Raw genomic sequence first — 72089 nt, 5'->3', positions numbered from 1 at the left:
GTGGCTCACGGGCCCAGTTGCTCTGCGGCATGTGGGATCTTCCCAGACCAGGGCTCGAACCTGTGTCCCCTGCATTGGCAGGCAGATTCTCAACCACTGCACCACCAGGGAAGCCCGAAGTCAACCCTTTTGACTTTATAATTCAGTTCACATATTGTCTATCCCTTGGAACTATAAACAAACATTTCTGAAATTAAGTCTCTCAGGAGATATTCAAGAGACAACCACAGGTGTACATATTTTTCTCTCAAGGAGATAAGAGAAGTTTTCATTGTTCTGTCTTCTATTTCAGGGTATAAATTTATGTGAAAGTCGGTCCAGACTTTGTAAATTGACCCAAGTGCTGTGCTACCCTACATGCATGTGAATGTGATAATGCTCATGCAGTATTAAATTGTGTTCTCTCTTCTCTATTCATACAGAGGGGTCTACTGCTGGCAAGATTTTAAAATTTCCCCATCAAAATATCACTAGGATCTCTAAGCCCTCCTTACTAGAGCATCAATATAAAGGCTTTTCTTATTTTGACTAGAGTAGTCCTGAATTTCCACATTACTCCCAATTCACCTCCTTATTTTATGATTTTGGTTCTATGGCCAGTGGTGGAGGAAAATCATCTTCCCTCTTCCCTTCTAGGGTCTTGCCTGAGACCTCCCTGTAATAAAAGACAGATTAACAGGAGAAAAATAAATAGAAGTTTAATAACATGTATGCCTCCTGTATACAAGGGAGAGACCCAGGAATACTGAGTAACTCCCTTAAATGACACAAGCCACCACCTTAAATATCATCTCCAGCTAAAGACAAAAGAAGTTGGGTGGAGGGTGTGGGGATGGGGGGAGACCAGTTGTGAAAGGTGACCAGGAAAAGCACAGTAAACAAGGGTAAGGTTGTTGTGCAGATTTAAGTCCTTGCCTTCTCCACTGATAAGTTTCTAAAAATTTAGAGCCATCCTTTTCCTATACAGAGAGGGACAGCCTTACAAATGGAGATGTCCCCTATAAATGTAAATTTTTCTTACAAAAGAGTAACTTCTACTCAGTTTTCAGAGCTTCTCCTCTGTCTGCTGCTTCTTAAAAATAACCAGTTTAAAATAATCCTTATGCCAAAGAGGCATATTTTGGGGTGGCAAATTCTGCGCCCCTTAAGGCCCCAATTCCTATGTTCACGTCAGTTACAAGCAGATCTTAATAATTCATGGTACTATGGCAAAGTATTTGCAAACTATCTATCCTTAAAGTCACCCCCCCACCCATGTACACATACACACACACAAAGACTGTTTGCCTAAAACACAGCTAAACTGTCATCAGTTCCTATTTGCAAGGAAACATTTTTTAAAGTGATATTACTATGCATTCAAGTTTTCAGATGGATTAAAAATAACAGATTCGGAGGGACCTTCAAGACAGAGGAGGAGTAAGACGTGGGGATCACCTTCCTCCCCACAGATACATCAGAAATACATCTACAAGGGGCTTCCCTGGTGGCGCAGTGGTTAAGAATCCGCCTGCCAATACAGGGGACACAGGTTCGTGCCCCGGTCCGGGAAGATCCCACATGACGCGGGGCAACTAAGCCCGTGCACCACAACTACTGAGCCTGTGCTCTAGAGCCCGTGTGCTGCAACTATTGAAGCCCATGCGCCTAGAGCCTGTGCTCCACAACAAGAGAAGCCACTGCAATGAGAAGCCCATGCGCCGTAACGAAGAGTAGCTGCCGCTTGCCGCAACTAGAGAAAGCCCACGCACAGCAATGAAGACCCAACACAGCCAAAAATAAATAAATTTTAAAAAAAAAGAAATACATCTACATGTGGAACAGCTCCTACAGAACACCTACTGAATGCTGGCAGAAGACCTCAGACTTCCCCAAAGGGAAGAAACTCCCCAAGTACCTGGGTAAGGCAAAAGAAAAAAGAAAAACCAGAGACAAAAGAAGAGGGATGGGACCTGCACCACTGGGAGGGAGCCGTGAAGGAGGAAAAGTTTCCACACACTAGGAAGCCCCTTCACTGGCAGAGATGGGGTGGGGTGGCGGGTGGGGGGGAAGCTTTGGAGTCACAAGGAAAGCGCAGCAACAGGGGTGCAGAGGGCAAAGTGGAGAGATTCCCGCACGGAGGATCACTGCCGACCAGCACTCACCAGCCTGAGAGGCTTGTCTGCTCACCAGCCGGGGCGGGCAGGGGCTGGGAGCTGAGGCTTGGGCTTTGGAGGTCAGATCCCAGGGAGAGGACTGGAGTTGGCTGCATGAACACAGCCTGAAGGGGACTAGTGCGCCACAGCTAGCTGCGAGGGAGTCCGGGAAAAGGTCTGGAACTGCCTAAGAGGCAAGAGACCATTGTTTTCAGGGTGCACAAGGAGAGGGGATTCAGAGCGCCGCTTAAAGGAGCTCCAGAGGCAGGCACGAGCCGCGGCTAACAGCGCGGACCCCAGACACGGGCATGAAATGCTAAGGCTGCTGCTCCAGCCACCAAGAAGCCTGTGTGCGAGCACAGGTCACTATCCACACCTCCCCTCCCGAGAGCCTGTGCAGCCCGCCACAGCCCGGGTCCCGTGATCCAGGGACAACTTCCCCAGGAGAATGCACAGTGGGCCTCAGGCTGGTGCAACATCATGCCAGCCTCTGCTGCCACAGGCTCGTCCCGCATCTGTACCCCTCCCTCCCCCCAGCCTGAGTGAGCCAGAGCCCCCGAATCAGCTGCTCCTTTAACCTCGTCCTGTCTGAGCAAAGAACAGACGCCCTCAGGCGACCTACACGCAGAGGCGGGTCCAAATCCGAAGCTGAACCCCAGGAGCTGTGCGAACAAAGAAGAGAAAGGGAAATCTTTCCCAGCAGCCTCAGGAGCAGCGGATTAAATCTCCACAATCAACTTGATGTACCTGCATCTGTGGAACACCTGAATACAGAGCAAATCATCCCAAAATTGAGGCAGTGGAGTTTGGGAGCAACTGTAGACTTGGGGTTTGCTGTATGTGACTGACTGGTTTCTGGTTCTATGTTTATCTTAGTTTAGTATTTAGAGTTCATTATCACTGGTAGATTTGTTTATTGATTCAGTTGCTCTCTTCCTTTTTTTTTCATATATATAGATATATATTTTTTTCTCCTTTTTCTCTTATTGTGAGTGTGTATGTGTATGCTTCTCTGTGTGATTTCGTCTGTATAGCTTTGCTTTTACCATTTCTCCTAGGGTTCTCTTTGTCCGTTTTTTGTTTTTGTTTTTGGTATAGTTTTTAGCACTCATTATGATCAGTGGATTTGTTTTCTGGTTTGGTTGCCTCTCCTTTCTTTCTTTTTTTTTAATTTCTTTTTTATTTTTATATTTTTAATAATTAAAAATTTTTTTATTTTAATAACTTTATTTTTTTTACTTTATTCTTTCTTTCTTTTCTTTTCTCCCTTTTCTTCTGAGCTGTGTGGCTGACAGAGTCTTGGTGCTCCGGCCACGTGTCAGGACTGAGCCTCTGAGGTGGGAGAGCTGAGTTCAGGACATTCGTCCAACAAAGACCTCCAGGCCCCATGTAATATCAAACAGCAAAGCTCTCCCAGAGATTTCCACCTCAATGCTAAGACCCAGCTCCACTTAACGACCAGCAAGCTACAGTGCTGGACACCCTATGCCAAACAACTAGCAAGACAGGAACAAAACCCCACCCATTAGCAGAGAGGCTGCCTAAAATCATAATAAGTTCACAGACACCCCAAAACACACCACCAGACATGGTCCTGCCCACCAGAAAGAGAAGATCCAGCCTCATCCATGAGAACACAGGCACCAGTCCCCTCCACCCAGAAGCCTACACAACATACTGAACCAACCTTACCCACTGGGGGCAGACACGAAAAACAACGGGAACTACAAACCTGGAGCATGCAAAAAGGAGACCCCAAACACAGTAAGTTAAGCAAAATGAGAAGACAGAGAAATACACAGCAGATGAAAGAACAAAATAAAAACCCACCAGACCAAACAAATGAAGAGGAAATAGGCATTCTACCTGAAAAAGAATTCAGAGTAATGATAGTAAAGACGATCCAAAATCTTGGAAATAGAATGGAGAAAATACAAGAAACGTTTAACAAGGACCTGGAAGAACTAAAGAGCAAACAAACAATGATGAACAACACAATAAATGAAATTTAAAATTCTCTAGAAAGAATCAATAGCAGAATAACTGAGGTAGAAGAACGGATAAGTGACCTGGAAGATAAAATAGTGGAAATAACCACCACAGAGCAGAATAAAGAAAAAAGAATGAAAAGAATTGAGGACAGTCTCAGAGACCTCTGGGACAGCATTAAACACACCAATATTCGAATTATATGGGTCCCAGAAGAAGAAGAGGGAAAAAAAAGGGACTGAGAAAGTATTTGAAGAGATTATAGTTGAAAACTTCCCTAATATGGGAGAGGAAATAGTCAACCAAGTCCAGGAAGTGCAGAGAGTCCCATACAGGATAAATCCAAGGAGAAACACAGCACAAATATTAATCAAACTATCAAAAATTAAGTACAAAGAAAAAATATTAAAAGCAGCAAGGGAAAAACAACAAATAACATACAAGGGAATCCCCATAAGGTTAACAGCTGATCTTTCAGCAGAAACTCTGCAAGCCAGAAGGGAGTGGCAGGACATATTTAAAGTGACGAAAGGGAAAAACCTATAATCATATTACTCTACCTAGCAAGGATCTCATTCAGATTCGACGGAAAAATTAAAACCTTTACAGACAAGCAAAAGTTAAGAGAATTCAGCACCAACAAACCAGCTTTACAGCAAATGCTAAAGGAACTTCTCTTGGTAGGAAACACAAGAGAAGGAAAAGACCAACAATAACAAACCCAAAACAATTAAGAAAATGGTAATAGGAACATAAATATCAATAACTACCTTAAATATAAATGGATTAAATGCTCCAGCCAAAAGACATAGACCTGCTGAATGGATACAAAAACAAGACCTGTATATATGCTGTCTACAAGAGACCCACTTCAGACCTAGGGACACATACAGACTGAAAGAGAGGGGATGGAAAAAGATATTCCATGCAAATGGAAATCAAAAGAAAGCTGGAGTAGCAATTCTCATATCAGACAAAATAGACTTTAAAATAAAGACTATTGCAAGAGACAAAGAAGGACACTGTATAATGATCAAGGGATCATTCCAAGAAGATGATATAACAATTGTAAATATTTATGCACCCAACATAGGAGCACCTCAATATATAAGACAAATGCTAACAGCCATAAAAGGGGAAATTGACAGTAACACAATCATAGTATGGGATTTTAACACCCCACTTTGACCAATGGACAGATCATCCAAAATGAAAATAAACAAGGAAAGCTTTAAATGACACATTAAACAAAATGGACTAAATCGATATTTATAGGATATTCCATCCATAAAAAGAACAGAATACACTTTCTTCTCAAGTGCTCATGGAACATTCTCCAGAATAGATCATATCTTGGGTCACAAATCAAGCCTTGGTAAATTTAGGAAAACTGAAATCGTATCAAGCATCATATCTGAACACAATGCTATGAAACTAGATATCAATTACAGGAAAAAATCTGTAAAAAATACAAACATATGGAGGCTAAACAATACACTACTAAATAGCCAAGAGATCACTGAAGAAATCAAAGAGGAAATCAAAAAGTACCTAGAAACAAATGACAATGAAAATGCTATGACCCAAAACCTATGGGATGCAGCAAAAGCAGTTCTAAGAGGGAAGTTTATAGCAATACAATCGTACCTCAGGAAACAAGAAATATCTCAAATAACCTAACCTTACACCTAAAGCAATTAGAGAAAGAAGAACAAAAAACCCCCCAAAGTTAGCAGAAGGAAAGAAACCATAAAGATCAGATCAGAAATAAATGAAAAAGAAATGAAGGAAATGATAGCAAAGATCAATAAAACTAAAAGCTGGTCCTTTGAGAAGATAAACAAAATAGATAAACCACTAGCCAGACTCATCAAGAAAAAGAGGGAAAAAACTCAAATCAATAGAATTAGAAATGAAAAAGGAGAAGTAACAACTGACTGCAGAAATACAAAGGATCATGAGAGATTACTACAAACAGCTCTATGCCAATAAAATGGACAACCTGCAAGAAGTGGACAAATTCTTAGAAAAGCACAACCTTCTGAGACTGAACCAGGAAGAAACAGAAAATATAAACAGACCAATTACAAGCACTGAAATTGAAACTGTGATTAAAAATCTTCCAACAAACAAAACCCCAGGGCCAGATGGCTTTACAGGCGAATTCTATCAAATATTTAGAGAAGAGTTAACACCTCTCCTTCTCAAACTCTTCCAAAATATAGCAGAGGGAGGAACACTCCCAAACTGATAATACGAGGCCAGCATCACTCTGCTACCAAAACCAGACAAAGATGTCACAAAGAAAGAAAACTACAGGCCAATATCACTGATGAACATAGATGCAAAAATCCTCAACAAACTACTAGCAAACAGAAACCAACAACACATTAAAAGGATCATACACCATGATCAAGTGGGGTTTATCCCAGGTATGCAAGGATTCCTCAATATACACAAATCAATCAATGTGATACACCATATTAACAAACTGAAGGATTAAAAACCATATGATCATCTCAATAGATGCAGAAAAAGCTTTTGACAAAATTCAACTCCATTTATGATAAAAACCCTCCAGAAAGTAGGCATAGAGGGAACTTATCTCAACATAATAAAGGCCATATATGGCAAATCCACAGCCAACATCGTTTTCAATGGTGAAAAACTGAAACCATTTCCACTAAGATCAAGAACAAGACAAGGTTGCCCACTCTCACCACTATTATTCAACATAGTTTTGGAAGTTTTAGCCACAGCAATCAGAGAAAAAAAGAAATAAAAGGAATCCAAATCGGAAAAGAAGAAGTAAAACTGTCACTGTTTCAAGATGACATGATACTATACATAGAGACTCCTAAAGATGCTACCAGAAAACTACTAGAGCTAATCAATGAATTTGATAAAGTAGCAGGATACAAAATTTATGCACAGAAATCTCTTGCATTCCTATACACTAATGATGAAAAATCTGAAAGAGAAATTTAGGAAACACTCCCATTTACCACTGCAACAAAAAGAATAAAATACCTAGGAATCAACCTACCTAAGGAGACAAAAGACCTGTAGGCAGAAAACTGTAAGACACTGATGAAAGAAAGTAAAGATGATACCAACAGATGGAGAGATATACCATGTTCTTGGATTGGAAGCATCAACATTGTGAAAATGACTATACTACCCAAATCAATCTACAGATTTATTGCAATCCCTATCATACTACCAATGGCATTTTTCATACGACTAGAACAAAAAATTTCACAATTTGTATGGAAACACAAAAGACCCAGAATAGCCAAAGCAATCTTGAGAAAGAAAAACGGAGCTGGAGGAACCAGGCTCCCTGACTTCAGACTATACTACTAAGCTACAGTAATCAAGACAGTATGGTACTGGCACAAAAACAGAAATATAGATCAATGGAACAGGATAGAAAACCACAAATAAACCCACGCACATATGGTCACCTAATCTTTGATAAAGAGGCAAGAATATACAATGGAGAAAAGACAGCCTCTTCAATAAGTGGTGCTGGGAAAACTGGACAGCTACATGTAAAAGAATGAAATTAGAACACTCCCTAACACCATACACAAAAATAAACTCAAAATGGGTTAAAGGCCTAAATGTAAGGCCAGACACTATAAAACTCTTAGAGGAAAACATAGGCAGAACACTCCATGACATAAATCACAGCAAGATCCTTTTTGACCCACCTCCTAGAGAAATGGAAATAAAAACAAAAATAAACAAATGGGACCTAATGAAACTTAAAAGTTTTGCACAGTAAAGGAAACCATAAATAAGAGGAAAAGACAACCATCATAATGGGAGAAAATATTTGCAAATGAAGCAACTAACAAAGGATTAATCTCCATAATATAGAAGTAGCTCATGCAGCTGAATATCAAAAATACAAACAACCCAATCCAAAAATAGGCAGAAGACCTAAATAGACATTTCTCCAAAGAAGATATGTAGATTGCCACAAACACATGAAAGGATGCTCAACATCACTAATCATTAGAGAAATGCAAATCAAAACTACAGTGAGGTATCACCTCATACCGGTCAGAATGGCCATCATCAAAAAATCTACAAACAATAAATGTTAGAGAGGGTGTGGAGAAAAGGGAACCCTCTTGCACTCTTGGTGGGAATGTAAATTGATACAACCACTATGGAGAACAGTATGGAGGTTCCTTAATAACCTAAACATAGAACTACCATATGACCCAGCAATCCCACTACTGGGCATATACCCTGAGAAAACCATAATTCAAAAAGAGTCATGTACCACAATATTCATTGCAGCTCTATTTACAATAGCCAGGACATGGAAGCAACCTAAGTGTCCATCGACAGATGAATGGATAAAGAAGATGTGGCACATATATACAATGGAATATTACTCAGCCATAAAAAGAAATGAAATTGAGTTATTTGTAGTGAGGTGGATGGACCTAGAGACTGTCATACAGAGTACGTCAGAAAGAGAAAAACAAATATTGTATGCTAACACATATGTATGGAATCTAAAAAAATAAAATAAAATTTTTCTGAAGATCCTAGGGGCAGGACAGGAATAAAGACACAGACATAGAGAATGGAATTAAGGACTCAGGGAGGGGGAAGTGTAAGCTGGGACAAATGAGAGAATGGCATGGACATATATACACTACCAAATGTAAAATAGATAGCTAGTGGGAAGCAACCGCATAGCACCCAGAGATTAGCTTGGTGCTTTGTGTCCACCTAGAGTGATGGGATATGGAGGGTGGGAGGGAGATGCAAGAGGGAGGAGATATGGTGATATATGTATACGTATAGCTGATTTACTTTGTTATACAGCAGCAACTAACACAACATTGTAAAGCAATTATACTCCAATAAAGATGTTAAAAAAAAATAACAGATTCATTTTTCTCTGTGACTTTTAGGCCTTTAATGGCACTCAGGTACTGCAAATCACTGATTTACATGGGCCCTAGGATGATAATAAAGAAAAAAAAAAAACTTTAGCAATCTTTCCTAATGTGTCACCGATTAAAACAAAATACCATTTTTAAAAAGTGAATAAAGTATCTAGGTAACAATTGCATTTACATACCCTCATCCTGACCCTGTAGTTCTTTCGATTATTATTCTTTTGTTTAAAAAAATGCTGTGGTGCTATGGATCAACGCCTTTGAATATGAGTCCATTTTTTCAAATTAATAGACTGTAACTTATAATGAGCAATAATAGATAAACAAGAAATTCAATTCCAGCATAATTATTGTTAATGAAATTAAGAAATGTTTCATTGAGTAAGAACAGAAAAATAAAATTTAATTTTCCATGGCTCAACTGAATCATTATAGGATTTACCTGGTGGCCAGAAAAGTAGCCAAACAGGAATTTCCAGAACTTCAACCTCTTCTTATTAAGTGTGATTAAGTTTCAATTTCCTGCTCTGGATGTTCCTGCTCTGGATAAGGCCCATAGTAAAATACATACAATAAAAGGCACACAGAACATCTGATGTACAGACAAATGTTTTTCTTCCTCTGTGTCTACTTAGTAAGGAGATGAGGTGTGATGTCAAATGACTCACTAAACTCCAAATTTTCCACTAATTTGAAACTTGCTACCTCAAACTTTTGTGATTTCTACCGAAATGCAGGACAGCTGGCTATCTGGTAAAAAGGTGAATGCTGGTGTAGATTTAAGGGTTTCAGGATATTTGGTTACATTAGCATGGGCTTGATTTAATAGAAAAGGCCTGGAATGTTAAAGCTTAAATCAAAGGTTTGTTAAATTAATTAAACAAGGAGGCCATTAGACTGAGGTGTCTCTAATGCCCTGGTGACCTCTATAAGCAAACCAAAGTATAAGCCTGTAAAGGCCTCAAGGTCACGAAATCAAAACGCTAAGGACAACCAATCACAGCCAGCTAGGGTGTAAGCTGCAGCCAATCAACAATTTCCTTTCTTTGCTTTCTCAATTTCTCTGTATCAGTCTTTCCCTTGGTTCCTGTCAGTCAGCACTCCTAACCACTTCCGGTTTGGCACTGCTCAATTTGCATGGATTTTTGCTCAAATAAACTCTTAAACTTTTTAGTATGTCTCAGTTTCTATCTTTTAATAGGTGTGTCTGTTTGGTGATGGGGAAGAGGATTGCTTCATTTTGATTAGACAGAAGGAAGGGGCCTAGTTTTACAGGCGTTTAAAGTCTGCATCCTGATGTTTCATCTAACATGTTCTTAGGTGTAAAAAGTTACACTGTCCCTTGAAGTTCTTAAGTAGATGGTTGGGATTCTGTTCTCAGGCATGGTAGCAATCCAGGACATATTTATGTTCTAATGCCTAAAAGACAAAGAGTTAATGGTAGAACAAAGAACTGATTTTTATTGTTTTTCTGAGTTAAATATGGTCATAGTCTTTCCTCTCTTTCTTTAGCATGGATGCACAAATAGTGGCTAGAAATGATTGCAAATACATAAGTTTTCTTTAGAAATACACGATTTGAAAGATTTAAAATAAAATCTGTTCCAACCTTTTTCATTCTTCAGCTTTGTCCTTTTGTGATGTGTTATTTATAGCCAAAGCTTCGGGAAAAAAATTTCAAGTCAACTCACGGTGTAGATTAAGCCACTGAAAAATGGTGATTGTGAGACGTATTCAACAGTGTTCTGTAAAAGAACTCATTTCAACACCATAACGATGAGACACTGATATTTGGCAAAGCGATTCCATAGATTTATAGCTTCATCATCTGCTTTGCTGATTGCTGGTCTCTCAAGGACAAATGGGCTCTCAGACACAATTGTAAATATCCAGGATAAAGCAATGTTATGTCTACTCTGAATGGTTATGCCATAATTAGGAAAAAGTTGCTAAATAAACTTAATTGAGCATTTAGAGGGCTATATAAAACATTTTTTATTTCTTCCCTAGAGGACCATGCTGGGTTTTTATTTCAAACTATTATCCACTCTTTCACTGGCCATCTCTCTTTCTTCTTATATGTTAATTGCCTCAGTGGTGTTTGGTTGGGGGGGGTGTCACCATTTTCACAGAGATGTGTAACTCCCCCACTCCAAAGCATCCGGGGATCATTCATTCGTGTCCCTTCCTTCGTTCCTTCCTTTCTTTTTTTTTAAATACTGGAGAAGTTTGACAATGACTAAGCCCTTCAGGTATGAGATGAAGGACAATCAGAGTTTGAGAGAAACATAAGAAACTTTAGAGAGAAAAATCTATTTGGAAAAGAAGACATAATTCTGCTAAACTCTCAGGGTAGGGAAAATAGCCTAGAAATGAGAGTGAGCAATGATTAAACACTAAAAATGGTTCCTTTCAATCACCTCTTGACATTTATATGGTATCATAACACCTCTGGTAACTCGGGTTTATGAAAACAACAATAGAAGCACTGAAATTACTCAGTGATTTATTCAAAAAGCAATAGACAAGTCCATTGAATAGAAAGCATTTTTTTTTTAAGTTACTAAAGCAGAGAACTTTAGCTGCAGGGATGCCTGTTAGGAAAGCACTGCACATATTCATAGCAGTACTGAGGGCTTGATGGACATTTAAGCTGTTTCCAGTTTTTTTGCAAATGAAACCAATGCTGCACAGCCTTGTACGTGCATCTTTGCTCGCTTGAGTAAGCACTGCTCTAAGAGGCATTTTTAGAAATGGAATAGCTGGGTTAAAGGGGATGTGCATTAAAAATATTGATGGATACTGTTCAATTGTTCACCAAAGAGGTTGCACAGTGTATGAATGTGCTCACAACAGGGAGCTGTCAGTGTTTTAATCAGCTTCAATGATAGGGGGAAATGGTGGCTGGTTGTTGCTTTATTTTGCATTTCTTAACGAAGGAGTGAAATGGATCCTTTTCGTATATATACTGGTCTTGAAAACTACATCTTTTAAAAGATTTTTAAAGCATCTTACAAGGCAAGTTTTAAATAAAACTAAATCTAACATAAGATTTTTAATCTTCATCAACTTATTCTAAGTAATTTAATATGGAGCTACTGATTAGACTGATGAGAGCATTTCTGTGACTCACCTTGGCATGCCATAGTTTGGGGTTGAAGTTCTTCCTCCCGGTTTTCAGACAGGCTTGATTTTAAAGGGCCTCTGGCTACCTTTCTCTCGGAGGTAAGTTTTGGATCACATCTAAACTCTCCCTTCAGATGTCGGTGATGGAAAGGACAGGAATGGGAGAGACAAAAAGAGTGATAACACCAATAAAAACACCACCACCACCACTAATAATAATAATAGCAACTAGCATGCATTGAGTGCTTGCTTTGTATCTGGCATTACTCTAAGTAGTATCTTATATAATCCTTGCAAAAATATATTTAGCTATTAAACTAATTCAAAAAAGTTAAGTGGGTTACCTAAAGACTCATAACTATTAAGTAGCAGAACTGGGACTAGAATCCAGAAGAAGAAAGTATTAAAAATATATACTCTAGAAGCTGATTACTGAAGATTTCCTGGCTGTGTGACCTTAGTCAAGTTGCCTAACCTCCCTGTGCCTCTGTTTCCTAATACAAATATTGGGATAATGGTAGTGAAACTGAGCAGGACCCTGTGGGGCTCCTGGGCATGAAATTCTTTCTGTGTCCCCCATTTCTTGTTTGTAGGGAATAGGCTTCAGTCTCCATGACCTTCCCTGAGTTCCAAAGGGCAGGTTCAAACAGTTGCTAATCAGGGAAGGGAGGGGATGCAGAGACAAGGGAGGAACAGTCAAAAAACAATAGCACAGCCTTGGGGCAGGGTCCTGGTTCCGCCTCAAGGGATACACATAACAATATCTTTGAGCTCTTCTACAGAATGAAAACCCCAACAAATGGAAGATGTTAACTACCTGATGAAGCATTCTTCATTCCAGAGAAGGTCACAGTTTGATAACTTTGAGAACCACAGAGGCTCATCAGGAGACCACCTGAGGCCAGATTAAAGGAGTGAAGCACACACCCTGATTCTTAACAGCAACCCTGCCCTTGTACCATTGCTATAAAACTCCTCAGCAAATCCCCCCCGGATTAGCCTGCTGTGTCATCCTTTGCCTGTCAAAGCAATAAAACTATTCTTTTCTACCTCACCCAAACTCTGTCTCCAAGATTCGATTCAACGCCGGTGCACAGAGGTCGAGTTTTTGGCATCGGTAGTACTTACCCTCATGGGATTGTCACAAGGATTAAATTAGTTGAGATATGTAAAAGTTTAGAAGATTGTCTGGCACATAATAAGCATCATGGAAGTGTTAACCATTTTTATCCAGAGGCCATGACTCTCCCCCAAATATCCCAGAGCATTAGCTTTTCTCACCATCCATTCTAGCACTGCTGGAACTATCTGCTATAGTCAAAGGAATCTTCACTTACCATCTTCATATAAACTGTGTATAACTCTTGCCTCTGGGCCCAAAGAGCACTCCTCTCTCCTTTATTTCCCAACCCTTACTTCACTCTTTCTATCAAATTCCAGCTGTTTCTAAGTATACCCATAATTGGATAGAATGCCAAGGAATGATTTGAACTTTCCCACGTGGCACCACCTGTCTTCCTTAGTCATACAACCACCATGATAGCAGAAACCCGAATACTACCACTCAGCCACAAATCAGAACCATGAAATCAATGAACTGTAACCCAGTAAATATCCTGCTCAGAACTTAAGTTCTTCTTTAAGACCTTACAGAGAGGCAGTAAATCGTCTCATTTTGGGAGGTAAAACTCATATTATATCAGCAGCTGGTATCAGAATTCTTGGGGATAAAACTTCTTAGGAAAAATAAGTTTCAAGGCCCTAGGAATGGAGGGTGAGATACAGAGCCAAGACAGTGAAAGATAATGGCCAGATTTTTCTTTTCTATATTATACAAAGAAATAAATGTTTTTGTTTTGTTTTCTCTTGCTTTTTTCTTTCTTTTCCTTCTCTCTCTCTTTTTTAAATTTTTTTGACTCTGAAAAAGGAGAACAAGAGAAGGGAAGAGAAGGAAGCAAGGTGCCACTAAAATGGTAGAAGATTGGGTACCATGTGGGGTGAAGGACCAGAAAGAAAACTCTTCAGGGTTGTAGGGGAGCAAAATTTGCCACCCCCAAATACTCTTTGACACACAGATTATTTGGAGCTGAAAACAATCAACGTCCAAAAGACTCAGGAAGAAACTTTGACCTTCCCCCAACTTCCTAAAAAAATGTAGGTAGAAGGCTTGTTCCTGGAATAGAGCTATCATCAGAGCTATCTGTAATGAATATGGGCTAGGTGTGGTGGGGGAAACCCTCAGAGATCAGGGTCCACCCTGTGATCTCATTGTCTCTGCCAGGCCCAGCAAAAATTTGTTTACCAAACATTTGCTTTTCCATCTCCATGTGAATTGCCTTCCTCCCCTCTGAAGTCCCAGACCCCTAACCACAAGATCCACTTTTGTCTTTTGCTAAAGATGGTATTTAAGGTGAGGGTTTCAGCCATTTTGGTAAGTTACTCAGTTTTTCTGGCTCTCTCCCATGTATACATGTTGTGAAACTTTTGTGTGATTTTTCTCCTATTAATCTGTCTCATGTCAATTTAATTCTTAGACCAGCCAGAAGAACCTAGAAGGGTAGAAGGAAATTTCTTCCTCTCTTACAGTGACAAAGTTGTCTTTTTTCCTTAATTTAAAAAAATTGAGATAATTGTAGGTTTACATGCAGTTGTAAAACATAATACAGAGAGACTCCCTGTGCACTTTGTCCAGTTTACCCAATGGTAAATTTTGCAGAACTATAGTATAATATCATAACCAAGATACTGACGTTAATCTGGTTCAGATTTCCCGTTTTCCTTGTATTCATTTGCGTGCATGTGAAAGAATTTTAAAAACAGGGTGTCTAACATTCAATTTGAAAATAGTTTTATTTTTTCAATGTAAGCCTTCTTTCCAAGTCTCCACAGACTTTTTTATATCAGTAGGTTTTTGTTTTGATTGTTTGAGTAAATAAAGTGTAGGAGAGCAAAATTTTGCCACCTCAAAATGTGTCTTGTTGGTATGAGGATTATTTTAGGCTGATTATTTTTAAGAATCAGAAACCTCAAGCAGTTTTTCTTTTTATCTACCTACCCCCACCCCCCTTAACTGCCTAAAATAATTTAGATAGAGGGTCTATTCTTGGAAGGAAACTATCACCAGAGTTAACTACGAAGAATATGAGCTAGGGATATTTTTTTCTCATCTGAATCAGAACAGTATAGAAGACGGAGAGCACACATAGGAATAAGAGTCCAGAAGTAAAGGGAAACATGGGAATGTAATCCACCTAAAATTCATAGAAATCTTCAGGAGGTATTTGAACTTCCAAATGGTATGGAATAGAGTTGAAGTGAATCTTATTAAAAATAGAGGAACCCAGTTGATAAGGGGTTACACATATCATTGTAGTGCTCATCCTTGAAGGAGGTTGTTGTTTATGTGATATGGTTTAAGGAACCCAACAGAGACCCTTCCCCTAAATTCCTAACCATAAACCATGCTGCCTCAAGAGCTACTGTCATGAATTTATTTTATATTCTTGAAGGCACTTATTCTTAAATAATCTGTATTAAGTACAAACACTTCTGGAAAGAGATCTCTGGTTGAGATGGTATAGTGAGATTATGTTTCAGTTAGCTCTCTGTTCCAAACACAAGGTTATGATTTACAGAATATAAAAAGAGAAAAACGAAAAACACATAACTGGAAATCAAAAATAAGATGACTATCACTGCAGAAAAATCATTTGACAAAACTCAACATCCATTCATGATAAAAACTCTTACCAAAGTGGGTATAGAGGGAATATATCTCAACATAATAAAAGCTATTTATGAGAAACCCACAGCCAACATAATACTCAATGGTGAAAAGCTGAAAGCCTTCCTATTAAATTCAGGAACAAGGCAAAGATGCCCACTCTCACCACTTCTATTCAACATTATATTGGAAGACTTAGCCACAACAGTCAGACAAGAAAAAGAAATAAAAGGTATCCAAATTGGAAGAGAAGAGGTAAAATTGTCATTCTATGCAGATGACATGATACTATATATAGAAAACTCTAAAGACTCCACACAGAAACTACTAGAACTGATAAACGAATTCAGCAAGGTAGCAGGATACAAGATTAACATACAGAAATCTGTTGCATTTCTTTACACTAACAATGAAATATCAGAAAGGGAAAGTAAAAAAACAATCCCTTTTAAAATCACATCAAAAAATAAATAAATAAAATACTTAGGAATAAACCTGGCCAAGGAGGTGAAAGACTTATATGCTGAGAACTATAAAACATTGATAAAGGAAACTGAAGATGATTCAAAGAAATGGAAGGATACCCCATACTCTTGGATTGGAAGAATTAATATTGTCAAAATGGCCATACAACCCAAAGCAATCTACAGATTTAATCTATCAAATTACCCATGACATTTTTCACAGAACTACAAAAAATAATCCTAAAATTTATATGGAACCATAAAAGACCCAGAATTGCCAAAGCAATCCTGAGGAAAAACAAAGCTGGAGGCATAACCCTCCCAGACTTCAGACAGTACTACAAAGCTACAGTAATCAAAACAGTGTGGTATTGGCACAAAAACAGACATACGGATCAATGGAAAAGAATAGAGAGCTCAGAAATAAACCCATACACTTAACAGTCAATTAATCTTCAACAAAGGAGGCAAGAATATACAACGGAGAAAAGACAGTCTCTTCAGCAGGTGGTGTTGAGAAAGTTGGACAGCTGCATGTAAATCAATGAAGTTAGAACACACCCTCACACCATAAACAAAAATAAGTTCAAAATGGCTTAAAGACTTAAATATAAGACATGACACCATAAAACTCCTAGAAGAGAACATAGGCAAAACATTTTCTGATATAAATTGTACCAGTGTTTCCTTAGGTCAGTCATTCAAGGCCATAGAAATAAAAATAAATAAATGGGACCTAATCAAACTTATAAGCTTTTGCACAGCAAAGGAAACCATAAACAAAATGAAAAGACAACCTACTGACTGGGAGAAAATATTTGCAAACGATGTGACTGACAAGGGCTTAGTTTCCAAAATATACAAACAGCTCATATGACTCAATAACAAAAAAACAAACAACCCTATCCAAAAATGGGCAGAAGACCTAAACAGACATTTCTCTAAAGAAAACATACAGATGGCCAATAGGCACATGAAAATGTGCTCAACATCACTAATTATTAGAGAAGTGCAAATCAAAACTACCATGAGGTACCACCTTACACCAGTCAGAATGACCATCATTAAAAATTCTACAAATAGCAAATGCTGGAGAGGGTGTGGAGTAAAGGGAACCCTCCTACACTGTTAGTGGGAATGTAAATTGTTGCAGCCACCATGCGACACAGTATGGAAGTTCCCTAAAAAACTAAAAATAGAGTTTCCATATGATCCAGCAATCCCACTCCTAGGCATATATCCAGAGAAAACTCTAATTCAAAAAGATACATGCACCCAATGTTCACAGCAGCGCTATTTACAATAGCTAAGACATGGAAACAACCTAAATGTCCATCAACAGATGAATGGATAAAGAAGATGTGGTATATATACATAATGGAATACCACTCAGCCATAAAAAAGAATGAAATAATGCCATTTGCAGCAACATGGATGGACCTAGAGATTATCATACTAAGTGAAGTAAGTCAGAAAGAGAAAGACAAATACCATATGATATCACTTATATGTGGAATCTAAAATATGACACAAATGAACTTATTTACAAAACAGAAGCAGACTCACAGACATAGAAGACAAAATTATGGTTACCAAAATAAGTTTTGGAATATGGGTGGGGGAGGGATAAATCTGGAGTTTGGGATTAGCATATATAAACTACTATATATAAAATAAACAACAAGGTCCTACAGTACAGCACAGGAAACTATATTCAATATCCTGTAATAAACCATAATGGAAAAGAATATGAAAAAGAATATGTTTATATATGTATAACTGAATCACTTTGCTGTACACCAGAAACTAACACAACATTATAAATCAACTGTACTTCAATTAAAAAAATAATATGGCTATCATTGAGGACCAGAAATTGGACAAAAGCATAAAATGTTGTGTGAGCCTGAAGCCACTTCCAGGTTCTCTGTTTAGAAGCAGGCAGAGGCAGCTAGAAATCCAGCCACTGTGGGGTAAAGCATCTAAAGTTACTCCATGCAAGATGTGCAGCCTGATCCAGGATTGAGTCTAGGAGCTTGGGGGAATCTCATCCTTTACATTAGTCATTGAAATAAAAGATCCTCTTGACTTGACAGAGTTGAATAAAGAATTGATGAATTGGAAAATATTTCTGGGAAAATCAACCCAGGACATGGCACTAAGGGACAGAGATTTTAAAATATATGAAGGATAAATTAAGGAGACATGGATAGCCCAAGAGTTTCCAATGTTTGTCTCATAAAAGTCCAGGAAAAGAGAATGAATGGAATAGCAGACAAGAACTATTTGAGGTTATAATGGCTACAAATTTTCCAGAACTAAACACATAATTCCTCAGATTGAAAGGGTTCTCCAAATACCAAACATTTTAAATAAATATAAATTTATATCAAGGTACATCTTGTAGGACTGCAGAGCATCAAGGTTAAAGAGAGAATCTTAAAATGTACCAGAAATAAAAGACCAATGACATACAAAAAGACTGAGCTGATTTCTCAATTAAAAAAAAAAAAAAAGTCCATAGACCTTGAAATAATACAGGCATACCTCAGAGATATTGCAGGTTCAGTTCCAGACTACCACAATAAAGCAAATATTGCAATAAAGAGACTCACACAATTTTTTTGGTTTCCCAGTGCATATAAAATTTATGTTTATACTATACTGTAGGCTATTAAGTGTGCAATAGCATTGTCTAAAAAACAATGTACATATCTTAATTTTAAAATACCTTATTGCTAAAAAGTGCTAACCGTCATCCAGTAATGCAGGGTTGCAACAAACCTTCAACTTTTAAAAACCACAGTATCTCTGAAGTACAATAAAGGAAAGCACCCAAAAGCACAATAACACGAGATATGCTGTACCTTCAAAGTACTTCGGGTGGGAGGAGACTATGAACCTGGTATTTTTTAGTCAGGTAAATTATCATTTATAAGCAAGGGCGAAATAAATGCATTTTTAGACATGTAAAGACTAAGTTTATCAGAGATTCTCCTAAAAAAATTATTGAAATGTGTATTTTAGAAAGAAAGAAATTGAACACAGAGGGTGTTATTTCTGAAAACAGTGGTAAGTACAGAAATTGATTAAATACCTCGGTAAATTTAATTTTCCACTGTTAAAATGAATTATTACTATTATTTTTTTAAGTTGAAGTATAGTTGATTTACAATACGTTAGTTTCTGGTGTACAGCAAAGTGATTTAGTTTTACCTATATATATATATATATATATATATACTTTTTCAGATTCTTTTCCATTATATAATAGTTTATTATAAGATATTAAATATAGTTCCCTGTGCTATACAGTAGGACCTTACTGTTCATCTATTTTATATATCATAGTTTGTACCTGCTAATCCCAAACTGAATTTTTTTTTTTTTTTTTTTTTTTTTTGCCACACCGTGCGGTATGTGGGATCGTAGTTCCCTGACCAGGGATCAAACCCATGCCCCCTGCAGTGGAAGTGCAGAGCCCTAACCACTGGACCACCAGGAATTCCTCTGAATGATTATTTTTAAGGGTAAAACCACAACTTTAAACTAGGGGTTGGCAAATTTTTTCAGTAAAAGTCCAGATAGAAAACATTTTAGGTTTGAGGGGCATATAGTTTCTGTTGCAACTACTCAGCTCTGTTATTGTAGAGCAAAAGCAGCCACAGACAATATGTAAATAAATAAGCATGGCTGTGTACCAATAAAACTTTATTCATAAAAACAAGTGGCTGGTTAGCAGGTTGTAGTTTGCTGTCCTCTTCTCTAAATAAGGATATCAGTATAAGTTTTTTTTTAATGTTTTTTATATTTATTATTTTTAAAATTTATTTATTTCAGTTATTTATTTTTGGCTGCGTTGGGTCTTTGTTGCTGTGCGTGGGCTTTCTCTAGTTGCTGCGAGCAGGGGCTACTCTTTGTTGCGGTGTGCGGGCTTCTCATTGCGGTGGCTTCTCTTGTTGTGGAGCACGGGCTCTAGGCGCGCGGGCTTCAGTAGTTGTGGCACGTGGGCTCAGTAGTTGTGGCCCTCAGGCTCTAGAGTGCAGGCTCAGTAGCTGTGGCGCACGGGTTTCGTCGCTCTGCAGCATATGGGATCTTCCCGGACCAGGGCTCGAACCCATGTCCCCTGCATTGGCAGGCAGATTCTTAACCACTGCGCCACCAGGGAAGCCCCTCAGTATAAATTTTTAAAGCATGCTAAGTTCGTTTTTATAGTTCAGAGAAGGATACAAAGATTGGATAATTGTAGACTTGTTTAGAATATCTCTGGAAGGAGAAATGCCTTGAACTTTTATCAGCTACTAATACAGTGAAGCTCAGTTGAGAGCAAGGTCTTTTGGAAATGGAACACCAGACAGAAATCTGTCAGATACACTACTCATAGGAAAATGGTGGGGGCAGGGAAGGCATTTTATCTATATCACCTTTTTGCCTAGGGTTGGCTCAGGGGTTGACTGCAGTAGTGATTAAGCATAAACTGTTTCGCACTAATTAATTGCCATTCATCTTTCAGGTTCAATTTAGATTTTCCTTACTCTCAAGTCTGGTTGAAGCTTTCTCCCTATTTGCTGCCCATAGCACCTTAATACTTATACCTAATGTAGCGCTTAACATAGTTGATCATATTTGCCAGCCTGTTTGTACTTGTTCCTCATAGAAAATGAGTTCTGTGAGGAGAGATCATGTTTGTCTCATTCACTATTATGTCTCTTATGCCAAGACAATGTCTACCACATGATAGATTCTGCACAAGTGTTTGTTAAATTAATAAATGAATGAAAAAATACTTCTGTTGAATTAATGACACACGAGCATATGCCAAGATATATAAGCTTCATTTCTGGGGTAACAATTTCCTCTTGATGTTTCAAATTCATTCAACCAAGAAATAATAAATTAGCACTCAATATAGACAACGCATCATTCTAAGTGCTGAGGATAGAGCAGTGAGCAAAATGGACAAAATCCCTGCCTCATGTAGCTTATATTCTAATGGAGGTGGGAGATAATAAACATATAGAAATGTTTGCTAGTTGAAAACCTTGATTACCAGCAAAATAATTGCTTTTTGATGATTTAGGACTTCAGAGTTAACACCAACCATCTCTAAATAAGAAAGATGGTGGAGATGGACAAGGAAATTGAGCTGAATCTGTATTGAGCTCATTCAGTCCTGGCATGTTACACTGTTCAGTAAATCCCTAATGTCGGCTTATTTATTTTTCATTGAATGCAAGATGGTGTAAAATATCCAGGTAACTATGCCTCTCCTTAAATAGTAAGGTAGGAAAAAGAACACTGCAATGAACATTGGAAGAATTAAGTTCTAGACTCAGATTTGCCATTGACTTACTATGTGACCTTAAGCAAATTATTTCCCCTCCCTGGGCCTCAGTTCTTCCCATAGAGAATTAGGTTCAATCAGTATTTCCAAAATGTCAGTCATTTTCTTATCACCTCCACGATTTTTGCCATATTTGAATTCCATGTCTGTTATCATTTACTTAGTAACTACCTTTAAATTAAAACATGACTTGTTTGTGTAAGCTTTGTCTTTAGTAGTTAACAATGTTAGTGAAATCATGAGTGTGATGTACTAGTTACAGTATTTCCTAATGAATCTTATTAAATTCATAACTATTAAATTTTTTTAAAGTACCATCCAAAAGCATTTCACATACCATAGGTGGTATTTCTATTTCATTTGGAAACCTTGGATTGTATGATTTTTCAAGCCCTCTTCGAACCCTAAATATTATTATTTTATGAGGCTCTTCCGTATGATCATTTTATCTCAAAATGCTCCAGCTATTTCCTTCCTTCAAAATATAAAACACCTGCATTTAAATAGCAGATATGTAAGAGAATGCTTTAATACTTGAAAACAAATAAAGCCTGTACTTTGCTTGAATATTTTTTTCTTTTTCTCTGTCATTTAATATCCTAGAATATTTGCCAGGGTAAATTTCTGGTTCTTTCTCAGATATATTTGTAAAACTTACTTTTTGCATGGTGTGTATTTTCCATCCTTTTACTTTCAGCTTATATATGTCTTTAAATTTAAAGTACATCTCTTGTAGGTAGCATCTAATTTGGTCTTGTTTTTTTAATCCAATCTGGCAAGCTTCTGCCTTTTATGTGGAGTGCTTAGTTAATTTACACTTAAATTAATTATTGATATGGTTGGTTTTAAGTCGACCATTATTTTTATTTATGTGTATGTCGGTTGCTCTAGAGCTTACAATATACACCTTAACTTATCAGATATATTTCTAAGTGAAAATTATGTAGGTCAAAGGTCATTTAATAAGCTACAGAGCATAACAAAATTCCTACATCACATCCAAACTTTCAAAAAATCAAAACCCCAGGGCTACATTTTACCTATGGGCTATGCTATATTGTTTACGGAAACAGTTGTTTCATGGAAACAATGTTCAGTTCCACTCAAATTTGAAAGGAAGGATAGGTAGTAGGGATGCTTCCAGAAGGTTTCCATGAAGGAAGCTATATCAGTCAGGATCGTTTAAAGTTATGTAGCAGTAACAAACCCACAAATCTCCTATTTTGCCTTTTCCTAGGACCCAGGATGGATGATGGAACAGCCATTCTCTGGAGCATTGCTTGTTGTCATGGCAGAGAGAAAGAGAGCTCTAACTGATAAAGTAATTAAGTGCTCAGCCAGAAGTGATACATGTCACTGCTGCTTGCAATTCATTAGCCAGAACTGGTCACACAACCCTACCCAACTATAAGGCTATAAGGGTCCAGAAAGTACAACTCTACCATGAATCTAGAAGAAGAGAATTGTAATATTTGGAAAACATCATTAATGATTACCACATGGGATTTTTTTTTTTTGGCAGGTTCCAGAGTCTTAGTTCCTAAAGGGTTAATGGTCCTTCTGCTTTCACTGGGTTTAACCTTAACAATTAAATAATCCTAACAAAAGGAAAAATATTTATAAAGCATTGATAAATAGATAGTTTGGGGGAGTGTTATTAGTTGTTGGGAACAGGGCTGGGAGCTACACGTTGGTAGTAATGCTTCCTTCCACCGGACTTGGAAATGCTCTGAGCTAGAATGGATTTCTTTTCACAAAGCTATTTCTAGTGTGGGGGGTAAAACCAATCCTATTGGTTTAATAATGACGGGTCAGTTTCATCCAAAGCTAAGGAATCTGGAGGCAAAGATTTGAAATAAAGGCAGGGAGATTCTCTGAGGGAACGGGAAAGCATTTGTAACCAAACTACCCATATATCTATAGACAGCTTAGGATCTTGACCTTCCTAAGGGGGATTGTAAAATTGGGGCTTTAAAACTAGATGTATGCTCCTCCCAGAGAAAGCAGGAAGTGAAGAAGAAGGGCAGATAACCCCCATTAATTGGGTGCTGGTAAAACTACAGGTATTCTTCTAGGTGTTTGCAACATCCCTATGAAGGAGTGATTTCAAAATTCAGTATTACAGAAAGCATCACCACAGTTCCTTGAGGAAAAGCTAGAAGATAAAACTAGGTGCTACAAAAACCTATGCAGAATTAGAAACAAAGCCATCTCTTTTTCTCCTTGTCACATGTTCCTCATTTTACTTCCATTTATTGCTATTTCATTATAAAGTGCCATTTAATATTGGGCAGATACTTAAATACAAATGCTAGTGATTAATACTTGCCATTTTAATACAGTCATAAGTAAAAATTTTATAAATCCCTTTGCTGGAGGAGCTACGTTGCCATTATTAGAGAAGGCAAACCAATGGAATTTTCCAGAAAGACTAAATTATATGTGATGTCCCACAAATCAGATTGGAATGGACCAGTCAGGCAAGTCACCAACTTTTCTACATTAGAATGCTCTGTTTACCCACAAGTGCAATTCTGGAAGGCTAGGTGGCTGCCAAGTGCTTTAGATAGAGCCAATAAAATTAAAGGACGAGTTTGTTGCTAGAGTACCCTAAACATCATGGTCTAGGTCAGTGCTGGTCAAAGTGTGCTCTGAGGGCCAGTACTAATCAATAGATTGGTGTCAGTCTACAAACTCTTTACTGGTCCACCTAGAAATTTGGAGTGTTGTGCCAGAATGTGAAGCAATGCACCACTTCCAACATCAAAAAAGTTTTACTGCAATTGCATGTGTGTGTGTGTGTGTGTGTGTGTGTGTGTGTATGTGTGTATTGCCCCATATATATATTCTTTTATATACATCATATATATTCATATATGTGTGTGTGTGTGTTTAGTGATATAGTTGATTCGTACATTGGTGTAAGCTCTGTATCTCATTATGGACCAGTAACAGGTCTCACAGTTTCAAGTGATATTGGCATATCCACTAGTGTGGATACCTCTGTGTCAATAAAAATGCACTATTTCAGACTGTATGAGAAACATTAACCAGGCATAATTAGTTTGAGAACTGTGTAGAAGCAGTAATGCTCCCTTTCTGATATCAGGTATGTCTTGAGAGACCAGATGTAGCCATGAAGATTTTAGACTTTATATAATGGAGTTCTGCTAATCCACTGGTACTTTTCTTAGCTGTTCTGTTGACATTTCCATTGATCACTTCTTTCTCAAATATCATGTATTGTTCTTAAATATCTTGTCAAAAAAGGCTATCTTTATTAAACCAATTATCTTAATAGTGTAATATGAAAATACTATCAAACACTCTTGACAGCTTACTATGTGCCAGACCCCTCCCTAAGTGCTTTACATTATTCCAGGCATTTAATCCTAACAAGAATCCTATGAAATGAGCACTATTATTATCACCATTTTACAATGAGAAAAATGAGGAGCAAAGTCTAAGTGATTTGTCCTAAATCACACATCGGCAAGGGGACAAAATAAGGAGCCCAACTCATGTACTTTAGCCCTCGAGTCTATATTCATAACAACCATGGTGCATTTCCTTTCTAAGGGGAAGAGAATCAACATACATTTAATGAAAAGACTTCAGGACTAAGAATCAAAAGACCTAGGTTTTTAATCCCACTCCTGCCACTGACTGTAACCATGGGCAAATCCCTTCCCCTACTTGGACTTCAGTTTCCCAACATAGAAAAATGAGCAGGGTAGACTAGATGTTTTCTCAGATCCTTTTCAGCTTTAAGGTTCTCTGAGCCCGTAAGTATAGATTTCTTACTAAGAGCAGAGGCTTTTGAATGTATCTTTTATAGAGAATTTCTTGTTCAAATAGAATTCTTTGTTTCTAGCACAGCAAAGCAGTAGTGCTGCAGGCTATCTGCCTGGATGTAGGAATAGCCCTACAATATAAAACTGGATGTGAGAAGGAGGGTCATTGAAATAGGATCCAATCCCTTTGCTTTCTGCTAAAGACAGAATGGAACAATTACACATAAGTAATAAGTATGACATTTAATATTTTGATTTTTCTTACTGCTCTCCTCTAGGAATAAGGCTAACCTACCTTGTGGCTTGACTTGGCATCATAAGGAATGAGTTTTTCTCCCTGCCTAGAGTCTTGTCAGTCTGGAAATGTTTAAATATTTAGGTATTTTGTTTCTAACATACAACAGATTTTGCCAAGTTGCATAGCTCAACAGTCCACCATTTCTGGTACGAAGCCATAATGAACAAAGAATACACTGTTAGGATAGTCTTCTCCCACTTAGGGAAATGTGTGATTTGTAATGAACGGTGGGTATTAATGCTTACAGATTTAGATCCATTTGTACCACAAATAATCACTTTGGAAAGAAAAACATTTCTGCTCTCCAATTTGAAGAAAAAACAAACTAAATATAAGTAAGTAGCTATGTTCCCTTAAATATGCATTTAAAGGCAGGATGATGGCTCTGTGCTTCTGTCTGCTGAGAAGGAAATGGAAGGAGACCAGTTTTCAAAAATATCAGAGGGTTTTTAAATGTCAGGTTTACCACCTATCATTGTCATTTTGCTTTGCCTCTTGAGCCATGTTAGATTTAGGCTTGCTGTGGTAATCTGCAGCATCCTCTCCTTGGGTGACAAGTACATTTGTCCAGTGATGCTGATAAGCTTTAGGTGTAGAGTTGTTTTTGTTCTTTTGGGGGTTTTTTTGGTTTTGTTTTTCAGCTGATCATTAGTTTAGTGGAGCCAAGTGAGGTTTTTTCTGAAGTTTTTGCATACATGATGAAAGGTCACGAGGCTAGAGTCAGCTAAGCCAGCAGGGAAGCTGGGCCAGGATCCCGTGGAAAAATAAAAGGCATAATTCTCACAGTATGACTTTTTAGTAATTGTGAATGTTCTGTGTGTTAAGGGAGATTATGGGTCAACACTCAGGCTATTCATTCATATCCCAAGACTATAAAAATATGTATGCTCACCATTACCAGGATGTGTTCAATTGATATTTACCACCATAGGGCCCCTGATCCAGAAGGGTGGTAGACCTTTCCTCAGAAATAAGTGTTCATTTAGATCAACATTTTCAAGCTTGTTCTAAGGCAACCAGTGCCAGGAAGTTTAAAACTAAACTTTTCTAGTAGCTGATTTATGGTCCCTTTCTTATCTGCAGAGTGCAGTGGAAAGATCTGAATTATAATTCTCATCTGCTATTATCTGTATAACTTTAAGGAAATCTCTTAAATTACCTTGGCTTCAGTTTCTGCTTCTGTAAAATGAGGTATTAGACCAGATGATCCAAATCTTTCTAGTTGAAAAAAGTTATGATTATAAGGCATTAGGATATAAAGATTAAGTCCTTGTAACAATGCATCCTAGTTTTCCCTCAAACCCTTGTCCTATGGTTTTCTCGAAATATTTATAGACTCAAATAGTCCTGAATTAATAGAATGATACATTCTATTTCAATGATGCTTGATCCAAGGGAATTTTGCAACATTCACATTAAGTTCAATGAAAGAACTCTGCATACCTATAATTACCGACATGATCAAGAGGTAGCATTTATTAATCACCTAAAATGTGCAAGTCACTTTATTCACATTTTACTTACATTGTCTAATCTAATTCTCATGACAACTTATTAGGGTAAATGAAGGCACCCAGGAAACAGCATCTCTTTTCCCTGCCTTTGTTCTGATGTAACTGAGATCAATATAGGAGAATAAAATTTTACCTTTACTAGTAAAACAATTAGAAATAAATTAGTGTGGCTTATATATGTGGACAAATAGGGTTCATAATACTGAACAAGAAAATTAGACAGACTCAACACCCAACACTGGGCGTTATGAGAAATACAATCAGTCATGGGCATCACTGGAACACTGCAGGCTTTTCCTGCCACTTAGACCCCCTACAGCATGGAGGAGCAGAACAGAATATGTGCTCCTTGTAGCCAGCTGGTCTCTCAAGAGAAAGGAAAAGAGGATAAGTTGAGTTATAAATACCCTGCTTCTCTTCCAGACAAACCAATTAGGAAACTCACTGCAGCTCCATGAAAAATAATAGGGATGGGGCTTGAAGCCAGGAATGTAATAGACCTTCCTCTGAGCATACAGACACTTTGAACGTGGAGGAAAAGCAAATAATCTTTAAAGAAACTGAGGTTCAGAGAAACTAAGTATTTTGTTGAAGATCACACAACTAGTAAGAGGAGGAATTAGGATTCAATCCCAGTTCTGCCTGACTCCAGAACCCATACTCATGCCCCCATTTCTTTCCCCACATTGTTACCCTACAGTTATTACCTTAACTGTATTTTACTAGTAGCTGAAGACACACTCAGCAATTATTTCTTCAATCAAAAAATCTCCTGCTATGCAAGGGTCTTAGATCATCTCCAATACTATTGGCACACATAACCCATCAGAGTGGTAATAGTATAGGATTATCACCTGAGACAGATTAGCTTGATCCTCAAAATGACTGATAAGAAGTGACCTTCCCTATGTCACAAAAATAGGAACTTTCTGGCTTTTATGTTCCTCTTTTTTGTAGATTGAAAAATGAAAGGAATATGAAATACTCTGCCATCTGCCATTTTAATCCTGCCGCTTCTTGCACTAGACCATATAAATAATGAAACAGAATGTTTCTAATGGAATATTTTTCTAAGGAAAGACAATGTCTGATAATGTTTTCCAAGTTTAAAGAGTCTAGCCATATACCATGATACTTTAATTAACAAATCTTCAGAGGTCAAATTTAATCATAAAAAAATTCACCTGGGATCAGAAGGAGTGAGATAAATTTCAGTCTCTCCAGCAAAGAGTTAGAGGTGATAATAACTTATGAGGAAGGAGTAAACACTCTCTGAAGTATAAGACCTGAACCCAGCAGAATGGAAGGCCACGTATCTGGGCCCTGAATGAAAAAAATAGCAACTGTGTGTTAATAGGGATTAGCATATTATTCCAAGAGAGACAGGAGTCCCTGGGGTGGGTCACTGAGCTCCAAGAGATAGGAAGCAGCACTACCATGGCAACATGGGGCTAAGATGCTATATCCCAGATCTCTTAAATATTATTACCTCTGTTAGCAAAGCTTCTGACAACAAAATCTATCATTGGAATGCATCCTCTTCATTAATAGAGGTCTAGCTACTTTGAGTAGATACTTGGGCTTTGGATGCTCCTTATCTGCCAAATCTGCATTACAGGAAAGAGACAAAAAGGATACCAAATCACAGAGGAAAAACGACGGTGCAAACATCCCATCTTTCCCGATAAATGGTGTGAAAAGATTTGAGCACGCTGAAATTGAAATCATCCAAAAGTAGGTTTTTAAATCTCAAAAACCTGCACAGGGAGTTCTGGAACACACCGTAGTGAAAATGCTCATTAAATGCATCACTAAATCACGTAAAATGCAGTAGGTAGTCACAGATTCACAGGTTGCATTTTATTCTCTGCTACAGAAAGCATCTCCTCATTACCAGCAGAGCTGGGAAGCCGTTAAAGATATCATTATTCTTAATAAGGTGATTTATTTATTTTCTTCTTGATGGTGATAAGAGCTAATATGAGAAGGATAGTGGAGGATGGGCAGCATTACCAAGTACCCACACACTATTTCCAGGAAAGACATTATATTATTTGTGTAAATTAAGAGTAATAGATGAGAAGACATCAAATAATAAGAAGCTGATATTCCAGCCAAACTATCTAAATTTAAATCTAAATCCTAGTCTGTTAAAGATATCTATAAGGAAATATCATTCACCCATATTAAAAGGCCTTTTCAAAATTAAAATTAATGCTGGCAATTTCAGAATATAATATTTCCACAGTATTTAACCTCTGGGAACCTACATGATCATCATGTAAAAAATAATGAAAATGTCTTTTTGTTTGTCTCCTTTGTTTGGGTTTTGTCAGAAAAGAAGCATAGCAAAAGGTCATGATCAAAAACTTATGCTCTGGTTTTCTTCTCTGGTTATCACAGGTTTGCATTTTGCTCTTAATATATATTTGATAAATGTGCAAATGAATGAACTGTCCTTTGTTAGGTAAGCTTGGCATATAGCAACGAACAAGAGACTGTTCATTAATTATGTTCTCTAATGACTCCATAGTTTTCGAAGGAAAAAAAAGGGGGGATTAGCATCTCATTTACTGAATAAATATTTATTGAAAACCTACTATCTGCCAAGTGTTCTGATAGGCCCTTGAGGGATACAGAATAATGCAGACATCCCTGGCTCTTAAGGACCTAAAGCAATCAGAAAAAGTAGGCATTAAATAATTAAACAATTAGAATACTAAAATTTTGTATTAGTCAGGTTGGGCTGACATAGTAAGATACAGGCGCACCTTGTTTTACTGTGCTTCACAGATATTCCAGCTCTTACAAATTGAAGATTTGTGGCAATCCTGTGTTGTCAGATGATGGTTGGCATTTTTTTCCAATTAAGTACTTTTAAATTAAAGTATGTACATTTTTTTAGACATAATGCTATTGCACACTTAGTAGACTGCAGTGTAAAAATAAATTTTATATGCACTGGGACACCAAAAAACTTGTGTGACTTGCACTATTTTGATATTCACTTTATTCCTGTGGTCTAGAACCAAATGCAAGATATCTCTGAGGTATACCTGTACCACAGACTGGGTGGCTTACAACAGAAATTTATTTTCTCACAGTTCTGGAGACTAGAGTTCAAAATCAAGATGCTAAAAGGACTGGTTTCTGGTGAGGCCTCTCTCCTTAACTTATAGACAGCTGCCTTGTTGCTGTGTCATCACATGGCCTTTCCTCTGTGCACATGGAGAGAGAGAGAGAAAGAGAGAATGTACTCTTGTGTCTCTTCTTCTTCTTATAAGGACACTAGTCCTATTAGATTAGGGCTCCACTCACCCTTATGACCTTATTTAACCTTAATTACCTTCTTGAAGGTCATATCTCCAAACAGTCACATTGAAGGTTAGGGCTTCAACATATGAATTTTGGGAGAACAATGTTCTCTCAAATAACAAGTTTTGGTATATGCTTCAAAAAATAGAGGTGTACATTATGCTGTCACAACATATCTATGAGTGTGATACCTTAGTCTAGGAGGTCAAGGAAGCCTACCCTGAAGAAGTCATTTAAGCTGAGCTTGAAGCATAAGTCATGGTTAGCTTGGCCATGAATAGGGGGACAGTATTTAAAGCTGCAGCAACATGTACAAAAGTTAGCAGACAAGGCACATTAAAAGAAATGAAATAACGTTAAAGCAGCTGGAGCAGAGAGGGAAGACAAGAATGATATGAGGTTGAGAGGTAGACAAAGGACAGATCATCTATGAGCTGCATGAAGGAGGTTCACCTCTAGCCTAAGGGTAATGAAAGGCCATTATACAGTTTCAAATAGGGGTGAGGTTTACTCTTTAGAAAGAAGACTCTGATCGTAGCATGTGAGTGCAAGTGCAGGTGTGCCAGGGCCTGCATACTCTTATTTTACACTTGGTCTTAGAGTACCGTGGTGTCTGGCTACACACTGTCAAGAATGTCTACTTTCAGGACTTCCCTGGTGGCGCAGTGGTTAAGAATCCGCCTGCCAATGCAGGGGACACTGGTTCGAACCCTGATCCAGGAAGATCCCATATGCCGCGGAGCAACTAAGCCCGTGCGCCACAACTACTGAGCCTGTGCTCTGGAGCCCAAAAGCCACAACTACTGAGCCCACTTGTCACAACTACTGAAGCCCACGTGCCTAGAGCCTGTGCTCCGCAACAAGAGAAGCCACTGCAATGAGAAGCCTGCACACCGCAACGAAGAGTAGCCCCAGCTCGTCGCAACTAGAGAAAGCCCACGCACAGAAACGAAGACCCAACACAGCCAAAAATAAATAAAGAAAAATAAATAATTAAATAAATTTACCAAAAAAAAAAAAAGAATGTCCACTTTCCACATTCCACAATGCTTCTGCCGTGCTGCTATGTGAGATGCATACCTTTGTTCCTCTCTTTCATGGGGGAAAATATGGAAATGAAAGGGCAGCAAGATGGTGTCCTTGGCTTAATACTCTCTTCTCCTTCTCTTCCTTCTTCAATGATAATAGTATTTAAAAATACATTTATGGGGCTTCCCTGGTGGCGCAGTGGTTGGAAATCCGCCTGCCAACGCAGGGGACACGGGTTCGTGCCCCGGTCCGGGGGGATCCCGCATGCCGCGGAGCGGCTGGGCCCGTGAGCCACAATTGCTGAGCCTGCGCGTCTGGAGCCTGTGCTCCGCAACGGGAGAGGCCGCGACGGTGAGAGGCCCGCGCACCGCGATGAAGAGTGGCCCCCGCTCTCCGCAACTGGAGAAAGCCCTCGCACAGAAACTAAGACCCAACCCATCCAAAAATAAATAAATAAATAAATTTAAAAAATACATTTATAATAGTAATTAATATTTATTGTTCACCTACGATATGTCAGACATTGTGATATTTTACATGGGTTATCTTATTTAATCCTCAAAACAATCCTATGGTATAGATACTATTATTTTTCTTTTTAAAGATTATAAAACTATGGCTTTGAAGGGGGTTCCATAACTTGCCCCAGATAGCAAACCTGGGGAGTGATAGAGCTGTGATTTGATCAGTTAACACTACAGCCTGTATTCTTCAAAAGTAGACTGTTTTGCCTCTCAGTGATGTGTGCCCAGGTTCAGTCTTAGTGCCCAGTGAGGGGATACAAAGGGAATCATACCCTTCTTCTCTGCTTACACCACTGCATTCACTTTTACTGCCTCTGCATTGAAAAGTTTCAACAGATTATAGAAATGCCTGTTATCAACTTGAGGAAGGATGGACTCTTTATTTCATCATCCTGTGGAAATAATGCACAAACCCAAGAGTATAAGACCTCTAAACTTCACTGAAGGGAAGGAAAGAGGGGAGGGTAATGGATTTTTCCCATAAAGTATCTATTATTTAACCTAGTCTTTCACCTCACCAAGGAGAAGGCCATCTGATCCCATACTTCAACTGCAGAATGGTTAAAAGAAAATAACAGGAAATTGGAGAATGGCTTTGCAATGTTTACTTCCAAGTTAATATACAGATTGAATCTTCTAATTTCCTTAATGGGCATAATGCTAGTCTGGCAAATTATTAACAGTTTGGATTTGACTCAAAAACTTGGTTATATATTTAATTACGCTCATATTTACTGGAGCACAAGGCAACCTACAGTAACAAGCATCAAAAGTCTATTTTACTGCCCACATTATGAGCAGATGGAGCATAGACATTTAAAAACGCCAAGCCTTTTGATTAAGAGCCTGATTATAGTCAGATCAGGATGAAGAATAATGGCCCTATACGAAGGTTCTCTGAATTTTAAAATACTACTGGACCTTTATTTGACTTCTTTGAAATCAAATATTAGAGTTTTATAAAATTGGGAGTTCGAAAAACAAAAACAAATGTCGACCTCACTAAAATGAACATAGATAGGAAAGAGCTAGTTTTCAGCAGATCAAGAATAGACCTTCCCCCAGTGCTTCCAGATCAATGAGCTATTACTGTTATCACACAACAGGGAGTAAGCTTTTGGAAATAATGGCTTATAAAGGTAGTACAGGCTGAAAATAGACATGTGCATAGGATCAGAATATGGTTTCGGTTATTGAGATAGTAAAGAAAATCAGGATAATTTGGGGGACATGATCTCCTCAGGCACAATAAAAGACCAGATGGTGAAAGTATAAAGGCTCCTGCTCCTGGGAACCAGATCTTTCTTATTCCCCTTGGAATGACAATGGTTAGGCCTGGGGTCTTCTTATCCAAGTCTCTAGAGACTTAACATTCCTCTAGGATTTCCCCCATCTTTTCAAGAATGTATTCCATAAGAGGCTACTAGGAAGAGAGTGAACCTGGTCAAAAACTAGTGAGGGCCCTTCAAATATAAAAGCACTGAGGAGGGAGATCTGAAATGTTTTGACCTAAAAAGTAGTATAATATGATAGTACATAGGTTTTGAAGTCTAAAAAAATTAGGTTGAAAACCCAGTTATGCAACTTACTTAGCTGTATAATCTTGGGTAAGTTCTTTATGGTCTCAGTTTTCTCATCTGTAAAATAGGTCAAAATAGTATCAGCCTCCTAGGGCAGTTGTGAGTATTAAGTAAGTATGTAAAAAGCCAGGCATATATAGTCAGCAGTTGATTTTTGAAGGCATCAGAAGCATTCCAGCAAATGTTGAAACAACACTGAACAATTATTAATAATCTCTTTGGATTTGCTACAATTAAAAACCTTACTGGATTGCTACAATCACAGACTGCTATATGCTGTCCTGCATTGCTTCTTGAACTTTAGTTCCTAATACTGCTTTGCAGATGTTTCAGATACTACCTGGGGCTCCTGGATCCTTATATATTGCCTCCCTTCAAAATGAATTTGAAGTGGCTTAGATGCAACTAGAACACGTCTTTGTCTTTTCCTTATCATCTGGCATCTGACTACACATGCTGTTGACAGGTAGTATTGTACAGTGATGAAGAGATGGGCCAGATTGCCAGTTCCAATCTCAACTTTTCCCACTTACTAGCTATGTGACGATTACTTAAATTCTTTGTGCCTCAGTTCCCCTATCTGAAAAAAAGTGAAGATATTATTCAGAGAACTTACCTCATAGCATTGTTGTGAGGGTTAAATGAGTTAATACATGTAAAATATCTGGCACATAACAATCACTGAATCATTGTTAGCTATTATTAATTTTTCCTTGTGCCTAACCATTCATGACCCAGACTACCAAATGGTTGTACAGTCTTCTGTTTGCAACAACAAGCATACCCAGAGGTGGCAGATGAAACATACATGAACTCTAATACAGCAGTGGTCCTAAACTGTGAGCAGACGATCCCTTGGGGTTCACAGAGTTACTGTAGGCACTCTATAAAACCATATGTGCACCCATATTTTCTCAAAGAGCTGCAATTTTTTTAAAAAAGATACTGGAGGGGTAGACTTCAAATCGTTTGACTGTTGAAAAGGGGTCCTGATACATATATCATTCTTGTGTGTCAACAAGTTCTGAAAGCAGATAATACTGAAAGAAATTACAGTTGTAAATGGCATCTTGGTGTCTCTATCATCATCTCATGTTCCTCAAAATAGAGTAAATCAAATAACTGAAAACATATTCATAGTCTGTTACATTAAAAAAATAATAGCAGCATAGCTCTTTAAAAAAAAAAAAAGATTGTTAATATTAATGACTACTTCTGCAATTAATGACATCCAAGCTTCCAAGAATCCAGAACCCGGTAATTACAAGTGTCCTAAGTCACATAAAATATGAGTCTTAGTAAACTAAGAATAAACCCTCTCTTTGCTGCAAACCTCTACATCTCAGCATTTTGGCTTGTGGGATGTCGGCAAGAGCAACCTGGTTTGGTAACAGGTTCGGAGATCCTCTCTTGTGGCTGCCCAAGACAAGCCTGGCAAGGAATCAGATCCAGAGAAGAGACTTGGTTGAATTGCAAAACTGCCATGTGGCTGACAGGGTCTTGGTGCTCTGGCTGGGTGTCAGGCCTGAGCCTCTGAGGTGGGAGAGCAGAGTTCAGGACACTGGACCACCAGAGACCTCCCAGCCCCACGTAATATCAATCAGTGAGAGCTCTCCCAGAGATGTCTGTCTCAATGCTAGACATTGAGATGCCAGCTCCACTCAATGACCAGCAAGCTCCAGTGCTGGACACCCCATGCCAAACAACTAGCAACAAAGGAACACGACCCCACCCATTAGCAGAGAGGCTGCCTAAAATCATACTAAGTTCACATACACCCAAAAACACACCACCGGATGCAGTCCTGCCCACCAGAAAGACAAGATCCAGCCTCATCCACCAGAACACAGGCACTAGTCCCCTCCACCAGGAAGCCTACACAACCCACTGAACCAACCTTAACCATTGGGGGCAGACACCAAAAACAATGGGAACTACGAACCTGCAGCCTGCAAAAAGGAGACCCCAAACACAGTAAGTTAAGCAAAATGAGAAGACAGAGAAATACACAGCAGATGAAAGAGCAAAATAAAAACCCACCAGACCAAACAAATGAAGAGGAAATAGGCAGTCTACCTGAAAAAGAATCCAGAGTAATGATAGTAAAGACGATCCAAAATCTTGGAAATAGAATGGAGAAAATACAAGAAACGTTTAACAAGGACCTAGAAGAACTAAAGAGTAAACAAACAATGATGAACAACACAATAAATGAAATTAAAAATTCTCTAGAAGGAATCAAGAGCAGAATAACTGAGGCAGAAGAACGGAAAAGTGAAATAACTACCACAGAGCAGAATAAAGAAAAAAAATTGAAAAGACTTGAGGAGAGTCTCAGAGACCTCTGGGACAACATTAAAGGCACCAACATTCGAATTGTAGGGGTCCCAGAAAAAGAAGAGAGAAAGAAAGGGACTGAGAAAATATTTGAAGAGACTATAGTTGAAAACTTCCCTAATAGGGGAAAGGAAATAGTCAATCAAGTCCAGGAAGCACAGAGAGTCCCACACAGGATAAATCCAAGGAAAAATACACAAAGACACATATTAATCAAAATACCAAAAATTAAATACAAAGAAAAAATATTAAAAGCAGCGAGGGAAAAGCAGCAAATAACATACAAGGGAATCCCCATAAGGTTAACAGCTGAGCATTCAGCAGAAACTCTGCAAGCCAGAAGGGAGTGGCAGGACATATTTAAAGTGATGGAAGAGAAAAACCTACAACCAAGATTAATCTACCCAGTAAGGATCTCATTCAGATTCGATGGAAAAATTAAAACCTTTACAGACAAGCAAAAGTTAAGAGAATTCAGCACCAACAAACCAGCTTTACAACAAATGCTAAAGGAACTTCTCTAGGCAGGAAACACAAGAGAAGGAAAAGACCTACAATAATAAACCCAAAACAATTAAGAAAATGGTAATAGGAACATACACATCGATAACTACCTTAAATATAAATGGATTAAATGCTCCAACTAAAAGACATAGACTGGCTGAATGGATACAAAAACAAGAACTGTATATATGCTGTCTACAAGAGACCCACTTCAGACCTAGGGACACATACAGACTGAAAGTGAGGGGATGGAAAAAGATATTCCATGCAAATGGAAATCAAAAGAAAGCCGGAATAGCAATTCTCATATCAGACAAAATAGACTTTAAAATAAAGATTATTACAAGAGACAAAGAAGGACACTGTATAATGATCAAGGGATTAATCCAAGAAGAAGACATAACAACTGTAAATATTTATGCACCCAACATAGGAGCACCTCAATACATAAGGCAAATGCTAGCAGCCATAAAAGGGGAAATCGACAGTAACACAATCATAGTAGGGGACTTTAACACCCCACTTTGACCAATGGACAGATCATCCAAAATGAAAATAAATAAGGAAACACAAGCTTTAAATGACACATTAATAAAGATGGAGTTGATTTTTATAGGACATTCCATTCAAAGACAACAGACTACACTTTCTCCTCAACTGCTCATGGAACATTCTCCAGGATAGATCATATCTTGGGTCACAAATCAAGCCTTGGTAAATTTAAGAAAATTGAAAGCATATCAAGTATCTTTTCCGATCACAATGCTATCAGACTAGATATCAATTACAGGAAAAAAACTAAAAAATACAAACACATGGAGGCTAAACAATATGCTACTAAATAACCAAGAGATCACTGAAGAAATCAAAGAGGAAATCAAAAAGTACCTAGAAACAAATGACAATGAAAACACGATGACCCAAAACCTATGGGATGTAGCAAAAGCAGTCCTGAGAGGGAAGTTTATAACAATACAATCCTACCTCAAGAAACAAGAAACATCTGAAATAAACAACCTAACCTTACACCTAAAGCAATTAGAGAAAGAAGAACAAAAAAACCTCAACATTCTCAGAAGGAAAGAAATCATAAAGATCAGATCAGAAATAAATGAAAAAGAAATGAAGGAAACAATAGCAAAGATCAATAAAACCAAAAGCTGGTTCTTTGAGAAGATAAACAAAATTCATAAACCATTAACCAGACTCATCAAGCAAAAAAGAGAGAAGACTCAAATCAATAGAATTAGAAATGAAAAGTGAGAAGTAACAACTGACACTGCAGTAATACAAAGGATCATGAGAGATTACTACAAACAACTATATGCCAATAAAATGGACAACCTGGAAGAAGTGGACAAATTCTTAGAAAAGCACAACCTTCCGAGACAGAACCAGTAAGAAATAAAAAATATAAACAGACCAATCACAAGCACTGAAATTGAAACTGTGATTAAAAATCTTCCAACAAACAAAAACCCAGGACCAGGTGGATTCACAGGCAAATTCTATCAAACATTTAGAGAAGAGCTAACACCTATCCTTCTCAAACCCTTCCAAAATATAGCAGAGGGAAGAGCACTCCAAAACTCATTCTACAAGGCCAGCATCACCCTGATACCAAAACCAGACAAAGATGTCACAAAGAAAGAAAACTACAGGCCAATATCACTGATGAACATAGATGCAAAAATCCTCAACAAAATACTAGCAAACAGAATCCAACAGCACATTAAAAGGATCATACACCATGATCAAGTGGGGTTTATCTCAGGAATGCGAGGATTCTTTTTTTTTTTTAAATCATTCAGGGCCACTTTGGACAGTGGCTCTGATTCTTTTAAATTTTTTTTGTTTGTTTTAATTTTACTTATTTATTTATGGCTGTGTTGGGTCTTCGTTTCTGTGCGAGGGCTTTTCTCTAGTTGTGGCAAGCGGAGGCCACTCTTCATCGCGGTGCATGGGCCCCTCACCATCGAGGCCTCTCTTGTTGCGGAGCACAGGCTCCAGACGTGCAGGCTCAGTAATTGTGGCTCACGGGCCTAGTTGCTCTGCGGCACGTGGGATCTTCCCAGACCAGGGCTCGAACCCATGTCCCCTGCATTGGCAGACAGACTCTCAACCACTGCACCACCAGGGAAGCCCCGAGGATTCTTCAACATAGGCAAATCAGTCTATGTGATACCCCATATTAACAAATTGAAGGATAAAAACCATATGATCATCTCAATAGATGCACAAAAAGCTTTTGACAAAATTCAACACCGATTTATGATAAAAACACTCCAGAAAGTAGGCATAGAGGGAACTTTCCTCAACATAATAAAGGCCATATTATGACAAACCCACAGCCAACATTGTTTTCGGTGGTGAAAAACTGAAAGCATTTCTACTAAGATCAGGAACAAGACAAGGTTGCCCACTCTCACCGCTATTATTCAACATAGTTTTGGAAGCTTTAGCCACAGCAATCAGAGAAAAAAAAGAAATAAAAGGAATCCAAATTGGAAAAGAAGAAGTAAAGCTGTCACTGTTTGCAGATGACATGATACTATACATAGAGAATCCTAAAGATGTTACCAGTTAACTACTAGTGCTAATCAATGAATTTGGTAAAGTAGCAGGATACAAAATTTATGCACAGAAATCTCTTGCATTCCTATACACCAATGATGAAAAATCTGAAAGAGATATTAAGGAAACACTCCCATTTACCACTGCAACAAAAAGAAAAAAATACCTAGGAATCAACCTACCTAAGGAGACAAAAGACCTGTAGGCAGAAAACTGTAAGACACTGATGAAAAAAATTAAAGATGATACAAACAGATGGAGAGATATACCATGTTCTTGGATTGGAAGAATCAACATTGTGAAAATCACTATATTACCCAAAGCAATCTATAGATTCAATGCAATCCCTATGGAATTATCAATGGCATTTTTCACAGAACTAGAACAAAAAGTTTCACAATTTGTATGGAAATACAAAAGAACCCGAATAGCCAAAGCAATCTTGAGAAAGAAAAATGGAGCTGGAGGAATCAGACTCCCTGACTTCAGACTATACTACAAAGCTACAGTAATCAAGAGAGTATGGGACTGGCACAAAAACAGAAATAGAGATCAATGGAACAGGATAGAAAGCCCAGAGATAAACCCATGCACATATGGTTACCTTATCTTTGACAAAGGAGGCGAGAATACACTATGGAGAAAAGACAGCCTCTTCAATTAGTGGTGCTGCGAAAACTGGACAGTTACATGTAAAAGAATGAAATTAGAACACTCCATAACACCATACTCAAAAACAAACTGAAAATAGATTAAAGACCTAAATGTAAGACTGGACAGTATAAAACTCTTAGAGGAAAAGATAGGTAGAAGACTCTATGAGATAAATCACATCAAGATCCTTTTTGACCCACCGCCTAGAGAAATGGAAATAAAAACAAAGATAAACAAATGGGACCTAATGAAACTTAAAAGCTTTTGCACAGCAAAGGAAACTATAAACAAGATGAAAAGACAACCCTCAAAATGGGAGAAAATATTTGTAAATGAAGCAACTGACAAAGGATTAATCTCCAAAATTTACAAGCAGCTCATGCAGCTCAATATCAAATAAACAAACAACCCAATCTAAAACTGGGCAGAAGACCTAAATAGACATTTCTCCAGAGAAGATATACAGATTGCCAACAAACACATGAAAGGATGCTCAACATCACTAATCATTAGAGAAATGCAAATCAAAAACACAATGAGGTATCACCTCACACCAGTCAGAATGGCCATCATCAAAAAATCTACAAACAATAAATGCTGGAGAGGGTGTGGAGAAAGGGGAACCCTCTTACACTGTTGGTGGGAATGTAAATTGATACTGCCACTATGGAGAACAGTATGGAGGTTCCTTAAAAAACTAAAAATAGAACTACCATATGATCCAGCAATCCCACTACTGGGCATATACCCTGAGAAAACCATAATTCAAGAAGTGTCATGTACCACGATGTTCATTGCAGCACTATTTACAATAGCCAGGTCATGGAAGCAACCTAAGTGTCCATCGACAGATGAATGGATAAAGAAGATGTGGCACATATATACAATGGAATGCTACTCAGCCATAAAAAGAAACGAAACTGAGTTATTTGTAGTGAGGTGGATGGACCTAGAGTCTGTCATACAGAGTGAAGTAAGTCAGGAAGAGAAAAACAAATACTGTATGCTAACACATATATATGGAATCTAAAAAAAAAGGTTCTGAAGAACCTAGGGGCAGGACAGGAATAAAGACACAGATGTAGAGAATGGACTTGAGGACACGGGGAGGGGGAAGGATAAGTTGGAACGAAGTGAGAGAGTGGCATGGACTTATATCTACTACTAAATGTAAAATAGATAGCTAGTGGGAAGCAGCCGCATAGCACAGGGAGATCAACTCGGTGCTTTGTGACCACCCAGAGGGGTGGGATAGGGAGGGTGGGAGGGAGATGCAAGCAGGAGGGGATATGGGCATATATATATATGTATAGCTGATTCACTTTGTTATACAGCAGAAACTAACACAACATTGTAAAGCAATTTTACTCCAATAAAGATGTTTAAAAAAAAAAGAAAATAACTATAAAGGAATAAAAACTAAAATACTCTATTACATGTCTAAGCTTGTGAGATACAGCTAAAGTGAAATTTAGATAGAAACTTAGCTTAATTTATGTATGAAGAAATGTTGAATATTTGTGAACAAAGCATCCAGCTTAAGAAATCAGAAAAATAAAAACGGGTTAAAACCCGAAATAATTGAAGAGAAAAAAAATAAGGATAAGCACAGAAAATAATGAAGTGAAAATGATACAGTAGAGAGGATCAGTAAAGTCAGAAGTTGGTTCTGTGAAAACTAAATGCAACTGACAACTTCTGTCAAGACTGAACAAAAGAGGGTCTTCCCTGGTTGTCCAGTGACTAAGACTCCTCACTCCCAATGCAGGGGGCCTGGGTTCTATCCTTGGTCAGGGAACTAGATCCTACATGCTGTAACTAAGAGTTCACATGTTGCAACTAAGACCCAGCACAGCCAAGTAAATAAATAAATAAATATTTTTAAAAATGACTGAATGAAAGAGAATGCACAAATAAATAATATTAGAAATTAAAAGGGGTGTAACTATACATACAGTGATGGATTTTTCAATCTCCCAAGATAATTCTATAGAAAACTTTATGCCAATAAATTTAAATATTTTAATAAGGTAAACAATTTCCTGTATCAAAACTGATTCAAGAAGAAACAGAAAACTCAAGTAGATCCCTAGTCATTTAAAACATCAAATCATTAATTAAAAATAATTTTGCATAAAAGACACCAGACTCAAACACTTGTAAAAATGATTCCAACCAAGTTGGGTTTTTTGCATGATGACAACATTGGTTTTGTATTGAAAAGTTCATTAATTTATAAATTCACAAATTAAGAGAAAATTTACATAATCTTGTCAGTGAATGGTGAAAGAAATAGCATTTGAAAACCCATTCATGATTAAAGGGGTTAGTTTGAACCCTAAAACAGAAAGACCTTTTTTTTTTTGGTAATTGAGGTATAATTGACATATAACATCATAGTTTCAGGTATACAACATAATGATCCCATATTTGTATACATTGTGAAATGACTGCTACAATAAGTCTAGTTACCATCTGTCACCATACATAGTTACAAATTTTTTTTTCTTTTTTTCTTATGATGAGAACCAGAAAGATTTCCTTACATACTGATAGAGTATCAGCAAAAAGCTTACAACAAATTTCACAATTAATGGTGAAAGTTTACAAGCATACCTTCTGAAAATCAGGAACAAGAGAAGGATGACTGCTACAACTATTTCTATTCAACATGTCACTAGAGTCACCAGCCAGCACAGTAAAGCAAGAAAAGAAATGAAAGATGTAAGGACTGGAAAAGAGGAAACAGTCATCAATTTCATCTGATGGGATTATATATATAGAATGAATAAGAGCTCAGAAAGACTATGTTTTATTCCCATTTTACAAAAGAGGAAGAGGAAACTAAGAATGTACAGCATCACATAGCTAGTATATAGTGCTCCTTCATTATTCCCTGTCTTGGCCAATGACACCACCACCTATCCAGTCATGTAAGCTAGAAACCTAGAAGTTACCTTTTTAAATAATCTTTTCCTTACCTTACCATGTCCAGTGCATCACCATATCTCTCTCCATACCTCTCCTAGCAATGGCCTCCAAACTTGCACTTGCTGTTTCCCTTTATTTATTGAACAACACTAAATAGAACTTGCCATGAGACATGTACTCTCCTAAATGCTTTACAAATATGAACTCATTTATTCTTCATAACAACTCTATGAAGTAAAATTTATCATCATCCCCATTTTACGTATGGGGAAACTGAGACACAGCGAGATTCAGCAGCTTGCTCAAGCATACAAAACTAGCAAGTAGTAGAGGTAGGGTGTGAACTCAGGTGGTCTAACTCTAGAATCTACGCTCTGCCTATCTCTTATATTTCTCTGTTATGTAGCCAGGATAACCTTTCAAAAATGTAAATTTGATCATATCATTCTAATACCAAAAAATTCTTTGTTGGCTTACTATTTCTTGGTAAACTACAAAAAAAAAAAATCCTTACCATGACCAACAAAGTCTTGCATGTTGTGGTCCCTACCTATCCAGTATCATATCCCATTCTCTTCATCATTCTATACTCCACAGCCATAACAGTTTAATGATTGCACTGCCCCCTAACCCACGTCAGGGCCGTCACACATGCTATTTATTTTGCCTCCTCTTTCCACCTGATTAAATTCATGGTTCATATCTCAGTTCAAATCTCACTGCCTCAAAAAAAGTCATTCCTGACCCCTCTATGGGATGTCAACTCACTGTGAACTTCTCCTTCATAGAACTTAGCAAACTGCAATTTTACATTTTATTTATGTATTTATATTATGTATGACCATAGACTATAAGGGAAGACAGGGACCATGACTTTTGTTCCTGTGACTATATCACCAGGGCTTAGCACAGTGCCTGGTACAATGTAAATGCTTAATAAATATTTGAGGAAGGGAGCAAGGAAGGAAGGAAGGAGGGAGGGAGGGAGGGAGGGAGAAAGGGAGGGAGGGGAGGGGAGGGGAGGGAGGAAAGAAGGAAGGAAAGAAGAAAGGAAGAAAGGAAGGAGGGAAGGAGGGAAGGAGGGAAGGAAGGAAATTCCCTGGCAGTCCAGTGATTAGGACTCCGTGCTCTCACTGCCGAGGGCCAGGGTTCAATCCCTGGTTGGGGAACTAAGATCCTATAAGCCGTGTGGCACAGGCAAAAAAAAAGGAAAGGAAAAGGATCAGTATTCTGTAATAACCTAAATGGGAAAAGAATTTGAAAAAGAATAGACATATGTATATGTATAACTGAATCACTTTGCTGTACACCTGAAACACAACATTTTAAGTCAACTATAGTCCAATATAAAATAAAAATAAAATAAAAAAAAGAAAGGAAAGGAAAAGAGGAAGGGAAGGAAAGAGGGAGGAAGGGAGAGAACCAGGCCTTAAATCCAAGTCCTTCTTATAATCAAAGCCCTGCTACATAGTGTCCTACAATGTAAAGTAGATTTAAAAGTATATGTATAGTCCCATTTTAAAACTCATTAAATATTTATTGAGCAACCACCACGTGACAAATACTATGCTAGGCCATGATGGTGGCATGTGTATACATGTGTGCACATGAATGTGTATATATGTGTATATATCACATGGAAAAGATTATTAGTGGTAATCCCTGGGGGCTGGGATTATGAGGGTTCCTTATAATGATAGTTGTGCTTTTTCATATTCTTTAATTAATATGTATTCTCTTTACAATAGAGAAAACAATTATTCTTAAAAGAAGTATATAACCTGACAAAATCTGATTCTCTCTGCAGAACTAGAAACTGACCTACACAGATTTCACAGTCTCCTTTACTCAATGATATTTTCTTCTGCTCCTTCCTAGATCAAGGATTGTGGATATCATCTCACTCCTGATAAAAAGATTGGCAAGGGAGAGGTTAAAAGCTATTTCCAGCATAGGATACAGTTCATTTTCATATATCAGTAAATATTCTTCTACATTACTTACAGAAAACTTTCAAAAATAGTACAGAGAATCCTCATACATCCTTCACCTAGCTTCCATCTTACATAACCATGGCATTTTTATCAAAACTAAGAAACTAATATTGGTACAATACTATTAACTAAACTATAGACTTTATTCAAATGTCAGCACTTTTCCCACTAATATCTTTTTCTGTACCAGGATCCAAGCCAGGGTCCCACAATACATTTAGTCATGATGTCTCCTTATTATCCTATAATCTGTGATAGTTACTTGGTCTTTTCTTTTATGACCCTGACGTTTGGAAGAATATTGGTCAGGTATTTTGTAAAGTGCTGCTCAGGCAAGCCCTCAATTTAGATTTATGTGATGTTTTCTAATGATTAGACTGAGTTTATGAGTTTTTGGAAAGAACACCATGGAGGCATTGTGCCCTTCTCAGTGCATCATATCAAGAGGTACATAATGTTAACTTTCATTGCTTGGTTAAGGTGGTGTCTGTCACTATGAATTTACTATTTTTTTTCTTTGTAATGAATATATATTTAGGGGGAGATAGTTTGAGGCTATGTGAATATTTTGTTTCTTCTTAAACTTTTGCTTACTAATTTGGATATTTACCAGTGGATTTTGCCTGTAGCAATTATTACTATAGTATTCTAATGATTTCTATTATTACTTCTACATTTATTACCTGAAATTCTTCTGTAAGGGAGATTTGTTCCTTCTCCTCTATTTATTTATTCAATTATTATTATTATTTTTTTTTTTTAATTTTTATTTATTTATTTATTTATGGCTGCATTGGGTCTTCGTTTCTGTGCGAGGGCTTTCTCTTGTTGCGGCAAGTGGGGGCCACTCTTCATCGCGGTGCACGGGCCTCTCACTATCGTGGCCTCTCTTGTTGTGGAGCACAGGCTCCAGACGTGCAGGCTCAGTAATTGTGGCTCACGGGCCTAGTTGCTCCGCGGCATGTGGGATCTTCCCAGGCCAGGGCTCGAACCCGTGTCCCCTGCATTGGCAGGCAGACTCCCAACCACTGCGCCACCAGGGAAGCCCTCAATTATTTTTTAATAAAAATTTTTATTTGAAATTATTTTAGACTCACAAGAAGTTACAACAATAGTACAGTGAGTTTCCATGTAACCTTTCTCCAAAGATAGTATCTTACATAAGCATAGTAGAGTACCAAAACCAGGAAACTGACATTGGTACAAAATATACTGTTAACTATGAAATTTATTGGATTGCACTAGTTTTTTTTATTAATTTTTATTGGAGCGTAGTTGCTTCACTAGTTTTTATATTCTCTCTCTCTTGTGTGTGTGTAGTTCTATGAAATTTTATCATATGTATAGATTTGTGTAACCCCACCAGTCAGGATACAGACGAATCATTTATTTATATCATTATGGATGCATTGATATTTATTTTATTTTTTTGGATATAATACTATCGTCATTTATTTTCTGTTTAAATTGTCCAACTTTGGCTGCTGGACACTCTTTTGGGTTGACTACTGTGTCCTTTAAACCTACAACTATCATTTTTTTAAAAAGAACACCTAAATTCTTGGCACCAAGATCATCTTGTATTTTTCCTAACCTAGCTCTAGAATCAAACATTTCTCCAAGGATCCCTGATTCCTTTTATTGGAGAGTTGTATTTAGAAACCATGATCTGTGTGCTCGGTATACTTATTGCTACTGTGATATCCCTCTTAGAAGGCCCTCTCAGTCGATATACTGATAGCTAGGAAATTTTATATACATATCTATCCTAGGAAATTTTATATACATATCTATCTATCTGCCTACTTACATACCTACCTATCTAATTTCCAATACAGCACCACAGAATTCATTCTAGCGTTCCCCCTTTGCTTATTTATAATTTCTTTTACCAATAATGAGAAATCTAGATTTTGTTATCTACAATATATTTCCTTATTTGTTCATACCTAGCATACACATAAAGTAGTTTCAGAATTGTTGACCAATAGAACTATAAGAAACAAGACTGATCAACTTTTAAAACACGAATGCTTCCAGGAGGTATAAAAGCACTAAACTAATTTATACTAACGTATAAGTAACTATGAGGCCATCTTAGGAGGGATAACAGATAGCAGTAGAAACTGAAATGATGGGGTTTTGGTTGAAGAAAACAGGGCTGAAAAGGAATGAAGGAAAGGAAACTGAAAGGCAGAGGACAAATGCTGCCTCCTTCCTGCTTTGACTAAAGTATAAATTTGATCATGTGGCTCTCATAGCCTGGAAATTCCTAAACTCTCCATCTCTGTGATGCTAGCCCAGATAAAAGAGAGCTGGCAACAAATACCTGACTTTTGGAAAAAACATATGGCGTGGTACTGAGTAGTAGACATTAAGCTATATATCTGCCTGTGGTACTTTGGCTGCCTTTGGCAACTTTGATTTGCATCCAGCAGTGATGCTTTGGCATTTGCTAAAGTATTGCTGTATATCCATCCAGTGGCAGTGTAATAAAAGAGAGGAAGAATGAAAAGCAGTAAAAAAAAATACTGTCAAACAACTGTTGGAAGGAAGATAGCAAGTATAACAAAGCAGCCAGAGACACATCCTCTAATTGTTATTCCAGACAGTAACCAGTTTTCTAGGTGGGTTAAGGCAGCAATAAATATTGAGGACAGCCTTCCATGAATCTAATCTCCTCGCGCCTTCACCAACTTAGTCTATTCTTTACACAATTCAAGAGGGTTAGTAACAGAAGCTTCAATAGATCCCAAATCAATAATTGTTTCCTATCCTCATCATCATATGCTATACTCCACTCCCTCTGCCATATATACTTTCAGGAAGACCTAGAACATTATGAGCATATTTTTCAGTTGTTGATTGATAAGGCAATGTTGGAAAATATGTACTTTTGGGAATTCCCTGGCGGCCCAGTGGTTAGGACTCCACGCTTTCACTGCCGAGAGTGCAGATTCAATCCCTGGTTGGGGAACTAAGATCCTGTAAGCCGTGCAGCGTGGCAAAAAAAAAAAAAAAAAAAAAATTGGTCTTTTAAAAATCATATACACTTGGCTTCAAATCTTGGATCCAACACCTACTCCTAGCTCCCTGAAGTCCATGAAGCCTCAATTTCCTTATGTGTAAAATATCTCATACTGCGGCAGAGACTAGGTAGAGGTTAACCAATCCCATTTCCTTTACCTGACTATACAGAAAGAATATTTCCCAGTCTCCCTTTAAATGAGGTAGTAGCATTTGACTGGGTTCTGGCCAATGCAATAATATGGACAGAAATGATGTATACCACATCCAGGCCTGGCCATGAAACAGCCCATGTGATCCTCCATGCTCTCTCTCTTGGCTTGTTGGCTAATGGAATGCAGAGCATCTAGTACAGAATTCTGAGGAAGCCTCACATCATGGGGAATGATGAAATACATAGAGCCTGTGTCCCTGAGTCACCTGCTTGGAGGAGAACTCTATGGAAAGCCACCCACCAATATCTAAATAGGCTGAAATATGAGTGAAAAAAAATTGTAACATGCCAAAAAGATTATGACATTGCTTATATTACTTTTGTATATTTTAATATATTTTAATATACTATTTATATATTTATATTGGTATATTTAGTTACCTATTGTTATATTGCTCGTATTACTTACCTTGATTAGTACATACCTGTTTCTATTATTCAATAAGATATTATTGGTAAAGCACCTGGCACATGGTAGGGCTTAACATTTATTGACATAAAATCTGACATAAAATATAGACTTACAGGGAAACAAAAGTTAGTTCAAAGTGTGTCTGTTTGTTGGCAAGGACAATGAAACTACATTCCCTAGTTCTTACCCCAGCTTCTTATTTCTGACTATTTTACTTGAAAATATCTGAAGATTTTTATTTCTAAATCATTTTGTCTTACCTTCATAAATTTTGATTTCCAGTTTCAGGGCTTATATTGTCATTTTTACTATATATTGATTTTATTCCCTAAAATCTGGGGAATACTTTGGAAGATAGAGACTTGTTTTTTGCCTGAACTCCAGATGAATTTGAACTAACTCTAGGTCAGATCAGGTACTTTTCCCTCTACCTCTTAAGCATTATCAATCACAGCTTTATCTAACCCTGGTTTTATCTCCAGCCTTTGGGTAGAAATTTCTAATCGCCCTCGATTATTATCATAGGGTGAAACACTGACTAGGGTAAGTATATCATTCTAACATTCCTGATTAGTTTGACCACAAAAGGCCTTAAAGTTTCTCTCAGCCACCAGGCAGAAGTACTTCAGCTTCAGAAATGATTTGTGTAACTGTCCTTGTTTATAGAGTGTTTCTGATGCCATCTCTCTTCTTTCAGAGATATTTTCCTTCTTTCTACAAGACAGAAGGAAGAGAAAGGACACCACCAAGTCTATGTTATATACTTCATAACTGAAAATTTCTTCAGCCATTCTGTTTTTTTTTTTTTTTTCATAGAACCTTCAAAGCTTCTGTTATTTATGTTTTTACCTGGAATGGATGACTGGGCCCACTTAACATTTTCCTATATAGGTAATTCTCTTATCAGCACCAAAGCATTGGTCTGGAAGCCTTAATATTGGACAAATTGACCCATCGAGAGTGTTTTGAAAGTCTACACCTGCTCAGGTTTTCATCTATGAGAAAGAGAAGATCTCTCAGCACCAAATAAATATTAAAGTAACAGTGGGAAGCAAAATAAAGATGCTTTCAGATTATATGCCTTGAGTTCTGATGGTTCAATGCACCACTTATATTGATTTATCCCATTTATAAAAGAAGTATATTTTAATACTTGCCCTGAATACCTTAGAACAGTGGTCCCCAACCCTTTTGGCACCAGGGAACGGTTTCGTGGAAGACAATTTTTTCACAGACCGGGAAGGGGGGGCGATGATTCAGGTGGTAAGGCGAGCAATGGGGAGCGATGGGAAGCGGCAGATGAAGCTTTGCTCACTCGCCCTCCACTCACCTCCTGTTATGCAGCCCAGTTCCTAACAGGCCATGGACCGGTACTGGCCTGCGGCCTGGGGGTTGGGGAGCCCTGCCTTAGAACAGCATCAGCTGCACCTGGGAACTTGTAGAAATGTTAATTCTTAGGCCTCACCACATACCTTTTAAATCAGAAACCCTGGGAGTGATAAATCCTGAGTCCTCAACACAAGGGAAAAAATCATTTTTCTATTTCTTTAATGTTCTATCTATTAATATGAGGTGATGGACGTTCACTAAACTTATTGTGGTGATCATTTCATGATGTTTGTAAGTCACATCATTTGTGCTGTATACTTTAAACTTATACAGTGCTGTATGTCAATTATATCTCAATAAAATTGGAAGAAAAAAAGAAAGAAAGAAAGAAACCCTGGGAGTGGGGCATAGCAAGCTGTTGTTTAGCAAAGCCTCCAGGTGATTCTGAGGCTGGCCAAAATTTGAGTTATTGACTTAGAAAGTACTGTGAAGATAAGGCAATGGATCTAAGAATGGATCTATTCTTCTACCCAAATATATACCATGAGGTTGGTCTGTGCAATTCCTAAAGGTGTTTAATCTTTATTCCAAGTTGGCATCTGTCAGTAGGTTTCGGCAGTGCGAAAGCATTTAACCTGGATATGGGTTCTCTATAACACAGGGGTTGAGTTTCTCTAAAGTTGTATATAAATCAGTATTTTTAAATTGAGTATAATCTTCTGTTGACTTCCTTATAACTCTCTTATGTGTTATATTTTCTATTCTTCCATTAATACTGGTTTTTAACACTTGCATTTTCACTTTTTCTGTCCATCAGCCTTTCTGTCAAACATTTAATAATCTGTAAATAAATGCAGAGATGCACTATGGAATTCAAGAAACTTTCTGTAATTCCTTAGTCAAGTGAAGACTTTTTGAAATGCAAATAATGACTTCTTGTCAAATATCTATTGTTCTTAAAGCTGGGCATAGCTTTATAATATTTTTTTGACTAATTATAAAAGGTTGAAAAACAACATTCTGGAACAGATTAATTTTGCTCATCCTGGCATCACAGAACTATACGAAAGCCTCCCGGAAATGAAGTTTCCACTCATCTTTAACAGTTTACAATCATTTAGCCATTCTGGAAGTGTGAAGTAAAAGGAAAATTGCTTCTCTCACTTGTGGCTGAGTGCAGGCTTGCCTTTCAGAGAGCTAGGAGCCAAATAAATACCCTAAATACTTCAGGGAAAAAAGGTGCTTCTTTTTCTTTTTCTTCTTCAGCCTTAATCCCATCAGTACCCTAAACGCATATGCTGATGTGAGACATCAACTTACAACACTGGGTCTGTCATCCTAATTACACTGCAAAGGAGTCCTCTCAGGGAAGGTCATACAGGCTACAGAGCGAACGAGTAAGGGCCACACAGCTCCTAAGAGACACCATTCATAAGCTGGAGTAAGCATGAATGAAGCATTATTCTTTTGGTGGAAATACTGAAAAGGTTGACCTCGGTGGAATGAGTGCAAATTTGCATAATGCTTCATTTCCTTAGAGCAACTCAAGGGTTGGTAACCATTACATGAGGCCAGACAACATCACTGAGAAGATTAATGGGACTCGGGTGTCATTACTTCCAAATGGAGAGGAGTCATGCCAAGGTCACTGCAAGGTTGATCGAGGAAAAGATGTTTGCTCATTGGAATGGGTGATTTGTCTCTCAGGCTGACAGGGTAAAAGGAAACCAATTGCACATCACTAAATATTACACTGTCCAGTAAGGCCGCTTCATGTTAAAAAGCATAACTGGGTGAGGCATGGTATGGATGAGATTTGTAAAAACTTGCTGGTTTACATCATTTGGCAAGGACCATGGTATGAAAACCCTTTAGCCAATGAAGAGTTATTTGTCTCTCTTTTTATCATAGAAAGAAAAAACAAAAAACAAAAGAATAAAATTCAAATTTTTGCTGCAGAGTCTTGGCTCCAATTCTCCGTGTAACATGTTGATAAATTGGTTGATTTACTTCCTTAATGCAGCATCAAAATAGCCCCAGGGGCTTAGGTGAAAGTGAGGTGGAAGACTTAACCCAAACAGTGTCAATGAAATACCAATGAGCAGTTAGTCTCTTAACGGGGATCAACCGCACAAAGATGTATTGATAAGTGGTTTTCCACAGAGAATATTTTCTGATCACTGAACCTTCCTGCTGTGCACCCTTGTCCTGGCTTAGAATCAAAATGACAGCTAATGATGTCAGCTCCCAACTGAATTTATGGACAATGAAGTTCAAGATTTGCCAAGAAGAGAAGAAAAAAAAAAAATGGGTAAATACACAGAAAGTTGGTATTTTTAATGGAGAGAACGTGCAGACTAACTATATTAACTCTGTCAATATGGAGGAGCAGGAAAGGACCCACCTTTCCTGTTCACTACCAGCCATCCTAAAACTGTTCACAGGACTTCAGGTTTCTCTGGCCAGATGCAATACTCAGGGTTACCAGAGTCACAAACATTGAGCTCACCTGAATACAGTTTCTAGTAAAAGTACTCCAGACTCTGAATGATGATTGAGGCAATATTTTATCAATTGAATTAACCTCAGGACAAGCCCTGGGTACCACTGTAGTTCAGACTGTAGTTGGGGTACTTTTTCATAAAGAAATCTGCTTGTAAATATTTTGTGGTTCTTTATCCCTAACTGTGGAACAGTAGAACTGCCTTGATAATTGGGTTGGACAGAGGCACAGTATGTGACTCTGAGGGTTTTCAAGTCTGAGATATAGTGAAGGTTTTTTATGACGTAACCTCACTATTATTTTTAAATAGAAGGGGGTAATCCAGAACCCAAAATGAATCCCTAAACATTGATATTGTTTACTATTCGGTTTTGTAGCTCATTTGATATCTATGACTTGCAATTTCAAGGTGAAGTCTAATTAAACACAACATTGTAAATCAACTATACTTCAATAAAATTTTTTTAAAAATAAGGTGAACTCTAATGGCCTCACATTTCAAAAAGAAAAGGCAACTGTGATAGAAAGAGGAATAATATGAAAGATTGAGATTGTTTTTATGGAACTTACATAGACTCTTAGAAGCAAAATTATTCTGAACAGATGGTTAGCACTTTGAGAGCAGGATTTATATAGCATTGATCTCTTGATACCTAGAGAAAGCCTGGAAAATAGAAGAACTCAAGAAATAATTCTGTATGAATGAAAGAATGCCTGAATGAATGGGTGCATACAATACCATAAGCTTGTAGGGCTAACTCTCATCTGAAGAGCAGAATGTTGTTTTAGCCAAACCATATCCATATCTCTAAAGTAATTTTCATGTTTATTCAATATCTGGGAAAGACAATAAAAAAAGTAACAAAAATAATACCCCTAATCATAGTGACAGCTGCAACCCATGAACATTTCAAGGTTATTGGGTTTGCATGACTAAATACGTAAAAGGAAATGACAAGTTGTTCCCGTAAGAGGAAACACAGGTAAAACAATAGGAGAGATGGAGGTTAAAAGGACACAGTATTTTAAAATGAAATTATCTAATTATTTTTACTCTCCCTCTGGTATTTGTAATAGTTTGTCTGTCAGGAGTTTTCACTTTGTTTTCTCTTCTCTGACTACTCAATGTGCTGTGTTGCCTCTGTGGATTTTCCTTAGTGTCTGCCCTCATTCCTTTGCATGGACAATTCCATTTTCTCCAACCAAGGCCTCAGAAAAGATGACGGCTATGATAGTGCAGGTACCTCACAGTTTTCACTCTGGCAGAGTGTAAAATCCTGATTTTTCTCAGAATATTGGCAAAGACAAGATATTTACTTAGTTCTCTGTTCTGTGCTCTTATTAAAGCTCATATGTGGCTCAGGCTATCCTGACACTGTCTCTGAAAATTAAATCTTCTATAAAGCATCACCTTGCCTTACACTGTTTTTGTTCGTGTTCTATAAATTAGGAATAACAACACTTAGTGTCTGGGATTCATTGACTTCATGATCTTGACACATTTCCAGGGGTAACAATCAGTCTAATAGAAAAGTCAGAACTTCCAAATCATGTCTAAATTTATAGATATGCCCTTATCACCTTCTGTGAGAATGGGCAGAAGCAAGAACTCTCTAAATAAATGCTCCAAAGTAATAACCCTAGACAACAAAATAAAATACTTCAAGGGAAACAATTTGGGTGATATACTTCCAGCTCTCTAGGGTCTGTCCATGATACATGACATGATAAAAATCCTCTACTATCAACATAATGTTGAATACTAATTAAAGCAAAGATTGGGCATCCTCTCCATGCTCTCCATTTATGGCCTTTCCACTGCGGTAACTTCTCTAGTTTGATTATCAGATCTATAGCTCACTCCTCACTAACAGACTTCAGGGACAATGAACTTTCCACAAAGAATGACCTAAACAGAAACTTGAATGATGCCATATGACACACACGATGGAAAGTAAAGAGAGAAAAGGGCTTATTGATTTTTGTCCTCCTGTACTCACTTCTCATTCTATTATCCAGAAAGAAACACTAAAGGTTTACTTGTAATTAGCAGTGATAGTATATTCCTCTCCTTCTCCAAACCATCTCGCCAATGTCCCTTATTACCAGTTACTTGATTTTCTGAAGGTTGGTCTGTCATTCTTCTTCTCAATCCCCAAGTACCCTTCATGTCAGCTGCTATAGTAATGTCTGAGATTAAGCAGTGCCTTTAAGTGGCAAAGGCTACTATATATGTGTAGACAGCTAAATAGAGACTGCATTAAATGATGTAGAAGGGATTTGGAAGACCTTGCATAACTTTCCTGAAACCCAATTCATATTCCTATGATCCATTTCATAACTGTGTACCCCAGCTTCCAATCTCAGCTTTCTTTCTACATTATGGCTTTGGAAAGTCCTCACTAGATTCTCAGCATCTTCCCTTGAAATTTCTTTCCCTCCCTTGTCTTCATATTGCTTCTCAGTATATGCCTTGTGTCTGTCTTCTATAAACGGCTCCTGATGTATAGCTAAACCTCACACAGAACAAAGAATGAAGGAAAATTAATTTATTACTAAACAAATACTCTTACAGCATGGATCTCCAGCCAATTTCTCCTTCTGAGCTCTCTAGTCTCAAAAGTCCAATAGGACATCTTCACTTTGAATGTCTTATATGCAGTAAGATAAACCTTCCATATCCAAAACTGAACTCTTCTCCTCAGCTCAAACTCTCCTTCAATGTCTCAGGGCATGGCCATGCCATCCCCCTATATTCTATATTCTGTATATTTTTATATGCATACCTGATCTTTTCATTTCTCTGACGGTATCCCTTCATCATCTCCCCATTGATCCTGAACACTACCTCCCCACTGATCCTGAACGCTGCCTCCCCACTGATCCTGAACGCTACCTCCCCACTGATCCTGAACGCTACCTCCCCACTGACCCTGAACGCTACCTCCCCACTGATCCTGAACGCTACCTCCCCACTGATCCTGAACGCTACCTCCCCACTGATCCTGAACGCTACCCACACCCACACACACCCAGTCCTAGGCAAGGTGGCAAGATGGTAAACACAGAGATGCTCAAATACGTGTTTGAATTAACAGACTAAAAACAAAAATTTCTGCCTTTTACTTTGGTGATTTTTCAAATCCATTTATTCCATAGGACATATTGAGTGAATACTACATGAAAGAATCTAAGTGCTAGAACGCATAGAATCCTGGCAATCACAGAATAGTCCATGTGGAAATTATCTTAAAGATTTGTTAAGCCTAACCCCTTCATCTTACGTATGGGTAAGCTGAAGCTCAGAGAGGAAAGTTAATTGCTCAAAGTCACGTAGTAAATTACTGGATGGTTTCACACCCATATGGCTAAGTATGTATAGCTGCTAATTTTTAGCAACCACAGAAGATAACATTTAGATCTACGCCAGCTAGTGTAAAATTTACATTTCTCTTTGGCATTCATACTTTTATATTTTGTTACTGCTTCTTAATTTGTAACTTCCAATTTAGTGTAACTATATAAAATAACTTATATCCATCAATACTGCTCCATTCTTGCACAATTGAAAGTTGAACCTCTATCATAGGTGTGCCTTATGCTTACACCACTTAAATAAATTGGAAAATGCCAGAAACAGTACTGTACTAGAAACTTACTTTGGAATTGGGTCATTCTGAGTTTGAATCATGCCTCTGCCATTATCTTGTTCTGGAGACTCAAATTAATTCTCTGAACCTCAGCTTCTTCATCTATGAAATGAAGATAATAGTAACTACCTCATAGTGTAGTTCTAAAAATAAATTGAAATAATGTATTAGGTTGAACTATATGCAATTGCTATTTATGTAGATCAACAATGGTCAAAGATGGCACTTTTATACTTCAATCTAATAGAGCAGTGTGCCTGGCATCTAGCATACGCTCAATAAACAGTGGTTATTATGATATTTTTAAAGAATGAAAGGGGACAAAATATTGGTCTATGAAGTACATGCATGGAACACATCTAAATTTTTTTAAAGTTCTTTACCACCGTAGTAAACAAGAAATGTTCCTCATCGAGTATGAGAATCATTTCTAAAATTTTACATGGACAGTGGAATTACATGGAATTTTTGAAATCCTAGGTTTTGTGGGAGTAGGCAGATGCCTGTATTTCAGCATTTTCTTTCAGATCCTCCCCCCTCAACCTTACTTATCAATCGGATTGTATCAGTTCCTCATAGGTAGTTCTTAACAGCTATGATGAAATTCATTAACACCCCTTTAACATTCTAATTTGCATTAACAGACAACAAGGTTCGCATCATTATCAAGAGCATAAATGTAATAGCCTCACCAGTGGACTTGAGGCCTCTCTTTAGTTCACCATCAACAAATGCGGAGCTTTTCCACAATGATGAGTTTTGTTTGTTTCTTTGTAACTTAAAAGTTTCTCTTCCCATGGAAAACACATAGGCCATAATTTCAACTTTCCCCCTGTTCTTCCTATAACTACATTTTTATCATTCATTTTATCTGTAAGTTATTGTGCTTTCATTTTTTGTTTTGAGAATGAGTTCTGCTCCTAAATCTAATTCCATCAAATATATTGATCAAATAAATATGTTTATCTACGTAGTAAAAGTCAAACCTCATTAATTTGAGGGAGAGCTAAAAATGTTTCTACCACGTCAAGTATTTCTGTAAAATCATTCAGAACTTTGGAAGTGTTAGATAGTATCTCATTTTGTAAGACATATTCAATAAAAAATCAGCATTATGGAGAAATTATTGATAGAGAAAGTACCATGAAGCTGGAACAAAATCTCGAATCCACATAAGCTAAGACCATGGGATAAAAAGAGTATTTTTAGCTGCTCCTCTCCCTCTGCTGTAAAAGCAAACAAAAACTCCTTCATTGCTGTTATATGGTAAAAAACACATTAATTCAGTACCCATTTATTCAAAATAGTACACAACAAAAATAATCTTCTTCAACAAACTAAATATAAATCTAAACCCAGTCAACTGAAAGTCAAATTAATAAGATTGCCCTGCTTGTGAATATGGTTCCCTTTTAGATTTCCTTTGTTAAAGACAGTTCAATGGCCTTCTGGGCAATGTGCTTGTAAGACAAAGTGCTGAATTACCCATTGGACTGGAGAAATCATGGCGAATTAGAGAGCCATGGTAAATTACCTGACAGGCTATTCTATTACTTCACTTTGAATGTCTTTAAGCTGTGAAATTTGGTTTTAAAGCATTCTTAAGAGGCAGATAAGCTATTAGGTACCTTTAAAACCTTTAGCCCAATGGTTGTCAATCCTGTCTGCACATTAGAACCAACTGGAGAAGTCCAAAAAACCCCATGCCCAGCCACACTCCATACCAATTAAACTGGAATCTCTAGAGGTGGGCCTGGACACCATATTTTAAAAGCTTCGTAGGTGCTCCTAATGTGAAAGAAGGTTGATAACCACAGATCTAGCCCCATTGGCCAGTGGAACAGCTGTGGCTCATGAACTAGCTCTGAAACAAAATTGTAAACTACTTTTAGCAATGACAACTGGGATAATTGTGCAGGCTCCCGAGGTGTCTACTTTGAAGGTCAATGTTCATTGGCATATACGTTGTTGTTGAAGTTGGTCTCATTATTTTTCAATCCTTTCTCATACATAAAATTAGGGTTTTTATACACTTCAACATGAAAGTAAAAGAGGGAAGAAGAATTTGTGAAATGATAAAGACATTTGGAATCCACAAGTTTGATGAAAACACATGGAAAATATAACTAGAATTACTGGAGCTGACATTCAAAAATACTTTGTTCTCTTCACTACATTTCTATCCAAGTTGTTGAGTTAGAATATCCATGGTTTAAAAGGCTGATTTCTAAAATATGCTATTAATTTAGGTAGTGAATGTCACAGAGAGAAAAGCATTTTGTAAATAAGTGACTCAATTTTTCTTTATCTGGTCCAACAATGATCTTCTATTTCTCATTCAAAAAGTGATAATATCTCTCATCATAATAAAAGAATAATGTCATGTCAACGACTGCAGAAGCCAAATGTTAGAATCTAGATAAGAACAGGTCAGAAAAAAAAAAAAAGGATTATGTCATATACTTTCACTGCATGAATCCATTTGCTTTATTCTTTACAATTTTGAGAAAAACGCCTGAGGTCACAATAGGCTAAACTTTCCTTATGTAAAGAGAAAGTATATTTAAATTCTCAAACTAATGGCTTTAAAAACTCATTAAAAAATTGCTCCTTCCCCAGACATTAAAAATGTGAGAACTAACTCAGGAGCAAAAGGAAAACTGATCAACATAGAGGGGATTCAAGCATCAGAAATGCTGTTGGATAAGATGAACTTTAATATTCCTGCCAACCCAGAAGACACACAATTCCAAAAGAAAATACTCTGATCTTAATCTTAGCAACATAAACAAAACTGCTATATTATTTTCCACTTACAGTTTTGGTATTAAATTTTTACCTCATGCTAGTTTCTATGCAACTTGAGTCTCTGGACAATGTCAAACTAGGGGATAAATTATACGAATTTGCTTAAAGTGGAAATTACCTTTTCCTGAAAATACTTTTGGAATATACCACTTTCCTGTAATCTTTGGGTCTAGCTTCAGAGTACCAAAAAGTGCCTGTGACAGTTTAAAGCCATGATTCTTAACCTGGGGCTCATAGATGAGTATCTAGGGATCCATAAATAAACTAGGATTGTTACGAAAAATTTTTCTGGGGCAATCATCCATAAGTTTCACATGATTTTTAAGGAGTTTGTGAACTCAATAAGATAACAAGTACTAGTCTACAAGATCCTATCTGGAATAATCAGTGGTCAGAGCAAAATCTGTTCAGGTCAGGTTCAAGAACCAGGGACTCCAAGATTCCCACTTTGGAATCAAAGAGACAGGACTCGTCAGCCAGTTTAGGTAGGGAAGACTTGAATTCTGGGGTGTAGAAGGTTTGTCCTGTCAAACGCCAGAGCTGAGAACAAGTCCATAAAGGAGGTCCCTGAGGCTGATACAAGTGCTCATAAATCCTTCAAAGAGACTGGGTGGGGAAACTAGTAAGACTTCATCTGCTGCAAGTCTAAAGGTAGGGACTTCAGGAAAGTATCTAGATTAAAAAAACCAAACAGGCCTAGCCACCATGAGCATAATAAGGCAGTAATAATTGTTAAATACACATTCTGTTCATATTTCACTTGAAAGAAAAAAATGTATTATCCATATCTGCAGTTCATTGCTGTTCCCTTAGATCAATTTCAGGTCTGTTTCAAGAGAAAGCATTTCAAAAAATTGATCCAAAGTTATAATTCTATCCTCTTCAATGCACAGACTTATCTGTATTTTTATTAATCATCATTTATTAAATGCCCACATTGTTCTAAGTACTCTAGAGAACTAATGTACACATGGCCCCAAAAGTGATCTCTGGTTGCAGGTAGAAAGGTTAGGATGGTATATTGATTTCATTGTTAACTGATGCATTAAGTGCCTAGGTACTATAATTATAAGCACTAGAGAAATTCACAAAAGATCGATAAATAACTTTGCACATTAAGATAATAATAATTGAACTTGAGGCTTGTTTGATATGTCACTGTACATGAGGAAGGTGCTATGGATTCCACTTCACTATGCAATTCTTAAATCATACATATAAAAGAGATTTTGGATCTGGATACTTAATACGTATCCTGCCATATACATATATCCTATTCTAACGTTACAGTTCAAACTCCTTTATCCTTTCTAGTCATATTTTTAGCAGTTATCTGCTTTATTTTTTCCAAAGGCTAGCTATCATCTTAAGTGTGTACTCAAAGAATATGTAGCCCAGACTTTTTTTTTTTTTAATATTTATTTATTTATTTGGTTGCACCGAGTCTTAGCTGCAGCAGGCAGGCTCCTTAGTTGCAGCTTGCCGGCTCCTTAGTTGCAGCACTCGGGCTCCTCAGTTGTGGCATGTGAACTCTCAGCTGCTGCACGCATGTGGGATCTAGTTCCCTGACCAGGGATCGAAACCAGGCCCGCTGCATTGGGAGCATGGAGTCCCAACCACTGTGCCACCAGGGAAGTCCCTAGCCCAGACTTTTAACCCTGAAATTTAAAGATTGTTCTCAGGAATGATATTAATTGCTATTTCAGCGTCAATATGAATTTTGCATTTTAGATGAGAATATTTAAAAATTTTTAAAAAGTTTTTCACATATAAAAATGTAAGTGAAATTCAGTTCCCTGCTTGAGTGGGGTCATGAAGCGGGCTCGCTGCCTGGTGACTCGAATCAGGCACAACTGCCCACCGAGCTCCCTGGCCAGAGAAGGGCTACTGGCTGGGCTCTGCAGCTGTGGGGAGGATTGTGGTCAGCCAGGATCCAAGCGTTGGTTGCTGCTAGAAAAGCAGATTGATACAAAATGAGAAAATGTGTCTTCACAATTTTTAATAGTGAATGAGCAGCTCTCCCCACCACCAGAGCCTCCCATCAAGCCTCTTAGATAGCCTCAACCATCAGAGGGAAGACAGCAGAAGCAAGAAAAACTATAATCCTGCAGCCTGTGGAACAAAAAACACATTCACAGAAAGACAGACAAGATGAAAAGACAGAGGGCTACATACCAGATGAAGGAACAAGATAAAACCCCAGAAAAACAACTAAATGAAGCAGAGAGAGGCAACCTTCCAGAAAAAGAATTCAGAATAATGATAGTGAAGATGATCCAGGACCTCAGAATAAGAATGGAGGCAAAGATCGAGAAGATGCAAGAAATGTTTAACAGAGACCTAGAAGAATTAAAGAACAAACAAACAGAGATGAACAATACAATAACTGAAATGAAAACTACACTAGAAGGAATCAATAGCAGAATAACTGAGGCAGAAGAACGGATAAGTGACCTGGAAGACAGAATGGTGGAATTCACTGCTGTGGAACAGAATAAAGAAAAAAGAATGAAAAGAAATGAAGACAGCCTAAGAGACCTCTGGGACAACATTAAACACAACAACATTCGCATTATAGGGGTCCCAGAAGGAGAAGAGAGTGAGAAAGGACCAGAGGAAATATTTGAAGAGATTATAGTCGAAAACTTCCATAACATGGGAAAGGAAATAGCCACCCAAGTCCAGGAAGTGCAGTGAGTCCCATACAGGATAAACCCAAGGAGAAACACGCCGAGACACATAGTAATCAAATTGGCAAAAATTAAAGACAAAGAAAAATTATTGAAAGCAGCAAGGGAAAAACCACAAATAACATACAAGGGAACTCCCATAAGGTTAACAGCTGATTTCTCAGCTGAAACTCTATAAGCCAGAAGGGAGTGGCATCATATACTTAAAGTGATGAAAGAGAAGAACCTACAACCAAGATTACTCTACCCAGCAAGGATCTCATTCAGATTCGATGGAGAAATCAAAACCTTTACAGACAAGCAAAAGCTAAGAGAATTCAGCACCACCAAACCAGCTCTACAACAAATGCTAAAGGAACTTCTCTAAGTGGGAAACACAAGAGAAGAAAAGGAACTACAAAACAAACCCAAAACAATTAAGAAAATGGTCATATCGATAATTACTTTAAACGTGAATGGATTAAATGCTCCAACCAAAAGACACAGGCTTGCTGAATGGATACAAAGACAAGACCCATATATATGCTGTCTACAAGAGACCCACTTCAGACCTAGGGACACATACAGACTGAAAGTGAGGGGATGGAAAAAGATATTCCATGCAAATGGAAATCAAAAGAAAGCTGGAGTAGCAATACTCATATCAGATAAAATAGACTTTAAAATAAAGAATGCTCCAAGAGACAAGGAAGGACACTACATAATGATCAAGGGATCAATCCAAGAAGAAGATATAACAATTATAAATATATATGCACCCAACATAGGAGCACCTCAATACATAAGGCAACTGCTAACAGCTCTAAAAGAGGAAATCGACAGTAACACAATCATAGTGGGGGACTTTAACACCTCACTTACACCAATGGACAGATCATGCAAAATGAAAATAAATAAGGAAACACAAGCTTTAAATGACACAATAGACCAGATAGATTTAATTGATATTTATAGGACATTCCATCCAAAAACAGCAGATTAAACTTTCTTCTCAAGTGCTCAAGGAACATTCTCCAGGATAGATCACATCTTGGGTCACAAATCAAGCCTCAGTAAATTTAAGGAAATTGAAATCATATCAAGCATCTTTTCTGACCACAACGCTATGAGATTTCAAATCAATTACAGGGAAAAAAACGTAAAAAACACAAACACATGGAGGCTAAACAATACGTTACTAAATAACCAAGAGATCACTGAAGAAATCAAAGAGGAAATCAAAAAATACCTAGAGACAAATGACAATGAACACACGACAATCCAAAACATATGGAATGCAGCAAAAGCAGTTCTAAGGGGGAAGTTTATAGCTATACAAGCCTACCTAAAGAAACAAGAAAAATCTCAAATAAACAATCTAACCTTACACCTAAAGGAACTAGAGAAAGAAGAACAAACGAAACCCAAAGTTAGCAGAAGGAAAGAAGTCATAAAGATCAGAGCAGAAATAAATGAAATGGAAACAAAGAAAACAATAGCAAAGATCAATAAAACTAAAAGCTGGTTCTTTGAGAAGATAAACAAAATTGATAAGCCATTAGCCAGACTCATCAAGAAAAAGAGGGAGAGGACTCAAATCAATAAAATTAGAAATGAAAAAGGAGAAGTTACAACAGACACCACAGAAATACAAAACATCCTAAGAGACTACTACAAGCAACTCTATGCCAATAAAATGGACAACCTGGAAGATATGGACAAATTCTTAGAAAGGTACAACCTTCCAAGACTGAACCAGGAAGAAACAGAAAATATGAACAGACCAATCACAAGTAATGAAATTGAAACTGTGATTAAAAATCTTCCAACAAACAAAAGTCCAGGACCAGATGGCTTCACAGGTGAATTCTATGAAACATTTAGAGAAGAGCTAACACCCATCTTTCTCAAACTCTTCCAAAAAACTGCGGAGGAAGGAACACTCCCAAACTCATTCTATGAGGCCACCATCACCCTGATACCAAACCAGAAAAAGATACTACAAAAAAAGAAAATTACAGACCAATATCACTGATGAATATAGATACAAAAATCCTCAACAAAATACTGGCAAACAGAATCCAACAACACATTAAAAGGATCATACACCACGATCAAGTGGGATTTATCCCAGGGATGCAAGGATTCTTCAATATACGCAAATCAATCAATGTGATACACCATATTAACAAATTGAAGAATAAAAACCATATGATCATATCAATAGATGCAGAAAAAGCTTTTGACAAAATTCAACACCCATTTATGATAAAAATTCTCCAGAAGGTGGGCATAGAGGGAACTTTCCTCAACATAATAAAGGCCATATATGACAAATCCACAGCAAACATCATTCTCAATGGTGAAAAACTGGAAGCATTTCCTCTAAGATCAGGAATGAGACAAGGATGTCCACTCTCACCACTATTATTCAACATAGTTTTGGAAGTCCTAGCCACGGCAATCAGAGAAGAAAAAGGAATAAAAGGAATACAAATTGGAAGAGAAGAAGTAAAACTGTCACTGTTTGGAGAGGACATGATACTATACATAGAGAATCCTAAAAATGCCACCAGGAAACTACTAGAGCTAATCAATGAATTTGGTAAAGTTGCAGGATACAAAATTAATGCACAGAAATCTCTTGCATTCCTATACAGCAATGATGAAAAATCTGAAAGAGAAATTAAGGAAACGCTCCCATTTACCATTGCAACAAGAAGAATAAAATATCTAGGAATAAACCTACCTAAGGAGACAAAAGACCTGTATGCAGAAAACTAAAAGACAATGATGAAAGAAATTAAAGATGATACCAACAGGTGGAGAGATATACCATGTTCTTGGATTGGAAGAATCAATATTGTGAAAATGACTATACTACCCAAAACAATCTACAGATTCAATGCAATCCCTATCAAATTACCAATGGCATTTTTTACAGGACTAGAACGAATCATCTTAAAATTTGTATGGAGACACAAAAGACCCTGAATAGCCAAAGCAGTCTTGAGGGAAAAAAACGGAGCTGGAGGAATCAGACTCCCTGACTTCAGACTATACTACAAAGCTACAGTTATCAAGACAATATGGTACTGGCACAAAAACAGAAACATAGATCAGTGGAACAGGATAGAAAGCCCAGAGATAAACCCACGCACCTATGGTCAACTAATCTATGACAAAGGAGGCAAAGATATACAATGGAGAAAAGACAGTCTCTTCAATAAGTGGTCCTGGGAAAACTGGACAGCTACATGTAAAGGAATGAAATTAGAATACTCCCTAACACCATACACAAAAGTAAACTCAAAATGGATTCGAGACCTAAATGTAAGACTGGACACTATAAAACTCTTAGAGGAAAACATAGGAAGAACACTCTTTGACATCAATCACAGCAAGATCTTTTTTTTTTTTTTTTTAATTTATTTATTTATGGCTGTGTTGGGTCTTCGTTCCTGTGCAAGGGCTTTCTCTAGTTGTGGCAAGCGGGGGCCACTCTTCATCGCGGTGCGCGGGCCTCTTACTATCGTGGCCTCTCCTGTTGCGGAGCACAGGCTCCAGACGCGCAGGCTCAGTAATTGTGGCTCACGGGCCTAGTTGCTCCGTGGCATGTGGGATCCTCCCAGACCAGGGCTCGAACCCATGTCCCCTGCATTGGCAGGCGGATTCTCAACCACTGCGCCACCAGGGAAGCCCACAGCAAGATCTTTTTTGATCCACCTCCTAGAGTAATGGAAATAAAAACAAAAATAAACAAATGGGACCTAATGAAACTTCAAAGCTTTGGCACAGCAAAGGAAACCATAAACAAGACGAAAAGACAACCCTCAGAATGGGAGAAAATATTTGCAAATGAATCAACGGACAAAGGATTAATCTCCAAAATATATAAACAGTTCATTCAGCTCAATATTAAAGAAACAAACAACCCAATCCAAAAATGGGCAGAAGACCTAAATAGACATTTCTCCAAAGAAGACATACAGATGGCCAAGAAGCACATTAAAAGATGCTCAACATCACTAATTATTAGAGAAATGCAAATCAAAACTACAATGAGGTATCACCTCACTCCTGTTAGAATGGGCATCATCAGAAAATCTACAAACAACAAATGCTGGAGAGGGTGTGGAGAAAAGGGAACCCGCTTGCACTGTTGGTGGGAATGTAAATTGATACAGCCACTATGGAGAACAGTATGGAGGTTCCTTAAAAAACTAAAAATAGATTTACCATATGATCCAGCAATCCCACTACTGGGCGTATACCCAGAGAAAACCATAATTCAAAAAGACACATGCACCCCAATGTTCATTGCAGCACTATTTACAATAGCCAGGTCATGGAAGCAACCTAAATGCCCATCGACAGACGAATGGTTAAAGAAAGTGTGGTACATATATATAATGGAATATTACTCAGCCATAAAAAGGAACGAAATTGAGTCATTTGCTGAGATGTGGATGGACCTAGAGACTGTCATACAGAGTGAAGCAAGTCAGAAAGAGAAAAACAAATATCGTATATTAACGCATGTATGTGGAACCTAGAAAAATGGTACAGATGAGCCGGTTTGCAGGGCAGAAGTTGAGACACAGATGTAGAGAACAAACGTATGGACACCAAGAGGGGAAAACGGCAGTGGGGTGGGGATGGTGGTGTGCTGAATTGGGCGATTGGGATTGACATGTATACACTGATGTGTATAAAATTGATGACTAACAAGAACCTGCAGTATAAAAACAAACAAACAAACAAAACAACTAATACTAAACTTTCATTGGGTTATTTGTATGGAAACATGTTAAAAAAAATAGTGAATGAGTATATCCTTCATCAGCAGTATAAAGGCAGCTAATTAATAGCTAGGTAATAGTTATGTATATTTATAAATGTTTAATTGTTTTAAAAAGTTCCACTAGAATGTAACCATCCTTGTGGAGTCAGGCAGCTCTCAATACATGCATGCCCACGTACACTCATCTCACTCATAGGGCTCAGAGTGACTGCTTTCCTGGAAAGGAAAAGAAAAGAAACAGCTTTGTTACTCAGTTCTCTGGGAGGAAGATTACTGGGATGGGAGGATGAGGTTGTAGTGACTGAGCTGCTCTGGGAAGGTGTTGGGGGGTGGGAGAGAGACAGCTGAACTTTTCCATCCCTCAACAATGTCTCCATAACTCCTAGGAGTCACAGACATACAATTTGAAAAACACTGAAATAAAAATCAATAATGGGATTAAAATCACTTTATAGCGTTACTCACAAAGAATTCCTTGAGATAGGTACTCATCTGTGGTTTTCACTTGTGTGTATATATGGTGATATTAATAATATTTGACTATTGATGTGATATAGGCACCCAACCAGCACTGCTAGTCAGAGCAGACTCCAGCTGTAAACATCTGGAACACCTTACAGGTATGTTTCAGCTGGATATCATCCCTGTATACCTATATGCAAAGTTATGAATATTACTATTAATAGATATTTTTATCTGTCAAAATACATACTCTAAACAAAATTAAAATAAAAAATGTAAGTCACATTTCTCCAAAGAAGATATACAGATTGCCAACAAACACATGAAAGAATGCTCAAGATCATTAATCATTAGAGAAATGCAAATCAAAACTACAATGAGATATCATCTCACATCAGTCAGAATGGCCATCATCAAAAAATCTACAAACAGTAAATGCTGGAGAGGGTGTGGAGAAAAGGGAATCCTCTTGCACTGTTGGTGGGAATGTAAATTGATAGAGCCACTATGGAGAACAGTATGGAGGTTCCTTAAAAACCTAAAAGTAGAACTACCATATGACCCAGCAATCCCACTACTGGGCATATACCCTGAGAAAACCATAATTTAAAAAGAGTCATGTACCAAAATGTTCATTGCAGCTCTATTTACAATAGCCAGGACATGGAAGCAACTTAAGTGTCCATCGACAGATGAATGGATAAAGAAGATGTGGCACATATGTACAATGGAATATTACTCAGCCATAAAAGGAGATGAAACTGAGCTATTTGTAGTGAGGTGGATGGACCTGGAGTCTGTCATACAGAGTGAAGTAAGTCAGAAAGGGAAAAACAAATACCGTATGCTAACACATATATATGGAATCTAAAAAAAAAAAAAAATGCTCATGAAGAACCTAGGGGCAGGATGGGAATAAAGAAGCAGACCTACTAAAGAATGGACTTGAGGACACGGGGAGGGGGAAGGGTAAGCTGGGACAAAGTGAGAGAGTCGCATGGACATATATACACTACCAAATGTAAAACCAATAGCTAGTGGGAAGCAGCCGCATAGCACAGGGAGATCAGCTCTGTGCTTTGTGACCACCTAGAGGGGTGGGATAGGGAGGGTGGGAGGGAGGGAGACTCAAGAGGGAAGAGATATGGGGATATATGTATATGTATAGCTGATTCACTTTGTTATAAAGCAGAAACTAACACATCATTGTAAAGCAATTATACTCCAATAAAGATGTTTAAAAAAAATGTAAGTCACGTCACCAAGTTGATGCATTTAAAACATGAAAATAGTTTAATGAAATGGATCTCTCTAAAGCAATGGACAGAAAGCAAAATAAATCTGGAGGCAGAAACATGCGCCTATATTTTGAGCCTTGTGTTTCAAGAGGTTAGCTCATTTGACCCTGGTTACTGAGCAAGCATTTGAACAAATCAACCAAGCCCCCTGGCTAACTGTGGAATTGGCCATCATCCATGGGTCACTTATTCCAGAGGTTTGACCACAGCACATGGTACCTTCTTTCTGTCTTTTCATCCACATTAGTCCATTTCTTCTTGCTACTCTCCCTAAAGAAATCAAGGACAATATTCCTTCATAAACTTGAAGATGATTAGGAATTCACTCCTCAGACTTCATTTGGCCTGACAAAACAATTCCATTTGCATTTTTCCTTTCCTCCAATACACTATTTAAAAATATTTAGTATTTCTTAATATTCTTCTGAAATGTATTCACATTCTTCTGGCCATATGATTTTACAAAAATCATTTAACCTCATTGGGCCTCAGTATACCTACACCTTAAAGGATATTAAGTATGAAATGAGGTAAGGCACGCAAAGATGCTTGTCCAAGTGCCTAACATATAATAAGCATTCAATAAAACTATACCTATGCTAATATTATTACTATTAATAAAAAAAGAGAACCTCATAATGGAAATAGCACTCTAATAGCATGATGATCCATGCTTAACATAGGAGAGGACAGTACAGATACTCGATTGCCAAAAAAAATTGCAGGAATAAGAGGATGAAGGAATTGTGAGAAGTAAAAGAGGAATCTTTGTAGTTTCTTCTCTGATAGAACCAGGGAAGGCCATGTAATTGTTGCCTAGAACTTTCTCCCTCTTATGGACTCCTCACCTATTTCCATTTAAGACACTCAGGGGTTTAGCCAGGAGCATGTTTCCTCCCAAAGGGACACACCCAAGTGGAGCTTCCCACTCCCCACTGTTCATGTATCCACTCATTTTTCAAATAAGTGCACCAGGTTTATCAGCAATAGCGATGTGATATTTATCTTTATAAAGTCCCTACCCTGTGACAGGCAGGCATTGCACTGTTTTGCATGCACTGTCTTGGTTAACTAACACATATAAAGGGCCTAGAGAGGTAAACAGAAAGCATTACCTTACCCATTTTATAGATTGAAAAACCAAGCTATATTCCATGTTTCTATCTTCAAAAAAAGCTCTCTCTATATGGACTATGTATTGCTTCTTAAGATACTACTCTCAGTCATATAACGGGGCACATCAAGTTTCCTCCAGTTTCCTCATTGGGTACCAGATGGAAATAGGCAAGATATCAGGGGGCCATCCAACTTTTGTGCTCCTTTCATCTTCCATATAATCCTGGAGCAGCGATACTTTAAGTAGATCCACCACCAGCGCTCCACCCACCCCAGAGCTGTCGCTCAACTTCCCCAGGTGCAGGCTGGTGGGGAGAGACTAGCGCTCAGGATGATTATTCTAACTACCTGAGATGTCACTTCTTTGAGAAATGTAATCAGAATTCTCCCAATGTTTTGTTTATGTATTTATTTAAATAACACCTGTCTGGCAGTCGTCACAACCCATTCAGAGCTTTTGATTTAGAAATAATGATAAACAGCTGCAATTCAGCCAGAACATTTCCACAGAGAAACTATACATCGCTATTGCTGATAAACGTGGTGCACTTCGTAATTATAAAAGGTAGCCATGACCAAGGGGCCCTCTTTATCAAAGAGGCTGTTTCATGCATCCAGAGAGACAGCTTTCCAGACAAATAACCCAAATCAATTTAGCCACTTCCCCTTCAAGGGACAAAAGACAAATTTCTCTGATGTTTCAAACCGAGCTGAAAGCTGTCACAAGTCCAATTGAGAGGCAAACTTAGTACAAATTGTGTTCACCCTAGCCATCAATTTCAAAAGCCCACTCCCTCTTTTGTTCCATTACTCTTAGGTGAATACGTGTGCATTAATAGCAATATTTTCAGTAAAAGTTACCCACAGGTAGATTTTTGAAAGCCTTCCATTTGCTGCTGCACCTCCCACTTGGAAGACCTCAGCTGAAGAGCGTAACAAGGTTAACTTTGGGGAGAAGTTGCAGTCTGACAAGACACCAATGGCTCAGAGGGCCCCAGCAAGAAGAGCTCCAACCCGGTGTTCAGACGCCTGATGCCTCCCAGATAAGAATCCATTTTCCCAATAGGCCAATCAAGTAGGAATATGCTTATTCAAGAAACAGTGCCAGAGAATGTCAGAGAGCCAGGCAAATGTGTTGGAGTCAAGGCATTCATCTGACTCATCACTGCAGCAGTTAAGAGGACAGGCACTTACCCTGGTTCAGTCTGGCCCAGGAGACTCCTCTATGCAATGCAGAAGGACTAAGAAGTGGGAGAGGATAGCCAGATTCACACAATCATATCACTGAACATTTATAATGCCCTTCATACTTCTTTTTTGCTATTTTTAAAAATTAATTTTTATTGGAGTATAGTTGATTTACAATGTTGTGCTAGTTTTAGGTGTACAGCAAAGTGAATCAGGTATACATATACGTATATCCACTCTTTTTTTAGATTCCTTTCCCATATAGGTCATCACAGATTATTGAGTAGAGTTCCCTGTGCTATACAGTAGGTCCTTATTAGTTATCTAATTTATATATGGTAGTGTGTATATGTCAATCCCAATCTTCCAATTTATCCCTCCCTGCCCCCTTGCTCACCATAAGTTTGTTTTCTACATCTGTGACTCTATTTCTGTTTTGTAAATAGGTTCATTTGTACCATATTTTTAGATTCTACATATAAGTGATATCATATATTAGTCTTTCTCTGTCTGACTTACTTCACTCAGTATGACAATCTCTACGTCCATCCATGTCACTGCAAAGGCATTATTTTGTTCTTTTTTATTGCTGAGTAATATTCCATCGTATATATGTACCACATCTTCTTTATCCATTCCTCTGTCAATGGACATTTAGGTTGCTTTCCCTTCATACTTTTTAACTGTTCTTTCACATACAGTAATTTGAGTCTTACCATAGCTCCATGTAGGAAAGCCATTCCAAGCTCCATTTTCAAAGATGAGGAAAGTGAGGCTTCAAAAGGTTAATGTAAGCAGCTCTTTGCAGGAAACCACCCTCAGTAGGCAGCCCTTTTCCTTGTCACTTTAGCAAAGCTATATTGTAACTAACTGTTAACCAGCCTCCCCCATGCTCTACTCCGGGAGTCCCCAACCCCCGGGCCGAGGACCCATACTGGTCCACAGCCTGTTAGGAACCTGGCCGCACAGCAGGAGGTGAGCGGCGAGCGAGGGAAGCTTCATCTGCCATTCCCCATCGCTCCCCACCACTCGCATTACCTCCTGAACACCCCCTACCCCCCTGGTCCGTAGAAAAATTGTCTTCCACGAAACTGGTCCCTGGTACCAAAAAGGTTGGGGACCGCTGCTCTACTCATCTCTGGCCTGAGCACAGCTTTCAAATCTTTTAATCCCACAATACCTTACCAAACTTGTTGGTTCCTTCTGTAGATCAAAGAAGTAGAAATGAAGACTAGGTAATTAACAGATGACCAGATCTCTTTCCTAGCTTCCCGTTCAGTAATCCAACAAACAAACTGTGTGACCAAACTGTGTGAACAAGATAACGTCTAGAGGAAGATCACAAGGAGTTGAAGAGCCTGCACTCAGTGGGTGGTCATGATGACTCTGACCCCCCTATCTCAGTGATTAACTGAGATTACCTTCCTCCTTTCCATTAAAACTTTCATGGCCGAGCAGAATCTTTGGAGGTGGTTCTTTGGGGACACTGAGTCCACCATCTCCCCAGATTGCCGGCATTCTGATTAAAGACAATTTTTCCCCTCTACCAATGTTTATGAGTTTAATTTTGTAAGCAGCGAGCAGCAGGGCCCAATTCAATCGGTAACATTAAGTGACTTGTCCATGATAGTCCCCCAAAGACCCTGAGCTCACTGAGGGCAGAGACTCAGGCTTGTTTCCCAATGGTCCACATTTTTCCCGTCCACTTTTCTTGTTGAACTTCTAGCCATCTCTGTAGCTCCATTTGAATACCTCCTCCCTCATTGAGGCTTTTCTCTTTTCCTCTGTCCCATCCCCCATCACCCATCAGTCTGATCCCTCTCTCTCTTTGACTAACATGCCCCTGTTCTT

The sequence above is a fragment of the Balaenoptera acutorostrata genome, chromosome X (genome assembly GCF_949987535.1).
Source record: "Balaenoptera acutorostrata chromosome X, mBalAcu1.1, whole genome shotgun sequence".
Taxonomy (NCBI): domain Eukaryota; kingdom Metazoa; phylum Chordata; class Mammalia; order Artiodactyla; family Balaenopteridae; genus Balaenoptera; species Balaenoptera acutorostrata.
Note: the sequence above shows the minus strand (reverse complement) of the source record.